A 72,089-nucleotide genomic window follows, 5' to 3' on the forward strand; every position below is an offset into this window, starting at 1 on the left:
ACTCCATGCGGAAAAAAGCGAAGTTTACTCAATATGTTTTATTGTTTCTCCTTTCTACCCTCCCCTTCCTGTACCCCTCCCTATACTATGCACCCTCATCTCATTGCACACATGTCCTTAGCGGTTACAAAATCCCTATTTTAAACAAAATAACCCCCCCCAGAACTCAGCCTAATTCCATGCCACACCTCCACATATCAACATGTGAAAACCATACAAAATCTTCACATACCCCCCCAGTGACCCCCCCTATATGAAACTAGTCTCCTGGAATGTTAAAGGGCTTCGTTCACCCAATAAGAGAATGAAAATCCTCCGTCACCTCAAAAGACTCAAAACCGACATTGCCCTACTCCAAGAAACCCACCTCTCCACCCCTGACTTCCACCGAATGAAAAAATTATGGGTAGGTACAGTAATAGGCTCAGATTCCAATGGACGCAAAGCAGGAGTTCTGATACTCATCCACAAAAACCTACCATGTGAGGTCCTATCCACCAAAACAGATGCTCAGGGGCGCCTCATCTCAACCCACATCAAATTAGGAACCAAAGAACTGATAATTTCAAACATCTATGCGCCCAATAACCCCACAAAACAATTTTTTAGCGAACTCTCAACATGGCTCCTCAGCGACCCGACTCTCCCACACATAGTGGGTGGAGACTTTAATTCCACAATACACCCGATAGACGACAGATCCACCTCTAAGCGCACATTCCTTCCCTCAGATCTAGATTCACAAACTCTACTAGCCTCCACGATGGAATCCCTCCATCTACACGACATCTGGCGACTACGACATCCAGCTGACAGAGACTTTACATTTTATTCCAATCCCCACAATGTCTTCACCAGAATTGACTACCTCTTCTGTTCAGACGACCTTTTACCAATGATATCCGATGCGGACATTCACGACATTGCCATATCCGACCATGCACCAATCTCGACCACGTTTGATAACCCTGACTTACACCCAAATCCTAAAATATGGCGTTTCCCCTCTTATCTCCACAACAATGCTGACTTTCGAAAATACATCGAAAATGTCTGGTCTGAATACACATCGACCAATGCTGAACACTCCGACAACCCCAATTTATTCTGGGAAGCAGGCAAAGCATTCCTCAGAGGCCGTATAATCTCCTATGCAGCATCCTTTAAAAGAAACGCTCTCAAAAAATACAAACAAGCCAGCTACCAACTACACCTAGCCCAAAGAATACTATACACAAACAACTCCAATGACAGCAGGAAGGCATGGCAATCAGCTAAACAGTCTTTTGACACTTGGGCCGAAACCCTAGAACAAACGAAAAAAGCCCACATGGATGCCACCCTCCACAAATTCGGCAATAAGGCAGGCAAACTCCTCGCCAATTTATGTAAGGGACCCTACCATCCGACACATATCTCATCCCTCCGGGACTCTCGGGGTAACATAAAAACCACCCAAATGGATATAAACAATACCATGTTACAATATTACTCATCCTTATATGGACCAGATCCCATAAACCTTGAAACAGCACAATCATTTCTTGAAAAGGTAACCCTATCGCATGTATCACCCACACAGTTAGAAGCTCTAAACGCCCCAATATCCCTCCACGAAATATCCACTACAATTAAAAACCTAGCTCCCTCGAAAGCCCCAGGTCCTGATGGTTTCACGGGAGAATTCTACAAGTCACTACAACCACTCGTAGAACCCACACTACATGAAGTATATCAGCACATTTGGACAGGGGGAACATACCTACCCACGGGCAATCAAGCCACTATCAAATTACTAGCCAAAAAAGGTAAAGACCCCCAAGAACCAGGCTCATATAGGCCAATCTCACTTTTAAACCTAGATGTCAAAATCCTTTCCAAAATTATTGCCACAAGATTAGCAGACATCATACCCTCCCTGATACATCCTGCCCAATCAGGGTTCGTGAAAGGCAGAACTGCCACCATGAACATCAGGAAGGTAATGATGGCCCTAGAACATGCCAAATGCAATTCAGAGGGAAAGTATGCTATCATCACTCTGGACGCGGAGAAAGCCTTCGATAATGTAAGCTTCGAGTGGCTTTCTCTGGTCATGAACAAAATGGGATTCTCCGGCTCCTTCGCTCATCTCATAAACACCATGTACTCCGCCCCAGCCGCTAGACTGGTAGCAGCAGGCCTCTTATCAGAGGAATTCCGCCTACACAAAGGGACCCGGCAGGGCTGCCCCTTATCACCACTCCTCTTTAACATAGCACTAGAACCATTATCTAGATACTTATCACACGTAGCCCCACTAAACGGCATCCCCATCGGCAAACAGGAGCTTCGCACCTCACTATTTGCCGACGACGTCCTTATATTCACAGCAAACCCCTCCTCTGACATGTTCACGATTAAGCTTATCTTTGACCAATTTAGATTATGCTCGGGCCTTCGCATAAATTACAACAAAAGCGAAATCCTCCCCCTAGGTACCGCATCCAACCCTCCTTGGACACAGAATTCCATATTCTCGGTAGCACACTCCCACATCACCTACTTAGGCATAAGAATAGGCAAACTACCCTCCTCTCTCTATCACCTCAACTACCCACCCTTACTCAAAAAAATCTCTCAGGAACTAACAAACTGGATGGATCTCCCCCTCTCGCTACTGGGAAGATGTCATCTAGTGAAAATGGTCAGCTTCGCCCGCCTTCTTTACCCATTACAAACCATTCCCTTACTCCTACAGCATAAAGACACAAAATTTCTTAACGAGGCAATATCCAAATTTTTATGGCGGAATAAGCGGCCGCGAATTGCACTCACTAAACTTTACCTTCCCAGGCGCGAAGGGGGTATTAATCTCCCTAATGTCAGAATTTATAATTTAGCCTGCCTCATGAGGATAAGTCTAGATTGGGTAGCGCAAACATCTCGATACTCCAACTTTTGTTTAGAAACCGAAATGGTCAATCCATACTCCCTGGTAGCTCTCCTACACTGCAAATGGAAATCCACCCCCCCACCCCTTCAACATAACCTACTACTTCGGGACACAGCCATTGCCTGGAGGGAAACCCAGAAATACCTCAAGCTCTCACCCTTTATATCTAAACACCTTCCAATACAAGGAAACCCGAGCTTCCCCCCAGGTCTGGAACGTCAGCCATACATCACCTGGCAGCAGAAAGGCATCTCCAACTTTTCTTCGCTTTGTGACTTAAAAACTGGCCGCCCCGTCCCTTTCAAGTCATTAGCGGAGACATTCCAACTCCCACAGTCACACATGTTCCACTATGGTCAATGTATCAGCTTCCTCAAAAATGCCTGCAGAGACGATCACAAAAGATTTCAAACGTCCCTATCGGACTCTCTTCTCGCAAAGGGCTCCTACAAAATCTCAGACATATACCAGCCTCTCCTACTAAAAGCTATTCCCTCACTGAAGACATCTTCAGCAGCTAACTGGGCAAAAGACTTCCCTGATGCCGATTTGGTCGACAAAATACTTCAAGGCCTCAACTCTATTCACAATCTGGTGCCCAACGAATCCTGGAGGGAAACCCAACTTAAGATCGTCCATCGAGCCCACATACCTTTCCTCTCGAACAAACAACCTCAAACCTCCTCCACGTGCCCCTTATGCCGACACCCCAGGCCTACTCTGACCCATCGCTTTTGGTCATGCAGCTACATCTCCAGCTTTTGGGACAAGGTCCTCCATTACATATTCGATGTAACCCTGCTGAAAATTCCCAAAGACCCCCTTCTCCTCATTTTCGGTCACTGGGACCCCCAATTGTTACCCTGGTCTCCGAACCCTGCACCTTCCTACAAGGACTGGATCCTGATATGCCTCCTTTTCGCCAGAAGAGCCATTTTAAAAAATTGGATATCCGATGCATGTCCCAATACCTCTCAAATCAAAAGGGACCTCCTACAGTTGCTGTACAAAGATAGGATCAACATGGACTTTACGAACGACACAATCAGGACGCGCTTCCACCACAAATGGGGGGCTTTCATGACCTCGACACTCTCTCCCACGGATATAGCGCATCTTGAGACTTTCTCTTTCCTCTATCAGGAACCTCCCCCCCCACCGCAGTTGGAATGATCCCTCCAAACCAAGATTCCTCAACATAAGGAACCCAACTCCTACCAAACATCACAACATGATCCAGGACCTCCTCCCGCTCCTCAGGACCTCTTATTTCTCCCCTTGTAGGAAAATGGACACCGCAACTGCAACTAAGGACATCAATACCTCACCACTAAAACCGCAATTATCACTATCCATATCACGTCAACCTATTTGTTACCATTTAACCTGTACTTTATACCCACAGGCTGTTTTTACACCACCTAAAGCACGCTCTTGGTGCTCTCCACTCCCACCCCCCCCCCCCCCTGATGTCTGATGTTAACATTCTACATCTACCTGGCCTTCCCCCACTCAACCCTTCCTACACCCTATGCGGAGTACTTCCAGTAACATTGTGCTAGCAATTTCAGGGAATCCCTTCCCCCCCACCTAGATCCATCCAGTTTCTTCCCCTTTATTTCCTCCCTTCTGCTATCTATCTTTATCAGCTGTTTTATGTTCCTATTTTGTATACAGCTAATGTTTACTTTGGATTTTCTTTTTTTTTTTATGGAAAAAAAAAAATCACAAAAAACAATGATACTGTCAATTGATGTCATTCCCTGTATGTTACATCCTTCAATAAAAATTTATTTAAAAAAAAAAAAAAAAAAAAGAAACGATATTTATCCTTAATGAACTCCCCCTTGGGACATAGATTCACACACCCCTTCCAGATTATATTCCGTGGCACCAGTAAAATAGATAACAAGAAAGGGTTACTATATCACCATTGCAGAATATGGGAAGTGGTACAACGAAAACTCAAAACACCAGCTATACATTCTCATACCCCTCTATGGAATAATCCGAGCTTAAGGGAACTGCTAGAGGTGCCAGATCACGAAATGTGGTTGGACCATAGAGTAGGGTTTTTGTCAGATGTTTATGTTGACAATATACTTAAATCATTCCAACAACTTAAGGAGGAATTCAACCTCCCTAACAATATGCATTTCCGCTACCTGCAACTCCGACACGCCCTAAGAGCGCAATTCAGTGATGGCCCCCCAGAACTGGAACAGCTAGATGTACTCTATATTATGTTAGACTCAGATCATAGTAAACTGATTTCAGGATTTTACAATTCTTTACTACGACCTACAGCGGTGCACATTGCATATAGGCTAAAAATCCCCTGGTCTGAAGATGTAGGTGGGTTGGAGGATGATGAATGGGAAGATGCCTTAGATACCTGCAAAAAAGTCTCCACAAAGCTATCAGATCGCCTTACACAACTTTACATTATGCACAGGACATATATGACCCCCCTCCGTCTGGCTAAATATAAACCCGACCGGAGCCCGCAATGCCCCAGGTGCGACAGCCCCTCTAGCACATTTTTCCACCTTCTCTGGTCATGTCCAGCAATACAGGATTATTGGTCCCAAATAGTGAAATTCATCCACGATGAAATGGGGTCCCCTCTCACACTATGCCCCAAACAATGTCTGCTGGGGATATTCCCAGACCCTGACTCAGATAAGTTTCATAAGATCTTTCTTCAAGAAACACTCTTCATGGCCAGACTATTGATAGCCAGGAAGTGGCTACAACCTGTATCTCCGACACTTCAAGAATGGATCTCAGCTATAAATAATGTCTTACCGTATAAGAAAGAAATATATGTTCATAGGGGTTGCCGCGCAAAATATGGTAAAATTTGGGACACCTGGATAGGTAATGCCTCGACTTGTAATGCAATATCTGAATAAAATACCCAAAATATGCAAATCAATGTACACCACTAGACATAATGGATATTGAATACGTAATATAGATTTACTGCATAACATATTGTCTCACTCAATACCACATATTGTGTCTGCACGTCTCACCTGCTACTCTTTCCTGTATAGTGACATTAAGTGTATACTGATCAATCTGTTAATGTACCGCTGTCTGAATATGCACTGTATACAACCTACTCTTCTAATAAAACACCACTTTGTTTTGGAAAAAAAAAAAAAAAACTGCAGCTGCCTGGGGTACTGTACTAATAGGATCAGAAGAACACCACTAATTTTCTTCAGGTAGCTTTAGGTGCGCACTGTGCAGAGGACGCACTACACTAACTTGTAAATCATGCAGCTGCCTGCGATACTGTACTAATAGGATCATAAGAACACCACTAATTTTCTTCAGGTAGCTTTAGGTGCACACTGTGCAGAGGACGCACTACACTAACTTGTAAATAATGCAGCTGCCTGCGGTACTGTACTAATAGAATTAGAAGAACACCGCCAATTTTTTTCATGTAGCTTTAGGTGCACACTGTGCAGAGGACACACTGCACTAACTTGAAAATACTGCGGCTGCCTGCGGTACTGTACTAATAGGATCAGAAGAACACGACCAATTTTCTTCAGGTAGCTTTAGGTGCACACTGTGCCGAGGAAGCACTACACTAACTTGTAAATACTGCAGCTGCCTGTGGTATTGTACTAATAGGATCAGAAGAACACCAATAATTTTTTCTTCAGGTAGCTTTAGGTGAACACTGCTCAGAGGACGCACTACACTAACATGTAAATACTGCAGCTGCCTGCGGTGCTGTACTAATGGGATCAGAAGAACACCACCAATTTTCTTCATGTAGCTTTAGGTGCACAATGTGCAGAGAACGCACTAAACTAACTTGTAAATACTGCAGCTGCCTGCGGTACTGTACTAATAGGATCAGAAGAACTCCCCTAATATTCTTCAGGTAGCTTTAGGTGCACACTGTGCAGAGGATGCACTACAATAACTTTTAAATACTACAGCTGCCTGCGATACTAATAGGATCCGAAGAACACCACCAATTATCTTCAGGTAGCTTTAGGTGCACACTGTGCAGAGGACGCACTACACTAGCTTGTTAATACTGCAGCTGCCTGTGGTACTTTACTAATAGGATCCGAAGAACACCACCAATTTTCTTCAGGTAGCTTTAGGTGCACACTGTGCAAAGGACGCACTACACTAACTTGTAAATACTGCAACTGCCTGTGGTACTTTACTAATAGGATCATAAGAACCCCACTAATTTTCTTCAGGTAGGTTTAGGTGCACACTGTGCAGAGGACGCACTACACTAACTTGTAAAAACTGCAGCTGCCTGCAATACTGTACTAACAGAATCAGAAGAACACCACTAATATTCTTCAGGAAGCTTTAGGTGCACACTGTGCAGAGGACGCACTACACTAACTTGTAAATAATGCAGCTGCCTGGGGTACTGTACTAATAGGATCAGAAGAACACCACTAATTTTCTTCAGGTAGCTTTAGGTGCACACTGTGCAGAGGACACGCTACACTAACTTGTAAATTCTGCAGCTGCCTGCGGTAATGTTTTAATAGGATCAGAAGAACACTACTAATTTTCTTCAGGTAGCTTTAGGTTCACACTGTGCAGAGGACTCACTACACTAACTTGTAAATACTGCAGCTGCCTCCATTACTGTACTAATATAAATAGAAGAACACCACTAATTTTCTTCAGGTAGTTTTAGGTGCACACTGTGCAAAGGACGCACTATACTAACTTGTAAATACTGCAACTGCCCGTGGTGCTTTACTAATAGGATCAGAAGAACCCCACTAATTTTCTTCAGGTAGCTTTAGGTGCACACTGTGCAGAGGACGCACTACACTAACTTGTAAAAACTGCAACTGCCTGCAGTACTGTACTAATAGGATCAGAAGAACACCATTAATTTTCTTAAGGCAGCTTTAGGTGCACACTGTGCAGAGGATGCACTACACTAACTTGTAAATACTGCAGCTTCCTGCGATACTAATAGGATCAGAAGAACACCACTAATATTCTTAAGTAAGATTTAGGTGAACACTGTGCAGAGGAGACACTGCACTGGCTTGTAAATACTGCAGCTGCCTGTGGTTCTTTACTAATATGATCCGAAGAACACCACTAATTTTCTTCAGGTAGCTTTAGGTGCACACTGTGCAGAGGACCCACTACACTAACTTGTAAATAATGCAGCTGCCTGGGGTACTGTACAAATAGGATCAGAAGAACACCACTAATTTTCTTCAGGTAGCTTTAGGTGCACACTGTGCAGAGGACGCACTACACTAACTTGTAAATAATGCAGCTGCCTGGGGTACTGTACTAATAGGATCAGAAGAACACCACTAATTTTCTTCAGGTAGCTTTAGGTGCACACTGTGCAGAGGACGCACTACACTAACTTGTAAATAATGCAGCTGCCTGGGGTACTGTACTAATAGGATCAGAAGAACACCACTAATTTTCTTCAGGTAGCTTTAGGTGCACACTGTGCAGAGGACACGTTACACTAACTTGAAAATACTGCAGCTGCCTGCGGTACTATTCTAATAGGATTAGAAGAACACCACCAATTTTCTTCAGGTAGCTTTAGGTGCACACTGTGCAGAGGACTCACTACACTAACTTGTAAATACTGCAGCTGCCTATGGTACTTTACTAATAGGATCAGAAGAACCCCACTAATGTTCTTCAGGTAGCTTTATGTGCACACTGTGGAGAGGACGCACTACACTAACTTGTAAAAACTGCAGCTGCCTGCGGTACTGTACTAATAGGATCAGAAGAACACCACTAATTTTCTTCAGGTAGCTTTAAGTGCACACTGTGCAGAGGGCGCACTACACTAACTTGCAAATACTGCAGCTGCCTGTGATACTAATAGGATCAGAAGAACACCACCAATTTTCTTCAGGTAGCTTTAGGTGCACACTGTGCCGAGGAAGCACTACACTAACTTGTAAATACTACGGCTGCCTGTGGTATTGTACTAATAGGATCAGAAGAACACCACTAATTTTCTTCAGGTAGATTTAGGTGAACACTGCTCAGAGGACGCACTACACTAACATGTAAATACTGCAACTGCCTGCGGTACTGTACTAATTTCATCAGAAGAACACCACCAATTTTCTTCATGTAGCTTTAGGTGCACACTGTGCAGAGAACGCACTACACTAACTTGTAAATACTGCAGCTGCCTGCGGTACTGTACTAATAGGATCAGAAGAACTCCCCTAATATTCTTCAGGTAGCTTTAGGTGCACACTGTGCAGAGGATGCACTACAATAACTTTTAAATATTACAGCTGCCTGCGATACTAATAGGATCCGAAGAACACCACCAATTTTCTTCAGGTAGCTTTAGGTGCACACTGTGCACAGGATGCACTACACTAACTTGTAAATACTGCATCTGACTGCGGTACTGTACTAATAGGATCAGAAGAACACCACCAATTTTCTTCATGTAGCTTAAGGTGCACACTGTGCAGAGGACGCACTACACTAACTTGTAAATACTGCAGCTGCCTGCGGTTCTGTACTAATAGGATCAGAAGAACACTAATAATATTCTTCAGGTGGCTTTAGGTGCACACTGTGCAGAGGATGCACTACAATAACTTTTAAATAATACAGCTGCCTGCGATACTAATAGGATCCGAAGAACACCACCAATTTTCTTCAGGTAGCTTTAGGTGCACACTGTACAGAGGACGCACTACACTAACTTGTAAATACTGCAGCTGCCTGTGGTACTTTACTAATAGGATCAGAAGAACCCCACTAATTTTCTTCAGGTAGCTTTAGGTGCACACTCTGCAGAAGATGCACTACACTAACTTGTAAATACTTCAGATGCCTGCAATACTGTACTAATAGGATCAGAAGAACACCACTAATTTTCTTCAGGTAGCTTTAGGTGCACACTGTGCAGAGGACGCACTCCACTAACTTTTTCATACTGCAGCTGCCTGCGTTACTGTACTAATAGGATCCGAAGAACACCACCAATTTAATTCAGGTAGCTTTAGGTGCACACTGTGCAGAGGACGCACTACACTAGCTTGTAAATACTGCAGCTACTGGCGGTACTGTACTAATAGGATCAGAAGAACACCACTAAATTTCTTCAGGTAGCCTTAGGTGCACACTGTGCAGAGGACGCACTACACTAACTTGTAAATACTACAGATGCCTGCGATACGAATAGGATCAGAAGAACACCACCAATTTTCTTCAGGTAGCTTTAGGTGCACACTGTGCAGAGGATGCAATACACTAACTTGTAATTACTGCAGCTGCCTGTGGTACTGTACTAATAGGATCAGAAGAACACCACTAATTTTCTTCAGGTAGCTTTAGGTGCACACTGTGTAGAGGACGCACTACACTAACTTGTAAATACTGCAGCTGCCTGCGGTACTGTACTATTAGGATCAGAAGAACACCACTAATTTTCTTCAGGTAGCTTTAGGTGCACACTGTGCAGAGGACGCACTACACTAACTTGTAAATAATGCAGCTGCCTGCGATACTGTACTAATAGGATCAGAAGAACACCACTAATTTTCTTCAGGTAGCTTTAGGTGCACACTGTGCAGAGGACGCACTACACTAACTTGTAAATAATGCAGCTGCCTGCGGTACTGTACTAATAGGATCAGAAGAACCCCACCAATTTTCTTCAGGTAGCTTTATGTGCACACTGTGGAGAGGACGCACTACACTAACTTGTAAAAACTGCAGCTGCTTGCGGTACTGTACTAATAGGATCAGAAGAACACCACTAATTTTCTTCAGGTAGCTTTATGTGCACACTGTGCAGAGGACGCACTACACTAACTTGTAAATACTGCAGCTGCCTGCGATACTAATAGGATCAGAAGAACACCACTAATTTTCTTCAGGTAGCTTTAGGTGCACACTGTGCAGAGGACGCACTACACCAGCTTGTTAATACTGCAGCTGCCTGCGTTACTGTACTAATAGGATCAGAAGAACACCACTAATTTTCTTCAGGTAGCTTTAGGTGCACACTGTGCAGAGGACGCACTACACTAACTTGTAAATACTGCAACTGTCTGTGGTACTTTACTAATAGCATCAGAAGAACACCACTAATATTCTTCAGGAAGCTTTAGGTGCACACTGTGCAGAGGACGCACTACATTAGCTTGTAAATACTACAACTGCCTGCGATACTAAAAGGATTTGAAGAATACCACCAATTTTTTCACGTAGCTTTAGGTGCACACTGTGCAAAGGACGCACTACACTAACTTGTAAATACTGCAGCTGCCTGTGGTACTTTACTAATAGGTTCAGAAGAACCCCACTAATTTTCTTCAGGTAGCTTTACGTGCACACTGTGCAGAGGACGCACTACACTAACTTGTAAATTCTGCAGCTGCCTGCGGTAATGTTTTAAAGGATCAGAAGAACACCACTAATTTTCTTCAGGTAGCTTTAGGTTCACACTGTGCAGAGGACTCACTACACTAACTTGTAAATACTGCAGCTGCCTGCATTACTGTACTAATATAAATAGAAGAACACCACTAATTTTCTTCAGGTAGCTTTAGGTGCACACTGTGCACAGGACGCACTACACTAACTTGTAAATACTGCATCTGACTGTGGTACTGTACTAATAGGATCAGAAGAACACCACCAATTTTCTTCATGTAACTTAAGGTGCACACTGTGAAGAGGATGCACTACACTAACTTGTAAATACTGCAGCTGCCTGCGGCACTGTACTAATAGGATCAGAAGAACACTAATAATATTCTTCAGGTGGCTTTAGGTGCACACTGTGCAGAGGATGCACTTCAATAACTTTTAAATACTACAGCTGCCTGCGATACTAATAGGATCTGAAGAACACCACCAATTTTCTTCCGGTAGCTTTATTTGCACACTGTACAGAGGATGCACTACACTAACTTGTAAATACTGCTGCTGCCTGTGGTACTTTACTAATAGGATCCGAAGAACACCACCAATTTTCTTCAGGTAGCTTTAGGTGCACACTGTGCAAGGGACGCACTATACTAACTTGTAAATACTGCAACTGCCTGTGGTACTTTACTAATAGTAACAGAAGAACCCCACTAATTTTCTTCAGGGAGCTTTAGGTGCACACTGTGCAGAGGACGCACTACACTAACGTGTAAAAACTGCAACTGCCTGCGGTACTGTACTAATAGGATCAGAAGAACACCATTAATTTTCTTCAGGTAGCTTTAGGTGCACACAGTGCAGAGGACGCACCACACTAACTTGTAAATACTGCAGCTTCCTGCGATACTAATAGGATCAGAAGAACACCACTAATATTCTTAAGTAAGCTTTAGGTGCAAACTGTGCAGAGGACGCACTACACTGGCTTGTAAATACTGCAGCTTCCTGTGGTACTTTACTAATAGGATCCGAAGAACACCACTAATTTTCTTCAGGTAGCTTTAGGTGCACACTGTGCAGAGGACGCACTACACTAACTTGTAAATAATGCAGCTGCCTGGGGTACTGTACTAATAGGATCAGAAGAACACAACTAATTTTCTTCAAGTAGCTTTAGGTTCACACTGTGCAGAGGACACACTACACTAACTTGTAAATACTGCAGCTGCCTGTGGTACTGTACTAATAGGATCAGAAGAACCCCACCAATTTTCTTCAGGTAGCTTTATGTGCACACTGTGGAGAGGACGCACTACTCTAACTTGTAAAAACTGCAGCTGCCTGCGGTACTGTACTAATGGATCAGAAGAACACCACCAATTTTCTTCATGTAGCTTTAGGTGCACACTGTGCAGAGAACGCACTACACTAACTTGTAAATACTGCAGCTGCCTGCGGTACTGTACTAATAGGATCAGAAGAACTCCCCTAATATTCTTCAGGTAGCTTTAGGTGCACACTGTGCAGAGGATGCACTACAATAACTTTTAAATACTACAGCTGCCTGCGATACTAATAGGATCCGAAGAACACCACCAATTATCTTCAGGTAGCTTTAGGTGCACACTGTGCAGAGGACGCACTACACTAGCTTGTTAATACTGCAGCTGCCTGTGGTACTTTACTAATAGGATCCGAAGAACACCACCAATTTTCTTCAGGTAGCTTTAGGTGCACACTGTGCAAAGGACGCACTACAGTAACTTGTAAATACTGCAACTGCCTGTGGTACTTTACTAATAGGATCAGAAGAACACCACTAATATTCTTCAGGAAGCTTTAGGTGCACACTGTGCAGAGGACGCAATACACTAGCTTGTAAATACTACAACTGCCTGTGATACTAAAAGGATCTGAAGAACACCACCATTTTTTTCAGGTAGCTTTAGGTGCACACTGTGCAGAGGACGCACTACACTAACTTGTAAATACTGCAGCTACCTGTGGTACTTTACTAATAGGATCAGAAGAACCCCACTAATTTTCTTCAGGTAGCTTTAGGTGCACACTGTGCAGAGGACGCACTACACTAACTTGTAAATTCTGCAGCTGCCTGCGGTAATGTTTTAATAGGATCAGAAGAACACCACTAATTTTCTTCAGGTAGCTTTAGGTTCACACTGTGCAGAGGACTCACTACACTAACTTGTAAATACTGCAGCTGCCTGCATTACTGTACTAATATAAATAGAAGAACACCACTAATTTTCTTCAGGTAGCTTTAGGTGCACACTGTGCACAGGATGCACTACACTAACTTGTAAATACTGCATCTGACTGCGGTACTGTACTAATAGGATCAGAAGAACACCACCAATTTTCTTCATGTAGCTTAAGGTGCACACTGTGCAGAGGACGCACTACACTAACTTGTAAATACTGCAGCTGCCTGCAGTACTGTACTAATAGGATCAGAAGAACACTAATAATATTCTTCAGGTGGCTTTAGGTGCACACTGTGCAGAGGATGCACTACAATAACTTTTAAATACTACAGCTGCCTGCGATACTAATAGGATCCGAAGAACACCACCAATTTTCTTCAGGTAGCTTTAGGTGCACACTGTACAGAGGACGCTCTACACTAACTTGTAAATACTGCAGCTGCCTGTGGTACTTTACTAATAGGATCAGAAGAACCCCACTAATTTTCTTCAGGTAGCTTTAGGTGCACACTCTGCAGAAGATGCACTACACTAACTTGTAAATACTTCAGATGCCTGCAATACTGTACTAATAGGATCAGAAGAACACCACTAATTTTCTTCAGGTAGCTTTAGGTGCACACTGTGCAGAGGACGCACTCCACTAACTTTTTAATACTGCAGCTGCCTGCGTTACTGTACTAATAGGATCCGAAGAACACCACCAATTTAATTCAGGTAGCTTTAGGTGCACACTGTGCAGAGGACGCACTACACTAGCTTGTAAATACTGCAGCTACTGGCGGTACTGTACTAATAGGATCAGAAGAACACCACTAATTTTCTTCAGGTAGCCTTAGGTGCACACTGTGCAGAGGACGCACTACACTAACTTGTAAATACTACAGATGCCTGCGATACTAATAGGATCAGAAGAACACCACCAATTTTCTTCAGGTAGCTTTAGGTGCACACTGTGCAGAGGATGCAATACACTAACTTGTAATTACTGCAGCTGCCTGTGGTACTGTACTAATAGGATCAGAAGAACACCACTAATTTTCTTCAGGTAGCTTTAGGTTCACACTGTGCAGAGGACTCACTACACTAACTTGTAAATACTGCAGCTGCCTGCATTACTGTACTAATATAAATAGAAGAACACCACTAATTTTCTTCAGGTAGCTTTAGGTGCACACTGTGCACAGGACGCACTACACTAACTTGTAAATACTGGATCTGACTGTGGTACTGTACTAATAGGATCAGAAGAACACCACCAATTTTCTTCATGTAACTTAAGGTGCACACTGTGAAGAGGATGCACTACACTAACTTGTAAATACTGCAGCTGCCTGCGGCACTGTACTAATAGGATCAGAAGAACACTAATAATATTCTTCAGGTGGCTTTAGGTGCACACTGTGCAGAGGATGCACTTCAATAACTTTTAAATACTACAGCTGCCTGCGATACTAATAGGATCTGAAGAACACCACCAATTTTCTTCCGGTAGCTTTATTTGCACACTGTACAGAGGATGCACTACACTAACTTGTAAATACTGCTGCTGCCTGTGGTACTTTACTAATAGGATCCGAAGAATACCACCAATTTTCTTCAGGTAGCTTTAGGTGCACACTGTGCAAGGGACGCACTATACTAACTTGTAAATACTGCAACTGCCTGTGGTACTTTACTAATAGTAACAGAAGAACCCCACTAATTTTCTTCAGGTAGCTTTAGGTGCACACTGTGCAGAGGACGCACTACACTAACTTGTAAATAATGCAGCTGCCTGCGATACTGTACTAATAGGATCAGAAGAACACCACTAATTTTCTTCAGGTAGCTTTAGGTGCACACTGTGCAGAGGACGCACTACACTAACTTGTAAATAATGCAGCTGCCTGCGGTACTGTACTAATAGGATCAGAAGAACCCCACCAATTTTCTTCAGGTAGCTTTATGTGCACACTGTGGAGAGGACGCACTACACTAACTTGTAAAAACTGCAGCTGCCTGCGGTACTGTACTAATAGGATCAGAAGAACACCACTAATTTTCTTCAGGTAGCTTTATGTGCACACTGTGCAGAGGACGCACTACACTAACTTGTAAATACTGCAGCTGCCTGCGATACTAATAGGATCAGAAGAACACCACCAATTTTCTTCAGGTAGCTTTAGGTGCACACTGTGCCGAGGAAGCACTACACTAACTTGTAAATACTGCAGCTGCCTGTGGTATTGTACTAATAGGATCAGAAGAACACCACTAATTTTCTTCAGGTAGCTTTAGGTGAACACTGCTCAGAGGACGCACTACACTAACATGTAAATACTGCAGCTGCCTGCGGTACTGTACTAATAGGATCAGAAGAACACCACTAATTTTCTTCAGGTAGCTTTATGTGCACACTGTGCAGAGGACGCACTACACTAACTTGTAAATACTGCAGCTGCCTGCGATACTAATAGGATCAGAAGAACACCACCAATTTTCTTCAGGTAGCTTTAGGTGCACACTGTGCCGAGGAAGCACTGCACTAACTTGTAAATACTGCAGCTGCCTGTGGTATTGTACTAATAGGATCAGAAGAACACCACTAATTTTCTTCAGGTAGATTTAGGTGAACACTGCTCAGAGGACGCACTACACTAACATGTAAATACTGCAGCTGCCTGCGGTACCGTACTAATGGGATCAGAAGAACACCACCAATTATCTTCAGGTAGCTTTAGGTGCACACTCTGCAAAGGACGCACTACACTAACTTGTAAATACTGCAACTGTCTGTGGTACTTTACTAATAGCATTTGAAGAACACCACTAATATTCTTCAGGAAGCTTTAGGTGCACACTGTGCAGAGGACGCACTACATTAGCTTGTAAATACTACAACTGCCTCCGATACTAAAAGGATCTGAAGAACACCACCAATTTTTTCAGGTAGCTTTAGGTGCACACTGTGCAAAGGACGCACTACACTAACTTGTAAATACTGCAGCTGCCTGTGGTACTTTACTAATAGGATCAGAAGAACCCCACTAATTTTCTTCAGGTAGCTTTAGGTGCACACTGTGCAGAGGACGCACTACACTAACTTGTAAATTCTGCAGCTGCCTGCGGTAATGTTTTAAAAAGATCAGAAGAACACCACTAATTTTCTTCAGGTAGCTTTAGGTTCACACTGTGCAGAGTACTCACTACACTAACTTGTAAATACTGCAGCTGCCTGCATTACTGTACTAATATAAATAGAAGAACACCACTAATTTTCTTCAGGTAGCTTTAGGTGCACACTGTGCACAGGACGCACTACACTAACTTGTAAATACTGCATCTGACTGTGGTACTGTACTAATAGGATCAGAAGAACACCACCAATTTTCTTCATGTAGCTTAAGGTGCACACTGTGCAGAGGACGCATTACACTAACTTGTAAATACTGCAGCTGCCTGCGGTACTGTACTAATAGGATCAGAAGAACACTAATAATATTCTTCAGGTGGCTTTAGGTGCACACTGTGCAGAGGATGCACTAGAATAACTTTTAAATACTACAGCTGCCTGCGATACTAATAGGATCCGAAGAACACCACCAATTTTCTTCAGGTAGCTTTAGGTGCACAATGTACAGAGGACGCACTACACTAACTTGTAAATACTGCAGCTGCCTGTGGTACTTTACTAATAGGATCAGAAGAACACCACCAATTTTCTTCAGGTAGCTTTAGGTGCACACTGTGCAGAGGACGCACTACACTAACTTGCAAATACTGCAGATGCCTGCGGTACTGTACTAATAGGATCAGAAGAACACCACTAATATTCTTCATGTAGCTGTAGGTGCACACTGTGTAAAGGATGCACTACACTAACTTGTAAATACTACAACTGCCTGCGATACTAATAGGATCCGAAGAACACAACCAATTTTCTTCAGGTAGCTTTAGGTACACACTGTGCAGAGGACGCACTATACTAACTTGTAAATACTGCAGCTGCCAGGGGTACTGTACTAATAGGATCAGAACACCACTAATTTTCTTCAGCCTTAGCCGTTGGTGCACACTGTGCAGAAGACGCACTACACTAACTTGTAAATACTACAGCTGCCTACGATACTAATAGGATCAGAAGAACACCACCAATTTTCTTCAGGTAGCTTTAGGTGCACACTCTGCAGAAGATGCACTACACTAACTTGTAAATACTACAGATGCCTGCAATACTGTACTAATAGGATCAGAAGAACACCACTAATTTTCTTCAGGTAGCTTTAGGTGCACACTGTGCAGAGGAGGCACTACACTAACTTGTACATACTGCAGCTGCTTGCGGTACTGTACTAATAGGATCAGAAGAACACCACTCATTTTCTTCAGGTATCTTTAGGTGCACACTGTGAAGAGGATGCAATACACTAACTTGTAATTACTGCAGCTGCCTGTGGTACTGTACTAATAGGATCAGAAGAACACCACTAATTTTCTTCAGGTAGCTTTAGGTGCACACTGTGTAGAGGACGCACTACACTAACTTGTAAATACTGCAGCTGCCTGCGGTACTGTACTAATAGGATCAGAAGAACACCACTCATTTTCTTCAGGTAGCTTTAGGTGCACACTGTGCAGAAGATGCACCACACTAACTTGTAAATACTGCAGCTGCCTGCGGTACTGTACTAATAGGATCAGAAGAACAGCACTCATTTTCTTCAGGTAGCTTTAGGTGCACACTGTGCAGAGGACACACTACACTAACTTGTAAAAACTACAGCTGCCTGCGATACTAATAGGATCCGAAGAACACCACCAATTTTCTTCAGGTAGCTTTAGATGCACACTGTGCAGAGGACGCACTACACTGACTTGTAAATACTGCAGCTGCCTGTATTACTGTACTAAAAGTGGTGTTCTACAGATCCTAATTTTCCTCAGGTAGCTTTAGGTGCACACTGTGCAGAGGATGAACTACACTAACTTGTAAATACTGCAGCTGCCTGCGGTACTGTTCTAATAGGATCAGAAGAACACTACTAATTTTCTACAGTTAGCCTTTGGTGCACACTGTGCAGAGGACTCAATACACTGACTTGTAAATACTACAGCTGCCTGCGATACTAATAGGATCAGAAAAACACCACCAATTTTCTTCATGTAGCTTTAGGTGCACACTGTGCAGAGGACGCACTACACTAACTTGCAAATACTGCAGATACCTGCGTTACTGTACTAATAGGATCAGAAGAACACCACTAATTTTCTTCAGGTAGCTTTAGGTGCACACTGTGCTGAGGACGCACTACACTAACTTGCAAATACTGCAGATGCCTGCGTTACTGTACTAATAGGATCAGAAGAACACCATTAATATTCTTCAGGTAGCTGTAGGTGCACAATGTGTAAAAGACGCACTACACTAACTTATAAATACTACAGCTGCCTGCGATACTAATAGGATCAGAAGAACACCACCAATTTTCTTCAGGTAGCATTAGGTGCACACTGTGCAGAGGATGCACCACACTAACTTGTAAATACTGCAGTTGCCTATGGTACTGTACTAATAGGATCAGAAGAGCACCACTAATTTTCTTCACGTAGCTTTAGGTGCACATTGTGCAGAGGACGCACTACACTAACTTGTAAATACTACAGCTGCCTGCAATACTAATAGGATCCGAAGAACACCACCAATTTTCTTCAGGTAGCTTTAGATGCACACTGTGCAGAGGACACACTACACTAACTGGTAAATACTGCAGCTGCCTGTGGTACTGTACTAATAGTGTTGTTCTACATATCCTAATTTTCCTCAGGTAGCTTTAGGTGCACACTGTGCAGAGGACCCACTACACTAACTTGTAAATACTACAGCTGCCTGCGATACTAATAGGATCAGAAGAACACCACTAATATTCTTCAGGTAGCTGTAGGTGCACACTGTATAAACGATGCACTACACTAACTTGTAAATACTGCAGCTGCCTGTGGTACTGTACTAATAGGATCAGAAGAAAACCACTAATTTTCTTCAGGTAGCTTTAGGTGCACACTGTTTAGAGGACGCACTACACTAACTTGTAAATACTGCCGCTGCCTGCGTTACTGTACTAATAGTATCAGAATAACAAAACTAATTTTCCTCAGGTAGCTTTAGGTGCACACTGTGCAGAGTATGCACTACACTAACTTGTAAATACTGCAGCTGCCTGCGTTACTGTACTAATACAATCAGAATAACACCACTAATTTTCCTCAGGTAGCTTTAGGTGCACACTGTGCAGAGTATGCACTACACTACCTTGTAAATACTGCAGCTGCCTGTGTTACTGTACTAATACAATCAGAAGAACACCACTAATTTTCTTCAGATAGCTTTAGGTGCACACTGTGCAGAGTATGCACTACACTAACTTGTAAATACTGCAGCTGCCTGCGTTACTGTACTAATACAATCAGAAGAACACCACTAATTTTCTTCAGATAGCTTTAGATGCACATTGTGCAGAGGACGCACTACACTAACTTGTAAATACTGCAGCCGCCTGTATTACTGTACTAAAAGTGGTGTTCTACAGATCCTAATTTTTCTCAGGTAGCTTTAGGTGCACACTGTGCAGAGGATGCACCACACTAACTTGTAAATACTGCAGCTGCGTATGGTACTGTACTAATAGGATCAGAAGAACACCACTAATTTTCTTCATGTAGCTTTAGGTGCACACTGTGCAGAGGACGCACTACACTAACTTGCAAATACTGCAGATGCCTGCGTCACTGTACTAATAGGATCAGAAGAACACCACTAATATTCTTCAGGTAGCTGTAGGTGCACAATGTGTAAAAGACGCACTACACTAACTTATAAATACTACAGCTGCCTGCGATACTAATAGGATCAGAAGAACACCACCAATTTTCTTCAGGTAGCATTAGGTGCACACTGTGCAGAGGATGCACCACACTAACTTGTAAATACTGCAGTTGCCTATGGTACTGTACTAATAGGATCAGAAGAGCACCACTAATTTTCTTCAGGTAGCTTTAGGTGCACATTGTGCAGAGGACGCACTACACTAACTTGTAAATACTACAGCTGCCTGCAATACTAATAGGATCCGAAGAACACCACCAATTTTCTTCAGGTAGCTTTAGATGCACACTGTGCAGAGGACACACTACACTAACTTGTAAATACTGCAGCTGCCTGTGGTACTGTACTAATAGTGTTGTTCTACATATCCTAATTTTCCTCAGGTAGCTTTAGGTGCACACTGTGCAGAGGACCCACTACACTAACTTGTAAATACTACAGCTGCCTGCGATACTAATAGGATCAGAAGAACACCACTAATATTCTTCAGGTAGCTGTAGGTGCACACTGTATAAACGATGCACTACACTAACTTGTAAATACTGCAGCTGCCTGTGGTACTGTACTAATAGGATCAGAAGAAAACCACTAATTTTCTTCAGGTAGCTTTAGGTGCACACTGTTTAGAGGACGCACTACACTAACTTGTAAATACTGCCGCTGCCTGCGTTACTGTACTAATAGTATCAGAATAACAAAACTAATTTTCCTCAGGTAGCTTTAGGTGCACACTGTGCAGAGTATGCACTACACTAACTTGTAAATACTGCAGCTGCCTGCGTTACTGTACTAATACAATCAGAATAACACCACTAATTTTCCTCAGGTAGCTTTAGGTGCACACTGTGCAGAGTATGCACTACACTAACTTGTAAATACTGCAGCTGCCTGCGTTACTGTACTAATACAATCAGAAGAACACCACTAATTTTCTTCAGATAGCTTTAGGTGCACACTGTGCAGAGTATGCACTACACTAACTTGTAAATACTGCAGCAGCCTGCGTTACTGTACTAATACAATCAGAAGAACACCACTAATTTTCTTCAGATAGCTTTAGATGCACATTGTGCAGAGGACGCACTACACTAACTTGTAAATACTGCAGCCGCCTGTATTACTGTACTAATAGTGGTGTTCTACAGATCCTAATTTTCCTCAGGTAGCTTTAGGTGCACACTGTGCAGAGGACCCACTACACTAACTTGTAAATACTACAGCTGCCTGCGATACTAATAGGATCAGAAGAACACCACTAATATTCTTCAGGTAGCTGTAGGTGCACACTGTATAAACGATGCACTACACTAACTTGTAAATACTGCAGCTGCCTGCAGTACTGTACTAATAGGATCAGAAGAACACCACTAATTTTCTTCAGATAGCATTAGGTGCACACTGTGCAGAGGACGCACTACACTATCTTGTAAATACTGCAGCTGCCTGTGGTACTGTACTAATAGGATCAGATTTTTCTTCAGGTAGCTGTAGGTGCACACTGTTTAGAGGACGCACTACACTAACTTGTAAATACTGCAGCTGCCTGCGTTACTGTACTAATAGTATCAGAATAACACCACTAATTTTCCTCAGGTAGCTTTATGTGCACACTGTGCAGAGTATGCAATACACTAACTTGTAAATACTGCAGCTGCCTGCGTTACTGTACTATTACGATCAGAAGAACACCACTAATTTTCTTCAGATAGCTTTAGGTGCACACTGTGCAGAGTATGCACTACACTAACTTGTAAATACTGCAGCTGCCTGCGTTACTGTACTAATACGATCAGAAGAACACCACCAATTTTCTTCAGGTAGCTTTAGATGCACACTGTGCAGAGGACGCACTACACTAACGTGTAAGTACTGCAGCTGCCTGCGTTACTGTACTAATAGGATCAGAAGAACACCACTAATTTTCTTCAGGTAGCTTTAGGTGCACACTGTGCAGAGGATGCACTACACTAACTTGCAAGTACTGCAGATGCCTGCGGTACTGTACTAATAGGATCAGAAGAACACCACTAATATTCTTCATGTAGCTGTAGGTGCACACTGTGTAAAGGACGCACTACACTAACTTGTAAATACTACAGCTGCCTGCAATACTAATAGGATCCGAAGAACACAACCAATTTTCTTCAGGTAGCTTTAGGTACACACTGTGCAGAGGACGCACTATACTAACTTGTAAATACTGCAGCTGCTAGGGGTACTGTACTAATAGGATCAGAACACCACTAATTTTCTTCAGGTAGCCTTAGGTGCACACTGTGCAGAAGACGCACTACACTAACTTGTAAATACTACAGCTGCCTACGATACTAATAGGATCAGAAGAACACCACCAATTTTCTTCAGGTAGTTTTAGGAGCACACTCTGCAGAAGGTGCTCTACACTAACTTGTAAATACTACAGATGCCTGTAATACTGTACTAATAGGATCAGAAGAACACCACTAATTTTCTTCAGGTATCTTTAGGTGCACACTGTGCAGAGGACACACTCCACTAACTTGTAAATACTGCAGCTGCCTGCGTTACTGTACTAATAGGATCCGAAGAACACCACCAATTTTCTTCAGGTAGCTTTAGGTGCACACTGTGCAGAGGACGCACTACACTAGCTTGTAAATACTGCAGCTACCGGCGGTACTGTACTAATAGGATCAGAAGAACACCACTAATTTTCTTCAGGTAGCCTTAGGTGCACACTGTGCAGAGGACGCACTACACTAACTTGTAAATACTACAGATGCCTGCGATACTAATAGGATCAGAAGAACACCACCAATTTTCTTCAGGTAGCTTTAGGTGCACACTGTGCAGAGGATGCAATAGACTAACTTGTAATTACTTCAGCTGCCTGTGGTACTGTACTAATAGGATCAGAAGAACACCACTAATTTTCTTCAGATAGCTTTAGGTGCACACTGTGTAGAGGACGCACTACACTAACTTGTACATACTGCAGCTGCCTGCGGTACTGTAGTAATAGGATCAGAAGAACACCACTCATTTTCTTCAGGTAGCTTTAGGTGCACACTGTGCAGAGCATGCACCACACTAACTTGTAAATACTGCAGCTGCCTGCGGTACTGTACTAATAGGATCAGAAAAACAGCACTCATTTTCTTCAGGTAGCTTTAGGTGCACACTGTGCAGAGGACACACTACACTAACTTGTAAAAACTACAGCTGCCTGCGATACTAATAGGATCCGAAGAACACCACCAATTTTCTTCAGGTAGTTTTAGATGCACACTGTACAGAGGAAGCACTACACTAACTTGTAAATACTGCAGCTGCCTGTGGTACTGTACTAAAAGTGGTGTTCTACAGATCCTAATTTTCCTCAGGTAGCTTTAGGTGCACACTATGCAGAGGATGAACTACACTAACTTGTAAATACTGCAGCTGCCTGCGGTACTGTTCTAATAGGATCAGAAGAACACTAATAATTTTCTACAGGTAGCCTTAGGTGCACACTGTGCTGTCAGGACCTTGGTAGGAGACCGAGTTGCTGAGAGGGCTCCCCTTGCGGCCGAGTGCAGCACAACCCTGAAGATGGCACAGGGATATGGTGCTCACAGAAGCACGAGTTGCCTGGAAGTAGGAGCCGGTGTTGGTGGCTTAATAGAGAAAGTCCGTAGAGGCAACGTGCTTAGGGTCCAAGGAGGGGGCAAATGGTAGTCCAACAGGAAAATCCGAAGCCAGGCCAGGGGGTCAAACACAGTAAGCAGTCCGGGAATCAAAGCAACAAGTCCAGGTACAGGAGACAGAGGAATGCAGAGTCCGTTTAGCCAGGCCGGGATCAGCTGCAGGAAGCAGGCAGGGAAAGTCAGAAGCAAGCCGGAGGGTAAGCCAGGAGGTACAGAGGAGTTGATAACAAGCCGGGTCGGTACACAGGAAGTCAAGACAACAGGAATCACAATCACAGGAACACAGGAAGAGCTGACGATAATCCAGCAATGTGGCACTGTCAGTGGAAGGTTTAAATAGACAATGCACATTATCACGTCGTATGCACACCGTTCCGTTCATGCGTTCGCACCAGCGTGACGTTGCTACGCAGAAGCATTCGTCCGCCTAGTAGAAACATTGCACACCCGTGTGCGTTGATGCGCGTTAGCGCAACCTTGCCTGTGCTGGTTTGCTAGCCTATTTCCCTGACATGTGCAGAGGACTCACTACACTGACTTGTAAATAATACAGCTGCCTGTGATACTAATAGGATCAGAAAAACACCACCAATTTTCTTCAGGTAGCTTTAGGTACACTGTGCAGAGGACGTACTATACTAACTTGTAAATACTGCAGCTGCCAGGGGTACTGTACTAATAGGATCAGAACACCACTAATTTTCTTCAGGTAGCCTTAGGTGCACACTGTGCAGAAGACGCACTACACTAACTTGTAAATACTACAGCTGCCTGCGATACTAATAGGATCAGAAGAACACCACCAATTTTCTTCAGGTAGCTTTAGGTGCACACTTTGCAGAAGATGCACTACACTAACTTGTAAATACTACAGATGCCTGCGATACTAATAGGATCAGAAGAACACCACCAATTTTCTTCAGGTAGCTTTAGGTGCGCACTGTGCAGAGGATGCACTCCACTAACTTGTAAATACTGCAGCTGCCTGCGGTACTGTACTAATAGGATCAGAAGAACACCACTAATTTTCTTCAGGTAGCTTTAGGTGCGTACTGTGCAGAGGATGCACTCCACTAACTTTTAAATACTGCAGCTGCCTGCGGTACTGTACTAATAGGATAAAAAGAACACCACTAATTTTCTTCAGGTAGCTTTAGGTGCACACTGTGCAGAGGATGCACCATACTAACTTGTAAATACTGCAGCTGCCTGCGGTACTGTACTAATAGGATCAGAAGAACACCACTAATTTTCTTCAGGTAGCTTTAGGTGCACACTGTGCAGAGGACGCACTACACTAACTTGTAAATACTACAGCTGCCTGTGATACTAAAAGGATCCGAAGAACACCACCAATTTTCTTCAGGTAGCTTTAGATGCACACTGTGCAGAGGACGCACTACACTAACTTGTAAATATTGCAGCTGCGTGTGGTACTGTACTAAAAGTGGTGTTCTACAGATCTTAATTTTCCCCAGTTGGCTTTAGGTGCACACTGTGCAGAGGATGAACTACACTAACTTGTAAATACTGCAGCTGCCTGCGGTACTGTTCTAATAGGATCAGAAGAACACCACTAATTTTCTACAGGTAGCCTTAGGTGCACACTGTGCAGAGGACTCACTACACTAACCTGTAAATACTACAGCTGCCTGCGATACTAATAGGATCAGAAAAGCACCACCAATTTTCTTCATGTAGCTTTAGGTGCACACTGTGCAGAGGACGCACTACACTAACTTGAAAGTACTGCAGCTGCCTGCGTTACTGTACTAATAGGATCAGAAGAACACCACTAATTTTCTTCAGGTAGCTTTAGGTGCACACTGTTTAGAGGACGCACTACACTAACTTGTAAATACTGCAACTGCCTGCGTTACTGTACTAATAGGATGATAATAACACCACTAATTTTCTTCAGATAGCTTTAGGTGCACACTGTGTAGAGGAAGCACTACACTAACTTGTAAATACTGCAGCTGCCTGCGCTACTGTACCAGTTGGATCAGAAGAACACCACTAATTTTCTTCAGGTAGCTTTGGGTGCACACTGTGCAGAGGACGCACTACACTAACACTACACTAGCTTTTGATGCACACTGTGCAGAGGACGCACTACACTAATTTGTAAAAACTACAGCTGCCTGCGATACTAATAGGATCCAAAGAACACCACCAAATGTCTTCAGGTAGCTTTAGATGCACAATGTGCAGAGGATGGACTACACTAACTTGTAAATACTGCAGCTGCCTGTGGTACTGTACTAAAAGTGGTGTTCTACAGATCCTAATTTTCCTCAGGTAAATTTAGGTGCACACTGTGCAGAGAATGAACTACACTAACTTGTAAATACTGCAGCTGCCTGCGGTACTGTTCTAATAGGATCAGAAGAGCACCACTAATTTTCTTCAGGTAGCTTTAGGTGCACACTGTGTAGAGGAATCACTACATTAACTTGTAAATACTGCAGCTGCCTGCGGTACTGTACTAATAGGATCAGAAGAACACCACTCATTTTCTTCAGGTAGCTTTAGGTGCACACTGTGCAGAGGATGCACTACACTAACTTGTAAATACTACAGCTGCCTGCAATACTAATAGGATCCGAAGAACACAACCAATTTTCTTCAGCTAGCATCAGGTGCACACTGTGCAGAGGACGCACTACACTAACTTGTAAATACTGCACGCTTCCCTGATGACGTTCACAAACGAAACGTACGTCGGAGCGGTACGTGGTCACATGTCCAGATTCGTCCCACCTACTTCCGGATTAGCTGGTTAGCTAGACGCACGGAGTGGAACGCACGCCGCATGTGCGATGTGATGCGAAGGGTTCCTGACTCTACTCACCCTGACATGCGAGCAGTCCCAGTGCCGGGTAGGCACCGTCCAATGTAAGAGGCCATTTGGCTATTTTATTGTTCTCTAATTTTATATATTAAACGGTTTTACGCTATGAGGATTCCTTTTTGTTTCTCATATTTCCTATCCTGAATGAATGGGACGGGAGGGTTCAATGCCTAAAGTACCATCCAGCCTTCCAGCCTTCATGTGAACAGGCACAATCCTGTACAAGCACTAATGACTTTCTTTTTAGTTAAAGAAGTCATTGGTATCTGGTAAGCAGATATCTATTACCTTCAGGTGTTTTTCCTCTTGGGTGACGGAACCTTTATATCAACGCTTAAATTGTTGCATTTGTGAGGATCCATGTGTCTGCTGTGATGTTGGTTTCAACTGCTTTGCTCTGATCTCTTCAATGGATTGGGACTATTAGACATCACGATTTATTCATTTCACTTGCACTAATTTTGTTCAAAAAATTCTTTTCACTGGATTCTTTAATTATTATTATTTTTTCATTGTATTTTATATTATTTTTGTAGCATAAATCATGTGTTTGTGGTATCACTAGTTTAGCACAATCAGCACCACCCAGTTCACTGAGACTGATTTGGTTAGTGAGTGCACTTAATGGCAGAAGCATATGTTTGTTAGGTCTCTAGCGCCCCCTATTACACACCATTACTTATTTGATTGTTCCATTCAAATTAAGGGGAGCAGCTTGTATTTGTGGCTTTTTGAGTGTGTGGTTTTCCACTCACCAATTCACTCATTATATACTTTGTAATTTTTTTTTATTTTTTATTTTTTTATTTTTTACCAAAGGCGCGAAAGTATTGTCTATTTAAATACTGCAGCTGCTGGGTGTACTGTACTAATAGGATCAGAACACCACAAATTTTCTTCAGGTAGCCTTAGGTGCACACTGTGCAGAAGACGCACTACACTAACTTGTAAATACTGCAGCTGCCTGCGATTCTGTACTAATAGGATCAGAAGAACAACACTCATTTTCTTCAGGTAGCTTTAGGTGCACACTGTGCAAGGGTTGCACCACACTAACTTGTAAATACTACAGCTGCCTGTGGTACTGTACTAATAGGATCAGAAGAACAGCACTCATTTTCTTCAGGTAGCTTTAGGTGCACACTGTGCAGAGGACGCACTACACTAACTTGTAAAAACTACAGCTGCCTGCGATACTAATAGGATCCGAAGAACACCACCAATTTTCTTCAGGTAGCTTTAGATGCAGACTGTGCAGAGGACGCACTACACTAACTTGTAAATACTGCAGCTGTCTGAGGTACTGTGCTAAAAGTGGTGTTCTACAGATCCTAATTTTCTTCAGGTAGCTTTAGGTGCACACTGTGCAGAGGATGAACTACACTTACTTGTAAATACTGCAGCTGCCTGCGGTACTGTTCTAATAGGATCAGAAGAACACCACTAATTTTCTACAGGTAGCCTTAGGTGCACACTGTGCAGAAGACGCACTACACTAACTTGTAAATACTACAGCTGCCTGCGATACTAATAGGATCAGAAGAACACCACCAATTTTCTTCAGGTAGCTTTAGGTGCACACTCTGCAGAAGTTGCACTACACTAACTTGTAAATCCTACAGATGCCTGCGATACTAATAGGATTGGAAGAACACCACCAATTTTCTTCAGGTAGCTTTAGTTGCACACTGTGCAGAAGATACACTCCACTAACTTGTAAATACTGCAGCTGCATGTGATACTGTACTAATAGGATCAGAAGAACACCACTAATTTTCTTCAGGTAGCTTTATGTGCACACTGTGCAGAGGACGCACTACACTAACTTGTAAATACTACAGCTGCCTGCGATACTAATAGGATCTGAAGACCACCACCAATTTTCTTCAGGTATCTTTAGACGCACACTGTGCAGAGGACGCACTACACTAACTTTTAAATACTGCAGCTGCCTGTGGTACTGTACTAAAAGTGATGCTCTACAGATCCTAATTTTCCCCAGGTAGCTTTAAATGCACACTGTGCAGAGGATGAACTACACTAACTTGTTAATACTGTAGCTGCTGCGGTACTATTCTAATAGGATCAGAAGAACACAACTAATTTTCTACAGGTAGCCTTAGGTGCACACTGTGCATAGGACTCACTACAAAAACTTGTAAATACTACAGCTGCCTCCGATACTAATAGCATCAGAAAAACACCACCAATTTTCTTCAGGTTGCTTTAGGTGCACACTGAGTAGAGGAAGCACTACACTAACTTGTAAATACTGCAGCTGCCTGCAGTACTGTACCAGTTGGATCAGAAGAACACCACTAATTTTCTTCAGGTAGCTTTAGGGGCACACTGTGCAGGGGACGCAGTACACTAACTTGTAAATGCTGCAGCTGCCTGCGATACTAATAGGATCAGAAGAACACTAATTTTCTTCAGGTTGCTTTAGGTGCACACTGTGCAGAGGACGCACTACACTAGCTTGTAAATACTGCAGCTGCCTGCGGTACTGTACTAATAGGATCAGAAGAACACCACTAATTTTCTTCAGGTAGCCTTAGGTGCACACTGTGCAGAGGACGCACTACACTAAATTGTAAATACTACAGATGCCTGCGATACTAATAGGATCAGTAGAACACCTCCAATTTTCTTCAGGTAGCTTTAGGTGCACACTGTGCAGAGGATGCAATACACTAACTTGTAATTACTGCAGCTGCCTGTGGTACTGTACTAATAGTATCAAAAGAACACCACTAAGTTTCTTCAGGTAGCTTTAGGTGCACACTGTGCAGAGGATGCACTACACTAGCTTGCAAATACTGCAGCTGCCTGCGGTACTGTACTAATAGGATCAGAAGAACACCACTAATTTTCCTCAGGTAGCTTTAGGTGCACACTGTGCAGAGGACGCACTACACTAACTTGTAAAAACTACAGCTGCCTGCGATACTAATAGGATCCGAAGAACACCACCAATTTTCTTCAGGTAGCTTTAGATGCACACTCTGCAGAGGACGCACTACACTAACTTGTAAATACTGCAGCTGCCTGCGGTACTGTACTAATAGGATCAGAAGAACACCACTAATTTTCTTCAGTTAGCTTTTGATGCACACTGTGCAGAGGACGCACTACACTAATTTGTAAAAACTACAGCTGCCTGCGATACTAATAGGATTCGAAGAACACCACCAAATGTCTTCAGGTAGCTTTAGATGCACAATGTGCAGAGGATGGACTACACTAACTTGTAAATACTGCAGCTGCCTGTGGTACTGTACTAAAAGTGGTGTTCTACAGATCCTAATTTTCCTCAGGTAAATTTAGGTGCACACTGTGCAGAGAATGAACTACACTAACTTGTAAATACTGCAGCTGCCTGCGGTATTGTACTAATAGGATCAGAAGAACACCACTAATTTTCTTCAGGTAGCCTTAGGTGCACACTGTGCAGAGGAGGCACTACACTAACTTGTAAATACTACAGCTGCCTGCGTTACTGTACTAATAGTAGCAGAATAACACCACTAATTTTCCTCAGGTAGCTTTAGGTGCACACTGTGCAGAGTATGCACTACACTAACTTGTAAATACTGCAGCTGCCTGCGTTACTGTACTAATACGATCAGAAGAACACCTCTAATTTTCTTCAGGTAGCTTTAGGTTCACACTGTGTAGAGGATGCACTACACTAACTTGTAAATTCTACAGCTTCCTGCAATACTAATAGGATCAGAAGAACACCACTATTTTTCTTCAGTTAGCTTTAGGTGCACACTGTGCAGAAGATACACTCCACTAACTTGTAAATACTGCAGCTGCATGTGATACTGTACTAATAGGATCAGAAGAACACCACTAATTTTCTTCAGGTAGCTGTATGTGCACACTGTGCAGAGGACGCACTACACTAACTTGTAAATACTACAGCTGCCTGCGATACTAATAGGATCTGAAGACCACCACCAATTTTCTTCAGGTATCTTTAGATGCACACTGTGCAGAGGACGCACTACACTAACTTTTAAATACTGCAGCTGCCTGTGGTACTGTACTAAAAGTGATGCTCTACAGATCCTAATTTTCCCCAGGTAGCTTTAAATGCACACTGTGCAGAGGATGAACTACACTAACTTGTTAATACTGTAGCTGCTGCGGTACTATTCTAATAGGATCAGAAGAACACAACTAATTTTCTACAGGTAGCCTTAGGTGCACACTGTGCATAGGACTCACTACAAAAACTTGTAAATACTACAGCTGCCTCCGATACTAATAGCATCAGAAAAACACCACCAATTTTCTTCAGGTTGCTTTAGGTGCACACTGAGTAGAGGAAGCACTACACTAACTTGTAAATACTGCAGCTGCCTGCAGTACTGTACCAGTTGGATCAGAAGAACACCACTAATTTTCTTCAGGTAGCTTTAGGGGCACACTGTGCAGGGGACGCAGTACACTAACTTGTAAATGCTGCAGCTGCCTGCGATACTAATAGGATCAGAAGAACACTAATTTTCTTCAGGTTGCTTTAGGTGCACACTGTGCAGAGGACGCACTACACTAGCTTGTAAATACTGCAGCTGCCTGCGGTACTGTACTAATAGGATCAGAAGAACACCACTAATTTTCTTCAGGTAGCCTTAGGTGCACACTGTGCAGAGGACGCACTACACTAAATTGTAAATACTACAGATGCCTGCGATACTAATAGGATCAGTAGAACACCTCCAATTTTCTTCAGGTAGCTTTAGGTGCACACTGTGCAGAGGATGCAATACACTAACTTGTAATTACTGCAGCTGCCTGTGGTACTGTACTAATAGTATCAAAAGAACACCACTAAGTTTCTTCAGGTAGCTTTAGGTGCACACTGTGCAGAGGATGCACTACACTAGCTTGCAAATACTGCAGCTGCCTGCGGTACTGTACTAATAGGATCAGAAGAACACCACTAATTTTCCTCAGGTAGCTTTAGGTGCACACTGTGCAGAGGACGCACTACACTAACTTGTAAAAACTACAGCTGCCTGCGATACTAATAGGATCCGAAGAACACCACCAATTTTCTTCAGGTAGCTTTAGATGCACACTCTGCAGAGGACGCACTACACTAACTTGTAAATACTGCAGCTGCCTGCGGTACTGTACTAATAGGATCAGAAGAACACCACTAATTTTCTTCAGTTAGCTTTTGATGCACACTGTGCAGAGGACGCACTACACTAATTTGTAAAAACTACAGCTGCCTGCGATACTAATAGGATCCGAAGAACACCACCAAATGTCTTCAGGTAGCTTTAGATGCACAATGTGCAGAGGATGGACTACACTAACTTGTAAATACTGCAGCTGCCTGTGGTACTGTACTAAAAGTGGTGTTCTACAGATCCTAATTTTCCTCAGGTAAATTTAGGTGCACACTGTGCAGAGAATGAACTACACTAACTTGTAAATACTGCAGCTGCCTGCGGTATTGTACTAATAGGATCAGAAGAACACCACTAATTTTCTTCAGGTAGCCTTAGGTGCACACTGTGCAGAGGAGGCACTACACTAACTTGTAAATACTACAGCTGCCTGCGTTACTGTACTAATAGTAGCAGAATAACACCACTAATTTTCCTCAGGTAGCTTTAGGTGCACACTGTGCAGAGTATGCACTACACTAACTTGTAAATACTGCAGCTGCCTGCGTTACTGTACTAATACGATCAGAAGAACACCTCTAATTTTCTTCAGGTAGCTTTAGGTTCACACTGTGTAGAGGATGCACTACACTAACTTGTAAATTCTACAGCTTCCTGCAATACTAATAGGATCAGAAGAACACCACTATTTTTCTTCAGTTAGCTTTAGGTGCACACTGTGCAGAAGATACACTCCACTAACTTGTAAATACTGCAGCTGCATGTGATACTGTACTAATAGGATCAGAAGAACACCACTAATTTTCTTCAGGTAGCTTTATGTGCACACTGTGCAGAGGACGCACTACACTAACTTGTAAATACTACAGCTGCCTGCGATACTAATAGGATCTGAAGACCACCACCAATTTTCTTCAGGTATCTTTAGATGCACACTGTGCAGAGGACGCACTACACTAACTTTTAAATACTGCAGCTGCCTGTGGTACTGTACTAAAAGTGATGCTCTACAGATCCTAATTTTCCCCAGGTAGCTTTAAATGCACACTGTGCAGAGGATGAACTACACTAACTTGTTAATACTGTAGCTGCTGCGGTACTATTCTAATAGGATCAGAAGAACACAACTAATTTTCTACAGGTAGCCTTAGGTGCACACTGTGCATAGGACTCACTACAAAAACTTGTAAATACTACAGCTGCCTCCGATACTAATAGCATCAGAAAAACACCACCAATTTTCTTCAGGTTGCTTTAGGTGCACACTGAGTAGAGGAAGCACTACACTAACTTGTAAATACTGCAGCTGCCTGCAGTACTGTACCAGTTGGATCAGAAGAACACCACTAATTTTCTTCAGGTAGCTTTAGGGGCACACTGTGCAGGGGACGCAGTACACTAACTTGTAAATGCTGCAGCTGCCTGCGATACTAATAGGAACAGAAGAACACTAATTTTCTTCAGGTTGCTTTAGGTGCACACTGTGCAGAGGACGCACTACACTAGCTTGTAAATACTGCAGCTGCCTGCGGTACTGTACTAATAGGATCAGAAGAACACCACTAATTTTCTTCAGGTAGCCTTAGGTGCACACTGTGCAGAGGACGCACTACACTAAATTGTAAATACTACAGATGCCTGCGATACTAATAGGATCAGTAGAACACCTCCAATTTTCTTCAGGTAGCTTTAGGTGCACACTGTGCAGAGGATGCAATACACTAACTTGTAATTACTGCAGCTGCCTGTGGTACTGTACTAATAGTATCAAAAGAACACCACTAAGTTTCTTCAGGTAGCTTTAGGTGCACACTGTGCAGAGGATGCACTACACTAGCTTGCAAATACTGCAGCTGCCTGCGGTACTGTACTAATAGGATCAGAAGAACACCACTAATTTTCCTCAGGTAGCTTTAGGTGCACACTGTGCAGAGGACGCACTACACTAACTTGTAAAAACTACAGCTGCCTGCGATACTAATAGGATCCGAAGAACACCACCAATTTTCTTCAGGTAGCTTTAGATGCACACTCTGCAGAGGACGCACTACACTAACTTGTAAATACTGCAGCTGCCTGCGGTACTGTACTAATAGGATCAGAAGAACACCACTAATTTTCTTCAGTTAGCTTTTGATGCACACTGTGCAGAGGACGCACTACACTAATTTGTAAAAACTACAGCTGCCTGCGATACTAATAGGATCCGAAGAACACCACCAAATGTCTTCAGGTAGCTTTAGATGCACAATGTGCAGAGGATGGACTACACTAACTTGTAAATACTGCAGCTGCCTGTGGTACTGTACTAAAAGTGGTGTTCTACAGATCCTAATTTTCCTCAGGTAAATTTAGGTGCACACTGTGCAGAGAATGAACTACACTAACTTGTAAATACTGCAGCTGCCTGCGGTATTGTACTAATAGGATCAGAAGAACACCACTAATTTTCTTCAGGTAGCCTTAGGTGCACACTGTGCAGAGGACGCACTACACTAACTTGTAAATACTACAGCTGCCTGCGTTACTGTACTAATAGTAGCAGAATAACACCACTAATTTTCCTCAGGTAGCTTTAGGTGCACACTGTGCAGAGTATGCACTACACTAACTTGTAAATACTGCAGCTGCCTGCGTTACTGTACTAATACGATCAGAAGAACACCTCTAATTTTCTTCAGGTAGCTTTAGGTTCACACTGTGTAGAGGATGCACTACACTAACTTGTAAATTCTACAGCTTCCTGCAATACTAATAGGATCAGAAGAACACCACTATTTTTCTTCAGTTAGCTTTAGGTGCACACTGTGCAGAAGACGCACTACACTAACTTGTAAATACTGCAGCTGCCTGCAGTACTGTACAAATAGGATCAGAAGAACACCACCAATTTTCTTCAGGTAGCTTTAGGTGCACACTGTGCAGAGGATGCACCACACTAACTTGTAAATACTGCAGCTGCCTGCTGTACTGTACTAATAGGATCAGAAGAACACCATTAATTTTCTTCAGGTAGCCTTAGCTGCACACTGTGCAGAGGACGCACTACACTAACTTTTCAATACTACAGATGCCTGCAATACTAATAGGATCAGAAGAACACCACCAGTTTTCTTCAGGTTGCTTTAGGTGCACACTGTAGAGGATGCAGTACACTAACTTGTAAATTCTACAGCTGCCTGCGATACTAATAGGATCCGAAGAACACCACCAATTTTCTTCAGGTAGCTTAAGGTGCACACTGTGCAGAGGACGCACTACACTAGCTTGTAAATACTGCAGCTGCCTGCGGTACTGTACTAATAGGATCAGAGGAACACCACTAATTTTTCTCAGGTTGTCTTAGGTGCACACTGTGCAGAGGACGCACTACACTAACTTGTAAATAATTCAGCTGCCTGCTTTACTGTACTAGTAGGATCAGAAGAACACCACTAATTTTCTTCAGGTAGCCTTAGCTGCACACTGTGCAGAGAACGCACTAAACTAACTTGTAAATACTGCAGCTGCCTGCGGTACTGTACTAATAGGATCAGAAGAACACCACTAATTTTCTTCAGGTAGCTTTAGGTGCACACTGTGCAGAGGACACACTACACTAACTTGTAAATACTACAGCTGTCTGCGATACTGTATTAATAGTGGTGTTCTACATTTCCTAATTTTCCTCAGGTAGCTTTAGGTGCATACTGTGCAGAGGGGACGCACTACACTAACTTGTAAATACTACAGCTGCCTGCGATACTAATAGGATCAGAAGAACACCACTAATATTCTTCAGGTAGCTGTAGGTGCACACTGTATAAACAATACACTACTCTAACTTGTAAATACTGCAGCTGCCTGCGGTATTGTACTAATAGGATCAGAAGAACACCACTAATTTTCTTCAGGTAGCCTTAGGTGCATACTGTGCAGAGGACGCACTACACTAACTTGTAAATACTACAGCTGCCATTGGTACTGTACTAATAGGATCAGAAGAACACCACTAATTTTCTTCAGGTAGCTTTAGGTGCACACTGTGTAGAGGATGCACTACACTAACTTGTAAATTCTACAGCTGCCTGCAATACTAATAGGATCAGAAGAACACCACTATTTTTCTTCAGGTAGCTTTAGGTGCACACTGTGCAGAAGACACACTACACTAACCTGTAAATACTGCAGCTGCCTGCAGTACTGTACTAATAGGATCAGAAGAACACCACTAATTTTCTTCAGGTAGCCTTAGCTGCACACCGTGCAGAGGACGCACTACACTAACTTGTCAATACTACAGATGCCTGCGATACTAATAGGATCAGAAGAACACCACCAGTTTTCTTCAGGTTGCTTTAGGTGCACACTGTGTAGAGGATGCAGTACACTAACTTGTAAATTCTACAGCTGCCTGCGATACTAATAGGATCCGAAGAACACTACCAATTTTCTTCAGGTAGCTTTAGGTGCACACTGTGCAGAGGACACGCTACACTAACTTGTAAATACTACAGCTGCCATTGGTACTGTACTAATAGGATCAGAAGAACACCACTAATTTTCTTCAGGCAGCCTTAGGTGCACACTGTGCAGAGGACGCACTACACTAACTTGTAAATACTACAGCTGCCATTGGTACTGTACTAATAGGATCAGAAGAACACCACTAATTTTCTTCAGGTAGCTTTAGGTGCACACTGTTTAGAGGATGCACTACACTAACTTGTAAATACTGCAGCTACATGCGTTACTGTACTAATAGTACCAGAATAACACCAGTAATTTTCCTCAGGTAGTTTTAGGTGCACACTGTGCAGAGTATGCACTACACTAACTTGTAAATACTGCAGCTGCCTGCGTTACTGTACTAATACGATCAGAAGAACACCACTAATTTTCTTCAGGTAGCTTTAGGTGCACACTGTGTAGAGGATGCACTACACTAACTTGTAAATTCTACAGCTGCCTGCGATACTAATAGGATCAGAAGAACACCACTAATTTTCTTCAGATAGCTTTAGGTGCACACTGTTTAGAGGACGCACTACACTAATTTGTAAATACTGCAGCTGCCTGCGTTACTGTACTAATAGTATCAGAATAACACCACTAATTTTTCTCAGGTAGCTTTAGGTGCACACTGTGCAGAGTATGCACTACACTAACTTGTAAATACTGCAGCTGCCTGCAGTACTGTACTAGTAGGATCAGATGAACACCACTAATTTTCCTCAGGTAGCTTTAGGTGCACACTGTGCAGTGGAACCACTACACTAGCTTGTAAATACTGCAGCTGCCTGCAGTACTGTACTAATAGGATCAGAAGAACACCACTAATTTTCTTCAGGTAGCTTTAGGTGCACATTGTGCAGAGGACGCAATACACTAGCTTGTAAATACTGCAGCTGCCTGTGGTACTGTAGTAATAGGATCAGAAGAACACCACTAATTTTCTTCAGGTAGCTTTAGGTGCACACTGTGTAGAGGAATCACTAAATTAACTTGTAAATACTGCAGCTGCCTGCGGTACTGTACTAATAGGATCAGAAGACCACCACTCATTTTCTTCAGGTAGCTTTAGGTGCACACTGTGCAGAGGATGCACCACACTAACTTGTAAATACTGCAGCTGCCTGTGGTACTGTACTAAAAGTGGTGTTCTACAGATCCTAATTTTCCTCAGGTAGCTTTAGGTGCACACTGTGCAGAGGACACACTACACTAACTTGTAAATACTACAGCTGCCTGCGATACTAATAGGATCAGAAAAACACCACCAATTTTCTTCATGTAGCTTTAGGTGCACACTGTGCAGAGGATGCACTACACTAACTTGTAAATACTACAGCTGCCTGCGATACTAATAGGATTAGAGGAACACCACTAATATTCTTCAGGTAGCTGTAGGTGCACACTGTATAAACAATACACTACACTAACTTGTAAATACTGCAGCTGCCTGCGGTATTGTACTAATAGGATCAGAAGAACACCTCTAATTTTCTTCAGGTAGCCTTAGGTGCACACTGTGCAGAGGACGCACTACACTAACTTGTAAATACTACAGCTGCCATTGGTACTGTACTAATAGGATCAGAAGAACACCACTAATGTTCTTCAGGTAGCTTTAGATGCACACTGTTTAGAGGATGCACTACACTAACTTGTAAATACTGCAGCTGCCTGCGTTACTGTACTAATACGATCAGAAGAACACCACTAATTTTCTTCAGGTAGCTTTACGTGCACACTGTGCAGAGGATGCACTACACTAACTTGTAAATACTGCAGCTGCCTGCGATACTAATAGGATCAGAAGAACACCACTAATATTCTTCAGGTAGCTGTAGGTGCACACTGTATAAACAATACACTACACTAACTTGTAAATACTGCAGCTGCCTGCGGTATTGTACTAATAGGATCAGAAGAACACCACTAATTTTCTTCAGGTAGCCTTAGGTGCACACTGTGCAGAGGACGCACTACACTAACTTGTAAATACTACAGCTGCCATTGGTACTGTACTAATAGGATCAGAAGAACACCACTAATTTTCTTCAGGTAGCTTTAGGTGCACACTCTTTAGAGGATTCACTACACTAACTTGTAAATACTGCAGCTGCCTGCGTTACTGTACTAATAGTAGCAGAATAACACCAGTAATTTTCCTCAGGTAGCTTTATGTGCACACTGTGCAGAGTATGCACTACACTAACTTGTAAATACTGCAGCTGCCTGCGTTACTGTACTAATAGGATCAGAAGAACACCACTAATTTTCTTCAGGTAGCTTTAGGTGCACACTGTGTAGAGGATGCACTGCACTAACTTCTAAATTCTACAGCTGCCTGCAATACTAATAGGATCAGAAGAACACCACTATTTTTCCTCAGGTAGCTTTAGGTGCACACTGTGCAGAAGACGCACTACACTAACTTGTAAATACTGCAGCTGCCTGCAGTACTGTACTAATAGGATCAGATGAACACCACCAATTTTCTTCAGGTAGCTTTAGGTGCACACTGTGCAGAGGATGCACCACACTAACTTGTAAATACTGCAGCTGCCTGTAGAACTCTACTAAGAGGCTCAGAAGAACACCACTAATTTTCTTCAGGTAGCTTTAGGTGCACACTGTGTAGAGGATGCACTACACTAACTTGTAAATTCTACAGCTGCCTGCGATACTAATAGGATCAGAAGAACACCACTAATTTTCTTCAGGTAGCTTTAGGTGCACACTGTTTAGAGGACGCACTACACTAATTTGTAAATACTGCAGCTGCCTGCGTTACTATACTAATAGTATCAGAATAACACCACTAATTTTTCTCAGGTAGCTTTAGGTGCACACTGTGCAGAGTATGCACTACACTAACTTTTAAATACTGCAGGTGCCTGCGTTACTGTACTAATACGATCAGAAGAACACCACCAATTTTCTTCAGGTAGCTTTAGGTGCACACTGTGCAGAAGACGCACTACACTAACTTGTAAATACTGCAGCTGCCTGCAGTACTGTACTAATAGGATCAGATGAACACCACTAATTTTCCTCAGGTAGCTTTAGGTGCACACTGTGCAGTGGAACCACTACACTAGCTTGTAAATACTGCAGCTGCCTGCAGTACTGTACTAATAGGATCAGAAGAACACCACTAATTTTCTTCAGGTAGCTTTAGGTGCACATTGTGCAGAGGACGCAATACACTAGCTTGTAAATACTGCAGCTGCCTGTGATACTGTAGTAATAGGATCAGAAGAACACCACTCATTTTCTTCAGTTAGCTTTAGGTGCACACTGTGCAGAGGATGCACCACACTAACTTGTAAATACTGCAGCTGCCTGTGGTACTGTACTAAAAGTGGTGTTCTACAGATCCTAATTTTCCTCAGGTAGTTTTAGGTGCACACTGTGCAGAGGACTCACTACACTAACTTGTAAATACTACAGTTGCCTGCGATACTAATAGGATCAGAAAAACACCACCAATTTTCTTCATGTAGCTTTAGGTGCACACTGTGCAGAGGATGCACTACACTAACTTGTAAATACTACAGCTGCCTGCGATACTAATAGGATCAGAGGAACACCACTAATATTCTTCAGGTAGCTGTAGGTGCACACTGTATAAAATATACACTACACTAACTTGTAAATACTGCAGCTGCCTGCGGTATTGTACTAATAGGATCAGAAGAACACCACCAATTTTCTTCAGGTAGCATTAGGTGCACACTGTGCAGAGGACGCACTACACTAACTTGTAAATACTACAGCTGCCATTGGTACTGTACTAATAGGATCAGAAGAACACCACTAATGTTCTTCAGGTAGCTTTAAATGCACACTGTTTAGAGGATGCACTACACTAACTTGTAAATACTGCAGCTGCCTGCGTTACTGTACTAATAGTATGAGAATAACACCACTAATTTTCCTCAGGTAGCTTTAGGTGCACACTGTGCAGAGTATGCACTACACTAACTTGTAAATACTGCAGGTGCCTGCGTTACTGTACTAATACGATCAGAAGAACACCACTAATTTTCTTCAGGTAGCTTTACATGCACACTGTGCAGAGGACGCACTACACTAACTTGTAAATACTGCAGCTGCCATTGGTACTGTACTAATAGGATCAGAAGAACACCACTAATTTTCTTCAGGGAGCTTTAGGTGCACACTCTTTAGAGGATGCACTACACTAACTTGTAAATACTGCAGCTGCCTGCGTTACTGTACCAATAGGATCAGAAGAACAACACCAGTAATTTTCCTCAGGTAGCTTTATGTGCACACTGTGTAGAGGATGCACTACACTAACTTGTAAATTCTACAGCTGCCTGCAATACTAATAGGATCAGAAGAACAACACTATTTTTCTTCAGGTAGCTTTAGGTGCACACTGTGCAGAAGACGCACTACACTAACTTGTCAATACTACAGATGCCTGCGATACTAATAGGATCAGAAGAACACCACCTTTTTTCTTCAGGTTGCACACTGTGTAGAGGATGCAGTACACTAACTTGTAAATTCTACAGCTGCCTGCGATACTATTAGGATCAGAAGAACACCACCAGTTTTCTTCAGGTTGCACACTGTGCAGAGGATGCACCACACTAACTTGTAAATACTGCAGCTGCCTGCGGTACTGTACTAATAGGATCAGAAGAACACCACTAATTTTCTTCAGGAAGCTTTAGCTGCACACTGTGCAGAGGACGCTCTACACTAACTTGTCAATACTACAGATGCCTGCGATACTAATAGGATCAGAAGAACACCACCAGTTTTCTTCAGGTTGCACACTGTGTAGAGGATGCAGTACACTAACTTGTAAATTCTACAGCTGCCTGCGATACTATTAGGATCCGAAGAACACCACCAATTTTCTTCAGGTAGCTTTAGGTGCACACTGAGCAGAGGACGCACTACACTAGCTTGTAAATACTGCAGCTGCCTGCGGTACTGTACTAATAGGATCAGAGGAACACCACTAATTTTCCTCAGGTAGCCTTAGGTGCACACTTGTAAATACTACAGATGCCTGTGATACTAATAGGATCAGAAGAACACCACCAATTTTCTTCAGGTAGCTTTAGGTGCACACTGTGCAGAGGATGCACTACACTAACCTGTAAATACTACAGCTGCCTGTGGAACTGTACTAAGAGGCTCAGAAGAACACCACTAATTTTCTTCAGGTAGCTTTAGGTGCACACTGTTTAGAGGACACACTACACTGACTTGTAAATACTGCAGCTGCCTGCGGTACTGTACTAATAGGATCAGAAGAACACAACCAATTTTCTTCATGTAGCTTTAAGTGCACACTGAGCAGAGGACGCACTACACTAACTTGTAAATAATTCAGCTGCCTGCTTTACTGTACTAGTAGGATCAGAAGAACACCACTAATTTTCTTCAGGTAGCCTTAGCTGCACACTGTGCAGAGAACGCACTAAACCAACTTGTAAATACTGCAGCTGCCTGCGGTACTGTACTAATAGGATCAGAAGAACACCACTAATTTTCTTCAGGTAGCTTTAGGTGCACACTGTGCAGAGGACACACTACACTAACTTGTAAATACTACAGCTGTCTGCGATACTGTACTAATAGTGTTGTTCTACATATCCTAATTTTCCTCAGGTAGCTTTAGGTGCATACTGTGCAGAGGGGACGCACTACACTAACTTGTAAATACTACAGCTGCCTGCGATACTAATAGGATCAGAAGAACACCACTAATATTCTTCAGGTAGCTGTAGTTGCACACTGTATAAACGATACACTACACTAACTTGTAAATACTGCAGCTGCCTGCGGTATTGTACTAATAGGATCAGAAGAACACCACTAATTTTCTTCAGGTAGCCTTAGGTGGACACTGTGCAGAGGACGCACTACACTAACTTGTAAATACTACAGCTGCCATTGGTACTGTACTAATAGGATCAGAAGAACACCACTAATTTTCTTCAGGTAGCTTTAGGTGCACACTGTTTAGAGGCTGCACTACACTAACTTGTAAATTCTACAGCTGCCTGCGATACTAATAGGATCAGAAGAACACCACTAATTTTCTTCAGGTAGCTGTAGGTGCACACTGTTTAGAGGACGCACTACACTAATTTGTAAATACTGCAGCTGCCTGCGTTACTGTACTAATAGTATCAGAATAACACCACTAATTTTTATCAGGCAGCTTTAGGTGCACACTGTGCAGAGTATGCACTACACTAACTTATAAATACTGCAGGTGCCTGCGTTACTGTACTAATACGATCAGAAGAACACCACCAATTTTCTTCACGTAGCTTTAGGTGCACACTGTGCAGAAGACGCACTACACTAACTTGTAAATACTGCAGCTGCCTGCAGTACTGTACTAATAGGATCAGATGAACACCACTAATTTTCCTCAGGTAGCTTTAGGTGCACACTGTGCAGTGGAACCACTACACTAGCTTGTAAATACTGAAGCTGCCTGCAGTACTGTACTAATAGGATCAGAAGAACACCACTAATTTTCTTCAGGTAGCTTTAGGTGCACACTGTGTAGAGGATGCACTACACTAACTTGTAAATTCTACAGCTGCCTGCGATAGTAATAGGATCCGAAGAACACCACCAATTTTCTTCAGATAGCTTTAGGTGCACACTGTTCAGAGGATGCACTATACTAGCTCATAAATACTGCAGCTGCCTGCGGTACTGTACTAATAGGATCAGAAGAACACCACTAATTTTCTTCAGGTAGCCTTAGGTGCACACTGTGCAGAGGACGCACTACACTAACTTGTAAATACTACAGATGCCTGCGATACTAATAGGATCAGAAGACCACCACCAATTTTCTTCAGGTAGCTTTAGGTGCACACTGTGCAGAGGATGCAATACACTAACTTGTAATTACTGCAGCTGCCTGTGGTACTGTACTAATACGATCAGAAGAACACCACTAATTTTCTTCAGGTAGCTTTAGGTGCACACTGTGCAGAGGACGCACTACACTAACTTGTAAATACTGCAGCTGCCTGCGGTACTGTACTAATAGGATCAGAAGAACACCACTCATTTTCTTCAGGTAGCTTTAGGTGCACACTGTGCAGAGGATGCACCACACTAACTTGTAAATACTGCAGCTGCCTGCGGTACTGTACTAATAGGATCAAAAGAACAGCACTCATTTTCTTCAGGTAGCTTTAGATGCACACTGTGCAGAGGACGCACTACACTAACTTGTAAAAACTACAGCTGCCTGCGATACTAATAGGATCCAAAGAACACCACCAATTTTCTTCAGGTAGCTTTAGATGCACACTGTGCAGAGGACGCACTACACTAACTTGTAAATACTGCAGCTGCCTGAGGTACTGTACTAAAAGTGGTATTCTACAGATCCTAATTTTCTCCAGGTAGCTTTAGGTGCACACTGTGCAGAGGATGAACTACAATAACTTGTAAATACTGTAGCTGCCTGCTGTACTGTTCTAATAGGATCAGAAGAACACCACTAATTTTCTACAGGTAGCCTTAGGTGCACACTGTGCAGAAGATGCTCTACACTAACGTGTAAATACTACAGCTGCCCGCGATACTAATAGTATCAGAAGAACACCACCAATTTTCTTCAGGTAGCTTTAGGTGCACATTCTGCAGAGGTTGCCCTACACTAACTTGTAAATCCTACAGATGCCTGCGATACTAATAGGATCAGAAGAACACCACCAATTTTCTTCAGGTAGCTTTAGGTGCACACTGTGCAGAGGACGCACTACACTAACTTGTAAATACTGCAGCTGCCTGCGGTACTGTACTAATAGGATCAGAAGAACACCACTCATTTTCTTCAGGTAGCTTTAGGTGCACACTGTGCAGAGGATGCACCACACTAACTTGTAAATACTGCAGCTGCCTGCGGTACTGTACTAATAGGATCAAAAGAACAGCACTCATTTTCTTCAGGTAGCTTTAGATGCACACTGTGCAGAGGACGCACTACACTAACTTGTAAAAACTACAGCTGCCTGCGATACTAATAGGATCCGAAGAACACCACCAATTTTCTTCAGGTAGCTTTAGATGCACACTGTGCAGAGGACGCACTACACTAACTTGTAAATACTGCAGCTGCCTGAGGTACTGTACTAAAAGTGGTATTCTACAGATCCTAATTTTCTCCAGGTAGCTTTAGGTGCACACTGTGCAGAGGATGAACTACAATAACTTGTAAATACTGTAGCTGCCTGCTGTACTGTTCTAATAGGATCAGAAGAACACCACTAATTTTCTATAGGTAGCCTTAGGTGCACACTGTGCAGAAGATGCTCTACACTAACGTGTAAATACTACAGCTGCCCGCGATACTAATAGTATCAGAAGAACACCACCAATTTTCTTCAGGTAGCTTTAGGTGCACATTCTGCAGAGGTTGCCCTACACTAACTTGTAAATCCTACAGATGCCTGCGATACTAATAGGATCAGAAGAACACCACCAATTTTCTTCAGGTAGCTTTAGGTGCGCACTGTGCAGAGGATGCACTCCACTAACTTGTAAATACTGCAGCTGCCTGCGGTAATGTACCAGTTGGATCAGAAGAACACCACTAATTTTCTTCAGGTAGCTTTAGGTGCACACTGTGCAGGGGACGCACTACACTAACTTGTAAATACTGAAGCTGCCTGCGATACTAATAGGATCAGAAGAACACTAATTTTCTTCAGGTAGCCTTAGGTGCACACTGTGCAGGGGATGCACTACACTAACTTGTAAATACTACAGATGCCTGCAATACTAATAGGATCAGAAGAACACCACCAATTTTCTTCAGGTAGCTTTAGGTGCACACTGTGCAGAGGACGCAATACACTAACTTGTAATTACTGCAGCTGCCTGTTGTACTGTACTAATAGGATCAGAAGAACACCACTAAGTTTCTTCAGGTAGCTTTAGGTGCACACTGTCCAGAGGATGCGCTACACTAACTTGTAAATACTGCAGCTGCCTGCGGTACTGTACTAATAGGATCAGAAGAACACCACTAATATTCTTCAGGTAGCTGTATGTGCACACTGTATAAATGATGCACTACACTAACTTGTAAATACTGCAGCTGCCTGCATTACTGTACTAATAGGATGAGAATAACACCACTAATTTTCTTCAAATAGCTTTAGGTGCACACTGTGCAGAGTATGCACTACACTAATTTGTAAATAATTCAGCTGCCTGCGTTACTGTACTAATAGGATGAGAAGAACATCACTAATTTTCCTCAGGTAGCTTAAGGTGCACACTGTGTAGAGGAAGTATACTGCACTAACTTGTAAATACTGCAGCTGCCTGCGGAACTGTACCAATTGGATCAGAAGAACACCACTAATTTTCTTCAGGTATCTGTAGGTGCACACTGTATAAATTATGCAATAACTTGTAAATACTGCAGTTGCCTGCATTACTGTACTAATAGGATCAGAAGAACACCACTAATTTTCTTCAGATAGCTTTAGGTGCACACTGTGCAGAGTATGCACTACACTAACTTGTATATACTGCAGCTGCTTGCGTTACTGGATTAATAGGATCAGAAGAACACGACTAATTTTCCTAAGGTAGCTTTAGGTGCACACTGTGCAGGGGACGCACTACACTAACTTGTAAATACTGCAGCTGCCTGCGATACTAATAGGATCAGAAGAACACCACCAATTTTCTTCAGGTAGCTTTAGGTGCACACTGTGCAGAGGATGCACTACACTAACTTGTAAATACTACAGCTGCCTGTGGAACTGTACTAAGAGGCTCAGAAGAACACCACTAATTTTCTTCAGGTAGCTTTAGGTGCACACTGTTTAGAGGACACACTACACTGACTTGTAAATACTGCAGCTGCCTGCGGTACTGTACTAATAGGATCAGAAGAACACAACCAATTTTCTTCATGTAGCTTTAAGTGCACACTGAGCAGAGGACGCACTACACTAACTTGTAAATAATTCAGCTGCCTGCTTTACTGTACTAGTAGGATCAGAAGAACACCACTAATTTTCTTCAGGTAGCCTTAGCTGCACACTGTGCAGAGAACACACTAAACCAACTTGTAAATACTGCAGCTGCCTGCGGTACTGTACTAATAGGATCAGAAGAACACCACTAATTTTCTTCAGGTAGCTTTAGGTGCACACTGTTTAGAGGACACACTACACTAACTTGTAAATACTACAGCTGTCTGCGATACTGTACTAATAGTGTTGTTCTACATATCCTAATTTTCCTCAGGTAGCTTTAGGTGCATACTGTGCAGAGGGGACGCACTACACTAACTTGTAAATACTACAGCTGCCTGCGATACTAATAGGATCAGAAGAACACCACTAATATTCTTCAGGTAGCTGTAGTTGCACACTGTATAAACGATACACTACACTAACTTGTAAATACTGCAGATGCCTGCGGTATTGTACTAATAGGATCAGAAGAACACCACTAATTTTCTTCAGGTAGCCTTAGGTGGACACTGTGCAGAGGACGCACTACACTAACTTGTAAATACTACAGCTGCCATTGGTACTGTACTAATAGGATCAGAAGAACACCACTAATTTTCTTCAGGTAGCTTTAGGTGCACACTGTTTAGAGGCTGCACTACACTAACTTGTAAATTCTACAGCTGCCTGCGATACTAATAGGATCAGAAGAACACCACTAATTTTCTTCAGGTAGCTGTAGGTGCACACTGTTTAGAGGACGCACTACACTAATTTGTAAATACTGCAGCTGCCTGCGTTACTGTACTAATAGTATCAGAATAACACCACTAATTTTTCTCAGGCAGCTTTAGGTGCACACTGTGCAGAGTATGCACTACACTAACTTATAAATACTGCAGGTGCCTGCGTTACTGTACTAATACGATCAGAAGAACACCACCAATTTTCTTCAGGTAGCTTTAGGTGCACACTGTGCAGAAGACGCACTACACTAACTTGTAAATACTGCAGCTGCCTGCAGTACTGTACTAATAGGATCAGATGAACACCACTAATTTTCCTCAGGTAGCTTTAGGTGCACACTGTGCAGTGGAACCACTACACTAGCTTGTAAATACTGAAGCTGCCTGCAGTACTGTACTAATAGAATCAGAAGAACACCACTAATTTTCTTCAGGTAGCTTTAGGTGCACACTGTGTAGAGGATGCACTACACTAACTTGTAAATTCTACAGCTGCCTGCGATAGTAATAGGATCCGAAGAACACCACCAATTTTCTTCAGATAGCTTTAGGTGCACACTGTTCAGAGGATGCACTATACTAGCTCATAAATACTGCAGCTGCCTGCGTTACTGTACTAATAGGATCAGAAGAACACCACTAATTTTCTTCAGGTAGCCTTAGGTGCACACTGTGCAGAGGACGCACTACACTAACTTGTAAATACTACAGATGCCTGCGATACTAATAGGATCAGAAGAACACCACCAATTTTCTTCAGGTAGCTTTAGGTGCACACTGTGCAGAGGATGCAATACACTAACTTGTAATTACTGCAGCTGCCTGTGGTACTGTACTAATACGATCAGAAGAACACCACTAATTTTCTTCAGGTAGCTTTAGGTGCACACTGTGCAGAGGACGCACTACACTAACTTGTAAATACTGCAGCTGCCTGCGGTACTGTACTAATAGGATCAGAAGAACACCACTCATTTTCTTCAGGTAGCTTTAGGTGCACACTGTGCAGAGGATGCACTACACTAACTTGTAAATACTGCAGCTGCCTGCGGTACTGTACTAATAGGATCAAAAGAACAGCACTCATTTTCTTCAGGTAGCTTTAGATGCACACTGTGCAGAGGACGCACTACACTAACTTGTAAAAACTACAGCTGCCTGCGATACTAATAGGATCCGAAGAACACCACCAATTTTCTTCAGGTAGCTTTAGATGCACACTGTGCAGAGGACGCACTACACTAACTTGTAAATACTGCAGCTGCCTGAGGTACTGTACTAAAAGTGGTATTCTACAGATCCTAATTTTCTCCAGGTAGCTTTAGGTGCACACTGTGCAGAGGATGAACTACAATAACTTGTAAATACTGTAGCTGCCTGCTGTACTGTTCTAATAGGATCAGAAGAACACCACTAATTTTCTTCAGGTAGCTTTAGGTGCACATTCTGCAGAGGTTGCCCTACACTAACTTGTAAATCCTACAGATGCCTGCGATACTAATAGGATCAGAAGAACACCACCAATTTTCTTCAGGTAGCTTTAGGTGCGCACTGTGCAGAGGATGCACTCCACTAACTTGTAAATACTGCAGCTGCCTGTGGTACTGTACTAATAGGATAAAAAGAAAAACACTAATTTTCTTCGGGTAGCTTTAGGTGCACACTGTGCAGAGGATGCACCACACTAACTTATAAATACTGCAGCTGCCTGCGTTACTGTACTAATAGGATGATAATAAAACCACTAATTTTCTTCAGATAGCTTTATTTGCACACCGTGTAGAGGAAGCACTACACTAACTTGTAAATACTGTAGCTGCCTGCGGTAATGTACCAGTTGGATCAGAAGAACACCACTAATTTTCTTCAGGTAGCTTTAGGTGCACACTGTGCAGGGGACGCACTACACTAACTTGTAAATACTGAAGCTGCCTGCGATACTAATAGGATCAGAAGAACACTAATTTTCTTCAGGTAGCCTTAGGTGCACACTGTGCAGGGGATGCACTACACTAACTTGTAAATACTACAGATGCCTGCAATACTAATAGGATCAGAAGAACACCACCAATTTTCTTCAGGTAGCTTTAGGTGCACACTGTGCAGAGGACGCAATACACTAACTTGTAATTACTGCAGCTGCCTGTTGTACTGTACTAATAGGATCAGAAGAACACCACTAAGTTTCTTCAGGTAGCTTTAGGTGCACACTGTCCAGAGGATGCGCTACACTAACTTGTAAATACTGCAGCTGCCTGCGGTACTGTACTAATAGGATCAGAAGAACACCACTAATATTCTTCAGGTAGCTGTATGTGCACACTGTATAAATGATGCACTACACTAACTTGTAAATACTGCAGCTGCCTGCATTACTGTACTAACAGGATGAGAATAACACCACTAATTTTCTTCAAATAGCTTTAGGTGCACACTGTGCAGAGTATGCACTACACTAATTTGTAAATAATTCAGCTGCCTGCGTTACTGTACTAATAGGATGAGAAGAACATCACTAATTTTCCTCAGGTAGCTTAAGGTGCACACTGTGTAGAGGAAGTATACTGCACTAACTTGTAAATACTGCAGCTGCCTGCGGAACTGTACCAATTGGATCAGAAGAACACCACTAATTTTCTTCAGGTATCTGTAGGTGCACACTGTATAAATTATGCAATAACTTGTAAATACTGCAGTTGCCTGCATTACTGTACTAATAGGATCAGAAGAACACCACTAATTTTCTTCAGATAGCTTTAGGTGCACACTGTGCAGAGTATGCACTACACTAACTTATATATACTGCAGCTGCCTGCGTTACTGGATTAATAGGATCAGAAGAACACGACTAATTTTCCTAAGGTAGCTTTAGGTGCACACTGTGCAGGGGACGCACTACACTAACTTGTAAATACTGCAGCTGCCTGCGATACTAATAGGATCAGAAGATCACCACCAATTTTCTTCAGGTAGCTTTAGGTGCACACTGTGCAGAGGATGCACTCCACTAACTTGTAAATACTGCAGCTGCCTGCGTTACTGTACTAATAGGATCAGAGGAACACCACTATTTTTCTTCAGGTAGCTTTAGGTGCACACTGTGCAGAGGACGCACTACACTAACTTCTAATTACTGCAGCTGCCTGCAGTACTGTACTAATAGGATCAGAAGGACACCACTAATTTTCCTCAGGTAATTTAGGTGCACACTGTGCAGAGGACGCACTACACTAGCTTGTAAATACTGCAGCTGCCTGCGGTACTGTACTAATAGCCTGTTTCCCCGAAAATAACACCTAGCGTGAAAATAAGACCTACAAGGAGTTTAACTAGGGCTTATTTGGTAGGTAGGGCTTTTATTGCAGCCATCACCGACAATCACGCTAGGTCTTATTTTCGGGGAAACAGACTAGGATCAGAAGAACACCACTAATTTTCATCAGGTAGCCTTAGGTGCACATTGTGTAGAGGATGCACTACACTAACTTGTAAATACTGCAGTTGTCTTCGGTACTGTACTAATACGATCAGAAGAACTCCACTAATTTTCTTCAGGTAGCTTTAGGTGCACACTGTGCCGAGGATGCACTATACTAACTTGAAAATATTGCAGCTGCCTGCAGCACTGTACTAATATGATCAGAACACCACTAATATTCTTCAGGTAGCTTTAGGTGCACACTGTTTAGAGGACACACTACACTGACTTTTAAATACTGCAGCTGCCTGAGGTACTATACTAATAGGATCAGAAGAACACCACCAATTTTCTTCAGATAGCTTTAGGTGCACACTGTGCAGAGGACGCACTACACTAACTTGTAAATAAGGCAGCTTCCTGCTTTACTGTACTAATAGGATCAGAAGAACAGCAATTATTTTCTTCAGGTAGACTTAGCTGCACACTGTGCAGAGGACGCACTACACTAACTTGTAAATACTACAGATGCCTGCGATACTAATAGGATCAGAAGAACACCACCAATTTTCTTCAGGTAGCTTTAGGTGCGCACTGTGCAGAGGATGCACTACACTAACTTGTAAATACTGCAGCTGCCTGCGGTACTCTACTAATAGTATAAAAAGAACACCACTAATTTTCTTCAGGTAGCTTTATTTGCACACTGTGCAGAGGATGCACCACACTAACTTGTAAATACTGTAGCTACCTTCGGTACTGTACTAATAGGATCAGAAGAAAACCACTAATTTTCTTTAGGTAGCTCTAGGTGCACACTGTGCAGAGGACACACTACACTAACTTGTAAATACTACAGCTGCCTGCGATACTAATAAGATCAGAAGAACACCACCAATTTTCTTCAGGTAGCTTTAGGTGCACACTGTGCAGAGGACGCACTACACTAACTTGTAAATACTGCAGCTGCCTGCGTTACTTTACTAATAGGATCAGAAGAACACCACTAATATTCTTCAGGTAGCTGTAGGTTCACACTGTATAAATGATGCACTACACTAACTTGTAAATACTGCAGCTGTCTGCAGTACTGTACTAATTATGGTGTTCTATATATCCTAATTTTCCTCAGGTAGCTTTAGGTGCACACTGTGCAGAGGATGCACTACACTAACTTGTAAATACTACAGCTGCCTGTGATACTAATAGGATCAGAAGAACACCACTAATTTTCTTCAGGTATCTGTAGGTGCACACTGTATAAATTATGCAATAACTTGTAAATACTGCAGTTGCCTGCATTACTGTACTAATAGGATCAGAAGAACACCACTAATTTTCTTCAGATAGCTTTAGGTGCACACTGTGCAGAGTATGCACTACACTAACTTGTATATACTGCAGCTGCTTGCGTTACTGGATTAATAGGATCAGAAGAACACGACTAATTTTCCTAAGGTAGCTTTAGGTGCACACTGTGCAGGGGACGCACTACACTAACTTGTAAATACTGCAGCTGCCTGCGATACTAATAGGATCAGAAGAACACCACCAATTTTCTTCAGGTAGCTTTAGGTGCACACTGTGCAGAGGATGCACTACACTAACTTGTAAATACTACAGCTGCCTGTGGAACTGTACTAAGAGGCTCAGAAGAACACCACTAATTTTCTTCAGGTAGCTTTAGGTGCACACTGTTTAGAGGACACACTACACTGACTTGTAAATACTGCAGCTGCCTGCGGTACTGTACTAATAGGATCAGAAGAACACAACCAATTTTCTTCATGTAGCTTTAAGTGCACACTGAGCAGAGGACGCACTACACTAACTTGTAAATAATTCAGCTGCCTGCTTTACTGTACTAGTAGGATCAGAAGAACACCACTAATTTTCTTCAGGTAGCCTTAGCTGCACACTGTGCAGAGAACACACTAAACCAACTTGTAAATACTGCAGCTGCCTGCGGTACTGTACTAATAGGATCAGAAGAACACCACTAATTTTCTTCAGGTAGCTTTAGGTGCACACTGTTTAGAGGACACACTACACTAACTTGTAAATACTACAGCTGTCTGCGATACTGTACTAATAGTGTTGTTCTACATATCCTAATTTTCCTCAGGTAGCTTTAGGTGCATACTGTGCAGAGGGGACGCACTACACTAACTTGTAAATACTACAGCTGCCTGCGATACTAATAGGATCAGAAGAACACCACTAATATTCTTCAGGTAGCTGTAGTTGCACACTGTATAAACGATACACTACACTAACTTGGAAATACTGCAGATGCCTGCGGTATTGTACTAATAGGATCAGAAGAACACCACTAATTTTCTTCAGGTAGCCTTAGGTGGACACTGTGCAGAGGACGCACTACACTAACTTGTAAATACTACAGCTGCCATTGGTACTGTACTAATAGGATCAGAAGAACACCACTAATTTTCTTCAGGTAGCTTTAGGTGCACACTGTTTAGAGGCTGCACTACACTAACTTGTAAATTCTACAGCTGCCTGCGATACTAATAGGATCAGAAGAACACCACTAATTTTCTTCAGGTAGCTGTAGGTGCACACTGTTTAGAGGACGCACTACACTAATTTGTAAATACTGCAGCTGCCTGCGTTACTGTACTAATAGTATCAGAATAACACCACTAATTTTTCTCAGGCAGCTTTAGGTGCACACTGTGCAGAGTATGCACTACACTAACTTATAAATACTGCAGGTGCCTGCGTTACTGTACTAATACGATCAGAAGAACACCACCAATTTTCTTCAGGTAGCTTTAGGTGCACACTGTGCAGAAGACGCACTACACTAACTTGTAAATACTGCAGCTGCCTGCAGTACTGTACTAATAGGATCAGATGAACACCACTAATTTTCCTCAGGTAGCTTTAGGTGCACACTGTGCAGTGGAACCACTACACTAGCTTGTAAATACTGAAGCTGCCTGCAGTACTGTACTAATAGAATCAGAAGAACACCACTAATTTTCTTCAGGTAGCTTTAGGTGCACACTGTGTAGAGGATGCACTACACTAACTTGTAAATTCTACAGCTGCCTGCGATAGTAATAGGATCCGAAGAACACCACCAATTTTCTTCAGATAGCTTTAGGTGCACACTGTTCAGAGGATGCACTATACTAGCTCATAAATACTGCAGCTGCCTGCGTTACTGTACTAATAGGATCAGAAGAACACCACTAATTTTCTTCAGGTAGCCTTAGGTGCACACTGTGCAGAGGACGCACTACACTAACTTGTAAATACTACAGATGCCTGCGATACTAATAGGATCAGAAGAACACCACCAATTTTCTTCAGGTAGCTTTAGGTGCACACTGTGCAGAGGATGCAATACACTAACTTGTAATTACTGCAGCTGCCTGTGGTACTGTACTAATACGATCAGAAGAACACCACTAATTTTCTTCAGGTAGCTTTAGGTGCACACTGTGCAGAGGACGCACTACACTAACTTGTAAATACTGCAGCTGCCTGCGGTACTGTACTAATAGGATCAGAAGAACACCACTCATTTTCTTCAGGTAGCTTTAGGTGCACACTGTGCAGAGGATGCACTACACTAACTTGTAAATACTGCAGCTGCCTGCGGTACTGTACTAATAGGATCAAAAGAACAGCACTCATTTTCTTCAGGTAGCTTTAGATGCACACTGTGCAGAGGACGCACTACACTAACTTGTAAAAACTACAGCTGCCTGCGATACTAATAGGATCCGAAGAACACCACCAATTTTCTTCAGGTAGCTTTAGATGCACACTGTGCAGAGGACGCACTACACTAACTTGTAAATACTGCAGCTGCCTGAGGTACTGTACTAAAAGTGGTATTCTACAGATCCTAATTTTCTCCAGGTAGCTTTAGGTGCACACTGTGCAGAGGATGAACTACAATAACTTGTAAATACTGTAGCTGCCTGCTGTACTGTTCTAATAGGATCAGAAGAACACCACTAATTTTCTTCAGGTAGCTTTAGGTGCACATTCTGCAGAGGTTGCCCTACACTAACTTGTAAATCCTACAGATGCCTGCGATACTAATAGGATCAGAAGAACACCACCAATTTTCTTCAGGTAGCTTTAGGTGCGCACTGTGCAGAGGATGCACTCCACTAACTTGTAAATACTGCAGCTGCCTGTGGTACTGTACTAATAGGATAAAAAGAAAAACACTAATTTTCTTCGGGTAGCTTTAGGTGCACACTGTGCAGAGGATGCACCACACTAACTTATAAATACTGCAGCTGCCTGCGTTACTGTACTAATAGGATGATAATAAAACCACTAATTTTCTTCAGATAGCTTTATTTGCACACCGTGTAGAGGAAGCACTACACTAACTTGTAAATACTGTAGCTGCCTGCGGTAATGTACCAGTTGGATCAGAAGAACACCACTAATTTTCTTCAGGTAGCTTTAGGTGCACACTGTGCAGGGGACGCACTACACTAACTTGTAAATACTGAAGCTGCCTGCGATACTAATAGGATCAGAAGAACACTAATTTTCTTCAGGTAGCCTTAGGTGCACACTGTGCAGGGGATGCACTACACTAACTTGTAAATACTACAGATGCCTGCAATACTAATAGGATCAGAAGAACACCACCAATTTTCTTCAGGTAGCTTTAGGTGCACACTGTGCAGAGGACGCAATACACTAACTTGTAATTACTGCAGCTGCCTGTTGTACTGTACTAATAGGATCAGAAGAACACCACTAAGTTTCTTCAGGTAGCTTTAGGTGCACACTGTCCAGAGGATGCGCTACACTAACTTGTAAATACTGCAGCTGCCTGCGGTACTGTACTAATAGGATCAGAAGAACACCACTAATATTCTTCAGGTAGCTGTATGTGCACACTGTATAAATGATGCACTACACTAACTTGTAAATACTGCAGCTGCCTGCATTACTGTACTAATAGGATGAGAATAACACCACTAATTTTCTTCAAATAGCTTTAGGTGCACACTGTGCAGAGTATGCACTACACTAATTTGTAAATAATTCAGCTGCCTGCGTTACTGTACTAATAAAATCAGAAGAACACCACCAATTTTCTTCAGGTAGCTTTAGGTGCACACTGTGCAGAGGACTTACTACACTAACTTTTAAATACTGCAGCTGCCTATGGTACTTTACTAATAGGATCATAAGAACCCCACTAATGTTCTTCAGGTAGCTTTATGTGCACACTGTGGAGAGGACGCACTACGTAAAAACTGTAGCTGCCTGCGGTACTGTACTTATAGGATCAGAAGAACACCCTTAATTTTCTTCAGGTAGCTTTATGTGCACACTGTGCAGAGGACGCACTACACTAACTTGTAAATACTGCAGCTGCCTGCAAAACTAATAGGATCATAAGAACCCCACTAATGTTCTTCAGCTAGCTTTATGTGCACACTGTGGAGAGGACGCACTACACTAACATGTAAATACTGCAGCTGCCTGCGGTACTGTACTAATGGGATCAGAAGAACACCACCAATTTTCTTCATGTAGCTTTAGGTGCACACTGTGCAGAGAACGCACTAAACTAACTTGTAAATAGTGCAGCTGCCTGCAGTACTGTACTAATAGGATTAGAAGAACTCCCCTAATATTGTTCAGGTAGCTTTAGGTGCACACTGTGCAGAGGATGCACTACAATAACTTTTAAATACTACAGCTGCCTGCGATACTAATAGGATCCGAAGAACACCACCAATTTTTCTTCAGGAAGCTTTAGGTGCACACTGTGCAAAGGACGCACTACACTAACTTGTAAATACTGCAACTGCCTGTTGTACTTTACTAATAGGATCAGAAGAACCCCACTAATTTTCTTCAGGTAGGTTTAGGTGCACACTGTGCCGAGGACGCACTACACTACCTTTTAAAAACTGCAGCTGCCAGCGATACTGTACTAACAGAATCAGAAGAACACCACTAATATTCTTCTGGAAGCTTTAGGTGCACACTGTGCAGAGGACACACTACACTAGCTTGTAAATACTACAACTGCCTGCGATACTAAAAGGATCTGAAGAACACCACCAATTTTTTCAGGTAGCTTTAAGTGCACACTGTGCAGAGGACGCACCACACTAACTTGTAAATTCTGCAGCTGCCTGCGGTAATGTTTTAATAGGATCAGAAGAACACCACTAATTTTTTTAACGTAGCTTTAGGTTCACACTGTGCAGAGGACTCACTACACTAACTTGTAAATACTGCAGCTGCCTGCGGTACTGTAGTAATAGGATCAGAAGAACTCCCCTAATATTCTTCAGGTAGCTTTAGGTGCACACTGTGCAGAGGATGCACTACAATAACTTTTAAATACTACAGCTGCCTGCGATACTAATAGGATCCGAAGAACACCACCAATTTTTTCAGGTAGCTTTAGGTGAACACTGTGCAGAGGACTCACTACACTAACTTGGAAATACTGCAGCTGCCTGTGGTACTTTACTAATAGGATCCGAAGAACACCACTAATTTTCTTCAGGTAGCTTTAGGTGCACACTGTGCAGAGGACGCACTACACTACCTTGTAAATACTGCAGCTTCCTGCGATACTAATAAGATCAGAAGAACACCACTAATATTCTTAAGTAAGCTTTAGGTGCACACTGTGCAGAGGACGCACTACACTGGCTTGTAAATACTGCAGCTGCCTGTGGTACTTTACTAATAGGATCCGAAGAACACCACTAATTTTCTTCAGGTAGCTTTAGATGCACACTGTGCAGAGGACGCACTACACTAACTTGTAAATAATGCAGCTGCCTGGGGTACTGTACTAATAGGATCAGAAGAACACCACTAATTTTCTTCATATAGCTTTAGGTGCACACTGTGCAGAGGACGCACTACTCTAACTTGTAAATAATGCAGTTGCCTGCGATACTGTACTAATAGGATCAGAAGAACACCACTAATTTTCTTCAGGTAGCTTTAGGTGCACACTGTGCAGAGGATGCACTACACTAACTTGTAAATAATGCAGCTGCCTGCGGTACTGTACTAATAGAATCAGAACAACACCACCAATTTTTTTCATGTAGCTTTAGGTGCACACTGTGCAGAGGACACACTACACTAACTTGAAAATACTGCAGCTGCCTATGGTACTTTACTAATAGGATCAAAAGAACCCCACTAATGTTCTTCAGGTAGCTTAATGTGCACACTGTGGAGAGGACGCACTACACTAACTTGTAAAAACTGCAGCTGCCTGCGGTACTGTACTAATAGGATCAGAAGAACACCACTAATTTTCTTCAGGTAGCTTTATGTGCACACTGTGCAGAGGACGCACTACACTAACTTGTAAATATTGCAGCTGCCTGCGATACTAATAGGATCAGAAGAACACCACCAATTTTCTTCAGGTAGCTTTAGGTGCACACTGTGCCGAGGAAGCACTACACTAACTTGTAAATACTGCAGCTGCCTGTGGTATTGTACTAATAGGATCAGAAGAACATCACTCATTTTCTTCAGGTAGCTTTAGGTGAACACTGCTCAGAGGACGCACTACACTAACATGTAAATACTGCATCTGACTGTGGTACTTTACTAATAGGATCCGAAGAACACCACCCATTTTCTTCAGGTAGCTTTAGGTGCACACTGTGCAAAGGACGCACTACACTAACTTGTAAATACTGCAACTGTCTGTGGTACTTTACTAATAGGATCAGAAGAACACCACTAATATTCTTCAGGAAGCTTTAGGTGCACACTGTGCAGAGGACGCACTACACTAGCTTGTAAATACTACAACTGCCTGCGATACTAAAAGGATCTGAAGAACACCACCAATTTTTTCAGGTAGCTTTAGGTGCACACTGTGCAGAGGACGCACTACACTAACTTGTAAATACTGCAGCTGCCTGTGGTACTTTACTAATAGGATCAGAAGAACCCCACTAATTTTCTTCAGGTAGCTTTACGTGCACACTGTGCAGAGGACACACTAAACTAACTTGTAAATTCTGCAGCTGCCAGCGGTAATGTTTTAATAGGATCAGAAGAACACCACCAATTTTCTTCATGTAGCTTAAGGTGCACACTGTGCAGAGGACGCACTACACTAACTTGTACATACTGCAGCTGCCTGTATTACTGTACTAAAAGTGGTGTACTACAGATCCTAATTTTTCTCAGGTAGCTTTAGGTGCACACTGTGCAGAGAATGAACTACACTAACTTGTAAATACTGCAGCTGCCTGTGGTACTGTTCTAATAGGATCAGAAGAACACTACTAATTTTCTACAGGTAGCCTTAAGTGCACAAAGTGCAGAGGACTCACTACACTGACTTGTAAATACTACAGCTGCCTGCGATACTAATAGGATCAGAAAAACACCACCAATTTTCTTCATGTAGCTTTAGGTGCACACTGTGCAGAGGACGCACTACACTAACTTGTAAATACTACAGCTGCCTGCGATACTAATAGGATCCGAAGAACACAACCAATTTTCTTCAGGTAGCTTTAGGTACACACTGTGCAGAGGACGCACTATACTAACTTGTAAATACTGCAGCTGCCAGGGGTACTGTACTAATAGGATCAGAACACCACAAATTTTCTTCAGCCTTAGCCTTAGGTGCACACTGTGCAGAAGACGCACTACACTAACTTGTAAATACTACAGCTGCCTACGATACTAATAGGATCAGAAGAACACCACCAATTTTCTTCAGGTAGCTTTAGGTGCACACTGTGCAGAGGACGCACTCCACTAACTTGTAAATACTGCAGCTGCCTGCGTTACTGTACTAATAGGATCCGAAGAACACCACCAATTTTCTTTAGGTAGCTTTAGGTGCACACTGTGCAGAGGACGCACTACACTAGCTTGTAAATACTGCAGCTACCGGCGGTACTGTACTAATAGGATCAGAAGAACACCACTAATTTTCTTCAGGTAGCCTTAGGTGCACACTGTGCAGAGGACGCACTACACTAACATGTAAATACTACAGATGCCTGCGATACTAATAGGATCAGAAGAACACCACCAATTTTCTTCAGGTAGGTTTAGGTGCACACTGTGCAGAGGATGCAATACACTAACTTGTAATTACTGCAGCTGCCTGTGGTACTGTACTAATAGGATCAGAAGAACACCACTAATTTTCTTCAGGTAGCTTTAGGTGCACACTGTGTAGAGGACGCACTACACTAACTTGTAAATACTGCAGCTGCCTGCGGTACTGTACTAATAGGATCAGAAGAACACCACTCATTTTCTTCAGGTATCTTTAGGTGCACACTGTGCAAAGGATGCAATACACTAACTTCTAATTACTGCAGCTGCCTGTGGTACTGTACTAAAAGGATCAGAAGAACACCACTAATTTTCTTCAGGTAGCTTTAGGTGCACACTGTTTATAGGACGCACCACACTAACTTGTAAATACTGCAGCTGCCTGCGGTACTGTACAAATAGGATCAGAAGAACACCACTCATTTTCTTCAGGTAGCTTTAGGTGCACACTGTGCAGAAGATGCACCACACTAACTTGTAAATACTGCAGCTGCCTGCGGTACTGTACTAATAGGATCAGAAGAACAGCACTCATTTTCTTCAGGTAGCTTTAGGTGCACACTGTGCAGAGGACACACTACACTAACTTGTAAAAACTACAGCTGCCTGCGATACTAATAGGATCCGAAGAACACCACCAATTTTCTTCAGGTAGCTTTAGATGCACACTGTGCAGAGGACGCACTACACTGACTTGTAAATACTGCAGCTGCCTGTATTACTGTACTAAAAGTGGTGTTCTACAGATCCTAATTTTCCTCAGGTAGCTTTAGGTGCACACTGTGCAGAGGATGAACTTCACTAACTTGTAAATACTGCAGCTGCCTGCGGTACTGTTCTAATAGGATCAGAAGAACACCACTAATTTTCTTAAGGTAGCTTTAGGTGCACACTGTGCTGAGGACGCACTACACTAACTTGCAAATACTGCAGATGCTTACGGTACTGTACTAATAGGATCAGAAGAACACCACTAATATTCTTCAAGTAGCTGTAGGTGCACACTGTGTAAAAGACGCACTACACTAACTTGTAAATACTACAGCTGCCTGCGATACTAATAGGATCAGAAGAACACCACCAATTTTCTTCAGGTAGCATTAGGTGCACACTGTGCAGAGGATGCACCACACTAACTTGTAAATACTGCAGCTGCCTGCGTTACTGTACTAATAGGATCCGAAGAACACCACCAATTTTCTTCAGGTAGCTTTAGGTGCACACTGTGCAGAGGACGCACTACACTAGCTTGTAAATACTGCAGCTACCGGCGGTACTGTACTAATAGGACCAGAAGAACGCCACTAATTTTCTTCAGGTAGCCTTAGGTGCACACTGTACAGAGGACGCACTACACTAACATGTAAATACTACAGATGCCTGCGATACTAATAGGATCAGAAGAACACCACCAATTTTCTTCAGGTAGCTTTAGGTGCACACTGTGCAGAGGATGCAATACACTAACTTGTAATTACTGCAGCTGCCTGTGGTACTGTACTAATAGGATCAGAAGAACACCACTAATTTTCTTCAGGTAGCTTTAGGTGCACACTGTGTAGAGGACGCACTACACTAACTTGTAAATACTGCAGCTGCCTGCGGTACTGTACTAATAGGATCAGAAGAACACCACTCATTTTCTTCAGGTATCTTTAGGTGCACACTGTGCAAAGGATGCAATACACTAACTTGTAATTACTGCAGCTGCCTGTGGTACTGTACTAATAGGATCAGAAGAACACCACCAATTTTCTTCAGGTAGCATTAGGTGCACACTGTGAAGAGGATGCACCACACTAACTTGTAAATACTGCAGCTGCCTATGGTACTGTACTAATAGGATCAGAAGAACACCACTAATTTTATTCCAGTAGCCTTAGCTGCACACTGTGCAGAGGACGCACTACACTAACTTGTACATACTACAGATGCCTGCGATACTAATAGGATCAGAAGAACACCACTAATTTTCTTCAGGTAGCTTTAGATGCACACTGTGCAGAGGACGCACTACACTGACTTGTAAATACTGCAGCTGCCTGCATTACTGTACTAAAAGTGGTGTTCTACAGATCCTAATTTTCCTCAGGTAGCTTTAGGTGCACATTGTGCAGAGGATGAACTACACTAACTTGTAAATACTGCAGCTGCCTGCGGTACTGTTCTAATAGGATCAGAAGAACACTACTAATTTTCTACAGGTAGCTTTAGGTGCACACTGTGCCGAGGACTCATTACACTGACTTGTAAATACTACAGCTGCCTGCGATACTAATAGGATCAGAAAAACACCATCAATTTTCTTCATGTAGCTTTAGGTGCACACTGTGCAGAGGACGCACTACACTAACTTGCAAATACTGCAGATACCTGCGTTACTGTACTAATAGGATCAGAAGAACACCACTAATTTTCTTCAGGTAGCTTTAGGTGCACACTGTGCTGAGGACGCACTACACTAACTTGCAAATACTGCAGATGCCTGCGGTACTGTACTAATAGGAACAGAAGAACACCACTAATATTCTTCAGGTAGCTGTAGGTGCACACTGTGTAAAAGACGCACTACACTAACTTGTATATACTACAGCTGCCTGCGAAACTAATAGGATCAGAAGAACACCACCAATTTTCTTCAGGTAGCATTAGGTGCACACTGTGCAGAGGATGCACCACACTAACTTGAAAATACTGCAGCTGCCTATGGTACTGTACTAATAGGATCAGAAGAACACCACTAATATTCTTCAGGTAGCTGTAGGTGCACACTGTGTAAAAGACGCACTATACTAACTTGTAAATACTACAGCTGCCTGCGAAACTAATAGGATCAGAAGAACACCACCAATTTTATTCCGGTAGCCTTAGCTGCACACTGTGCAGAGGACGCACTACACTAACTTGTAAATACTACAGATGCCTGCGATACTAATAGGATCAGAAGACCACTAATTTTCTTCAGGTAGCTTAAGGTGCGCACTGTGCAGAGGATCCACTACACTTGTAAATACTGCAGCTGCCTGCAGTACTGTACTAATAGGATAAAAAGAACACCACTAATTTTCTTCAGGTAGCTTTAGGTGCACACTGTGCAGAGGATGCACAACACTAACTTGTAAATACTGCAGCTGCCTGCAGTACTGTACTAATAGGATCAGAAGAGCACCACTAATTTTCTTCAGGTAGCTTTAGGTGCACATTGTGCAGAGGACGCACTACACTAACTTGTAAATACTACAGCTGCCTGCGATACTAATAGGATCCGAAGAACACCACCAATTTTCTTCAGGTAGCTTTAGATGCACACTGTGCAGAGGACACACTACGCTAACTTGTAAATACTGCAGCTGCCTGTGGTACTGTACTAATAGTGGTGTTCTACATATCCTAATTTTCCTCATGTAGCTTTAGGTGCACACTGTGCAGAGGACTGACTACACTAACTTGTCAATACTACAGCTGCCTGCGATACTAATAGAATCAGAAGAACACCACTAATATTCTTCAGGTAGCTGTAGGTGCACACTGTATAAACGATGCACTACACTAACCTGTAAATACTGCAGCTGCCTGCGGTACTATACTAATAGGATCAGAAGAACACCACTAATTTTCTTCAGATAGCATTAGGTGCACACTGTGCAGAGGACGCACTACACTAACTTGTAAATACTGCAGCTGCCTGTGGTACTGTACTAATAGGATCAAAAGAACACCACTAATTTTCTTCAGGTAGCTTTAGGTGCACACTGTTTAGAGGACGCACTACACTAACTTGTAAATACTGCCACTGCCTGCATTACTGTACTAATAGTATCAGAATAACACCACTAATTTTCCTCAGGTAGCTTTAGGTGCACACTGTGCAGAGTATGCACTACACTAACTTGTAAATACTACAGATGCCTGCGATACTAATAGGATCAGAAGAACACCACCAATTTTCTTCAGGTAGCTTAAGGTGCGCACTGTGCAGAGGATGCACTACACTAACTTGTAAATATTGCAGCTGCCTGCAGTACTGTACTAAAAGGATAAAAAGAACACCACTAATTTTCTTCAGGTAGCTTTAGGTGCACACTGTGCAGAGGATGCACCACACTAACTTGTAAATACTGCAGCTGCCTGTGGTACTGTACTAATAGGATCAGAAGAACACCACTAATTTTCTTCAGGTAGCTTTAGGTGCACATTGTGCAGAGGACGCACTACACTAACTTCTAAATAATACAGCTGCCTGCGATACTAATAGGATCCGAAGAACACCACCAAATTTCTTCAGGTAGCTTTAGATGCACACTGTGCACAGGACACACTACACTAACTTGTAAATACTACAGCTGCCTGCGGTACTGTACTAATAGTGGTGTTCTACATATCCTAATTTTCCTCAGGTAGCTTTAGGTGCACACTGTGCAGAGGACCCACTACACTAACTTGTAAATACTACAGCTGCCTGCGATACTAATAGGATCAGAAGAACACCACTAATATTCTTCAGGTAGCTGTAGGTGCACACTGTATAAACGATGCACTACACTAACTTGTAAATACTGCAGCTGCCTGCAGTACTGTACTAATAGGATCAGAAGAACACCACTAATTTTCTTCAGATAGCATTAGGTGCACACTGTGCAGAGGACGCACTACACTAACTTGTAAATACTGCAGCTGCCTGTGGTACTGTACTAATAGGATCAGATTTTTCTTCAGGTAGCTTTAGGTGCACACTTTTTAGAGAATGCACTACACTAACTTGTAAATACTGCAGCTGCCTGCGTTACTGTACTAATAGTATCAGAATAACACCACTAATTTTCCTCAGATAGCTTTAGGTGCACACTGTGCAGAGTATGCACTACACTAACTTGTAAATACTGCAGCTGCGTGCGGTACTGTACTAATAGTGGTGTTCTACTTATCCTAATTTTCCTCAGGTAGCTTTAGGTGCACACTGTGCAGAGGACCCACTACACTAACTTGTAAATACTACAGCTGCCTGCGATACTAATAGGATCAGAAGAACACCACTAATATTCTTCAGGTAGCTGTAGGTGCATACTGTATAAACGATGCACTACACCAACTTGTAAATTCTGCAGCTGCCTGCGGTACTGTACTAATAGGATCAGAAGAACACCACTAATTTTCCTCAGGTAGCTTTAGGTGCACACTATGCAGAGTATGCACTACACTAACTTGTAAATACTGCAGCTGCCTGCGTTACTGTACTAATACGATCAGAAGAACACCACTAATTTTCTTCAGATAGCTTTAGGTGCACACTGTGCAGAGTATGCACTACACTAACTTGTAAATACTGCAGCTGCCTGCGTTACTGTACTAATACGATCAGAAGAACACCACCAATTTTCTTCAGGTAGCTTTAGATGCACACTGTGCAGAGGACGCACTACACTAACTTGTAAATACTGCAGCTGCCTGTATTACTGTACTAAAAGTGGTGTTCTACAGATCCTAATTTTTCTCAGGTAGCTTTAGGTGCACACTGTGCAGAGGATGAACTACACTAACTTGTAAATACTGCAGCTGCCTGCGTTACTGTACTAATACGATCAGAAGAACACCACCAATTTTCTTCAGGTAGCTTTAGATGCACACTGTGCAGAGGACGCACTACACTAACTTGTAAATACTGCAGCTGCCTGTATTACTGTACTAAAAGTGGTGTTCTACAGATCCTAATTTTTCTCAGGTAGCTTTAGGTGCACACTGTGCAGAGGATGAACTACACTAACTTGTAAATACTGCAGCTGCCTGTGGTACTGTTCTAATAGGATCAGAAGAACACTACTAATTTTCTACAGGTAGCCTTAGGTGCACACTGTGCAGAGGACTCACTACACTGTCTTGTAAATACTACAGCTGCCTGCGATACTAATAGGATCAGAAAAACACCACCAATTTTCTTCATTTAGCTTTAGGTGCGCACTGTGCAGAGGACGCACTACACTAACTTGTAAGTACTGCAGCTGCTTGCGTTACTGTACTAATAGGATCAGAAGAACACCACTAATTTTCTTCAGGTAGCTTTAGGTGCACACTGTGCAGAGGATGCACTACACTAACTTGCAAGTACTGCAGATGCCTGCGGTACTGTACTAATAGGATCAGAAGAACACCACTAATATTCTTCATGTAGCTGTAGGTGCACACTGTGTAAAGGATGCACTTCACTAACTTGTAAATACTACAGCTGCCTGCGATACTAATAGGATCCGAAGAACACAACCAATTTTCTTCAGGTAGCTTTAGGTACACACTGTGCAGAGGACGCACTATACTAACTTGTAAATACTGCAGCTGCCAGGGGTACTGTACTAATAGGATCAGAAGAACACCACCAATTTTCTTCAGGTAGCTTTAGGAGCACACTCTGCAGAAGATGCACTACACTAACTTGTAAATACTACAGATGCTTGCAATACTGTACTAATATAATCAGAAGAACACCACTAATTTTCTTCAGGTAGCTTTATGTGCACACTGTGCAGAGGACGCACTACACTAACTTGTAAATACTGCAGCTGCCTGCGATACTAGTAGGATCAGAAGAACACCACCAATTTTCTTCAGGTAGCTTTAGGTGCACACTGTGCCGAGGAAGCACTACACTAACTTGTAAATACTGCAGCTGCCTGTGGTATTATACTAATAGGATCAGAAGAACACCACTAGTTTTCTTCAGGTAGCTTTAGGTGCACACTGTGAAGAGGACGCACTCCACTAACTTGTAAATACTGCAGCTGCCTGCTTTACTGTACTAATAGGCTCCGAAGAACTTCACCAATTTTCTTCAGGTAGCTTTAGGTGCACACTATGCAGAGGACGCACTACACTAGCTTGTAAATACTGCAGCTACCGGCGGTACTGTACTAATAGGATCAGAAGAACACCACTAATTTTCTTCAGGTAGCCTTAGGTGCACACTGTGCAGAGGACGCACTACACTAACTTGTAAATACTACAGATGCCTGCGATACTAATAGGATCAGAAGAACACCACCAATTTTCTTCAGGTAGCTTTAGGTGCACACTGTGCAGAGGATGCAATACACTAACTTGTAATTACTGCAGCTGCCTGTGGTACTGTACTAATAGGATCAGAAGAACACCACTCATTTTCTTCAGATAGCTTTAGGTGCACACTGTGTAGAGGACGCATTACACTAACTTGTAAATACTGCAGCTGCCTGCGGTACTGTACTAATAGGATCAGAAGAACACCACTCATTTTCTTCAGGTAGTTTTAGGTGCACACTGTGCAGAGGATGCCCCACACCAACTTGTAAATACTGCAGCTGCCTGCGGTACTGTACTAATAGGATCAGAAGAACAGCACTCATTTTCTTCAGGTAGCTTTAGGTGCACACTGTGCAGAGGACACACTACACTAACTTGTAAAAACTACAGCTACCTGCGATACTAATAGGATCCGAAGAACACCAAAAATTTTCTTCAGGTAGCTTTAGATGCACATTGTACAGAGGAAGCACTACACTAACTTGTAACTACTGCAGCTGCCTGTGGTACTGTACTAAAAGTGGTGTTCTACAGATCCTAATTTTCCTCAGGTAGCTTTAGGTGCACACTGTGCAGAGGATGAACTACACTAACTTGTAAATACTGCAGCTGCCTGCGGTACTGTTCTAATAGGATCAGAAGAACACTACTAATTTTCTACAGGTAGCACACTGTGTTGTCAGGACCTTGGTAGGAGACCGAGTTGCTGAGAGGGCTCCCCTTGCGGCCGAGTGCAGCACAACCCTGAAGATGGCACAGGGATGTGGTGCTCACAGAAGCACGGGTTGCCTGGAAGTAGGAGCCGGTGTTGGTGGCTTAATAGAGAAAGTCCGAAGAGACAATGTGCTTAGGGTCCAAGGAGGGGACCAATGGTAGTCCAATAGGAAAATCCGAAGCCAGGCCAGGGGGTCAAACACAGTAAGCAGTCCGGGAATCAAAGCAACAAGTCCAGGTACAGGAGACAGAGGAATGCGGAGTCCGTTTAGCCAAGCCGGGATCAGATGCAGGAAGCAGGCAGGGAAAGTCAGAAGCAAGCCGGAGGGTAAGCCAGGAGGTACAGAGGAGTCGATAACAAGCCGGGTCGGTACACAGGAAGTCAAGACAACAGGAATCACAATCACAGGAACACAGAAAGAGCTGACGATAATCCAGCAATGTGGCACTGTCAGTGGAAGGTTTAAATAGACAAGGCACAGTATCACGTCGTACGGACACCGTTCCGTTCATGCGATCGCACCAGCGTGACGTTGCTACGCACAAGCATTCGTCCGCCTAGCAGAAACATTGCACACCCGTGTGCGTTGATGCGCGTTAGCGCGACCTTGCCTGTGCTGGTTTGCTAGCCTATTTCCCTGACATGTGCAGAGGACTCACTACACTGACTTGTAAATACTACAGCTGCCTGCGATACTAATAGGATCAGAAAAACACCACCAATTTTCTTCATGTAGCTTTAGGTGCACACTGTGCAGAGGACGCACTACACTAACTTGTAAGTACTGCAGCTGCCTGTGTTACTGTACTAATAGGATCAGAAGAACACCACTAATTTTCTTCAGGTAGCTTTAGTTGAACACTGCTCAAAGGACGCACTACACTAACTTGTAAATTCTGCAGCTGCCTGCGGTATTGTTTTAATAGGATCAGAAAAACACCACTAATTATCTTCATATAGCTTTAGGTTCACACTGTGCAGAGGACTTACTACACTAACTTGTAAATACTGCAGCTGCCTCCATTACTGTACTAATATAAATAGAAGAACATCACTAATTTTCTTCAGGTAGCTTTAGGTGCACACTGTGCACAGTACGCACTACACTAACTTGTAAATACTGCATCTGACTGCGGTACTGTACTAATAGGATCAGAAGAACACCACCAATTTTCTTCATGTAGCTTAAGGTGCACACTGTGCAGAGGACGCACTACACTAAATTGTAAATACTGCAGCTGCCTGTGGTACTGTACTAATAGGATCAGAAGAACACTAATAATATTCTTCAGGTAGCTATAGGTGCACACTGTGCAGAGGATGCACTACAATAACTTTTAAATACTACAGCTGCCTTCGATACTAATAGGATCCAAAGAAGACCACCAATTTTCTGCAGGTAGCTTTAGGTGCACACTGTTCAGAGGACGCACTACACTAACTTGTAAAAACTGCAGTTGCCTGGGGTACTGTACTAATAGGATCAGAAGAACACCACTAATTTTCTTCAGGTAGCTTTAGGTGCACACTGTGCAGAGGACGCACTACACTAACTTGTAAATCATGCAGCTGCCTGCGATACTGTACTAATAGGATCAGAAGAACACCACTAATTTTCTTCAGGTAGCTTTAGGTGCACACTGTGCAGAGGACGCACTACACTAACTAGTAAATAATGCAGCTGCCTGCGGTACTGTACTAATAGAATCAGAAGAACACCGCCAATTTTTTTTAATGTAGCTTTAGGTGCACACTGTGCAGAGGACACACTACACTAACTTGAAAATACTGCAGCTGCCTGCGGTACTGTACTAATAAAATCAGAAGAACACCACCAATTTTCTTCAGGTAGCTTTAGGTGCACACTGTGCAGAGGACTTACTACACTAACTTTTAAATACTGCAGCTGCCTTTGGTACTTTACTAATAGGATCATAAGAACCCCACTAATGTTCTTTAGGTAGCTTTATGTGCACACTGTGGAGAGGACGCACTACACTAACTTGTAAAAACTGCAGCTGCCTGCGGTACTGTACTTATAGGATCAGAAGAACACCCTTAATTTTCTTCAGGTAGCTTTAGGTGCACACTGTGCAAAAGACGCACTACACTAACTTGTAAATACTGCAGCAGCCTGTGGTACTTTTCTAAAATGAATAGAAGAACCCCACTTATTTTCTTCAGGTAGCTTTAGGTGCACATTGTGCAGAGGACGCACTACACTAACTTGTAAAAACGGCAATTGCCTTTGGTACTGTACAAATAGGATCAGAAGAACACCACTAATTTTCTTTAGGAAGCTTTAGGTGCACACTGCTCAGAGGACGCAATACACTAACATGTAAATACTGCAGCTGCCTGCGGTACTGTACTAATAGGATCAGAAGAACACCACTAATTTTCTTCAGATAGCTTTAGGTGCACACGGTGCAGATAACGCACTACACTAACTTGTAAATACTGCAGCTTCCTGTGATACTAATAGGATCAGAAGAACACCACCAACTTTCTTGAGGTAGCTTTAGGTGCACACTGTGCAGAGGACGCACTATACTAACTTGTAAATACTGCAGCTGCCTGTGGTATTGTAATAATAGGATCAGAAGAACACCACTAATTTTCTTCAGGTAGCTTTAGTTGAACACTGCTCAAAGGACGCACTACACTAACTTGTAAATTCTGCAGCTGCCTGCGGTATTGTTTTAATAGGATCAGAAAAACACCACTAATTATCTTCATATAGCTTTAGGTTCACACTGTGCAGAGGACTTACTACACTAACTTGTAAATACTGCAGCTGCCTCCATTACTGTACTAATATAAATAGAAGAACATCACTAATTTTCTTCAGGTAGCTTTAGGTGCACACTGTGCACAGTACGCACTACACTAACTTGTAAATACTGCATCTGACTGCGGTACTGTACTAATAGGATCAGAAGAACACCACCAATTTTCTTCATGTAGCTTAAGGTGCACACTGTGCAGAGGACGCACTACACTAAATTGTAAATACTGCAGCTGCCTGTGGTACTGTACTAATAGGATCAGAAGAACACTAATAATATTCTTCAGGTAGCTATAGGTGCACACTGTGCAGAGGATGCACTACAATAACTTTTAAATACTACAGCTGCCTTCGATACTAATAGGATCCGAAGAAGACCACCAATTTTCTGCAGGTAGCTTTAGGTGCACACAGTTCAGAGGACGCACTACACTAACTTGTAAAAACTGCAGCTGCCTGGGGTACTGTACTAATAGGATCAGAAGAACACCACTAATTTTCTTCAGGTAGCTTTAGGTGCACACTGTGCAGAGGACGCACTACACTAACTTGTAAATCATGCAGCTGCCTGCGATACTGTACTAATAGGATCAGAAGAACACTAATAATATTCTTCAGGTAGCTATAGGTGCACACTGTGCAGAGGATGCACTACAATAACTTTTAAATACTACAGCTGCCTTCGATACTAATAGGATCCGAAGAAGACCACCAATTTTCTGCAGGTAGCTTTAGGTGCACACAGTTCAGAGGACGCACTACACTAACTTGTAAAAACTGCAGCTGCCTGGGGTACTGTACTAATAGGATCAGAAGAACACCACTAATTTTCTTCAGGAAGCTTTAGGTGCACACTGTGCAGAGGACGCACTACACTAGCTTGTAAATACTACAACTGCCTGCGATACTAAAAGGATCTGAAGAACACCACCAATTTTTTCAGGTAGCTTTAGGTGCACACTGTGCAGAGGACGCACTACACTAACTTGTAAATAATGCAGCTGCCTGCGATACTGTACTAATAGGATCAGAAGAACACCACTAATTTTCTTCAGGCAGCTTTAGGTGCACACTGTGCACAGGACGCACTACACTAACTTGTAAATACTGCATCTGACTGTGGTACTGTACTAATAGGATCAGAAGAATACCACCAATTTTCTTCATGTAGCTTAAGATGCACACTGTGCAGAGGACGCACTACACTAACTTGTAAATACTGCAGCTGCCTTGGTACTGTACTAATAGGATCAGAAGAACACTAATAATATTCTTCAGGTGGCTTTAGGTGCACACTGTGCAGAGGATGCACTACAATAACTTTTAAATACTACAGCTGCCTGCGATACTAATAGGATCCGAAGAACACCACCAATTTTCTTCAGGTAGCTTTAGGTGCACACTGTACAGAGGACGCACTACACTAACTTGTAAATACTGCAGCTGCCTGTGGTACTTTACTAATAGGATCCGAAGAACACCACCAATTTTCTTCAGGTAGCTTCATGTGCACACTGTGCAGAGGACGCACTAAACTAACTTGTAAATTCTGCAGCTACCTGCGGTAATGTTTTAATAGGATCAGAAGAACACCACTAATTTTCTTCAGGTAGCTTTAGGTTCACACTGTGCAGAGGACTCACTACACTAACTTGTAAATACTGCAGCTGCCTGTGGTACTTTACTAATAGTAACAGAAGAACCC

The sequence above is a fragment of the Aquarana catesbeiana genome, linkage group LG10, assembly GCF_042186555.1.
Source record: "Aquarana catesbeiana isolate 2022-GZ linkage group LG10, ASM4218655v1, whole genome shotgun sequence".
Taxonomy (NCBI): Eukaryota; Metazoa; Chordata; class Amphibia; order Anura; family Ranidae; genus Aquarana; species Aquarana catesbeiana.